Source organism: Arachis stenosperma, chromosome 4 (genome assembly GCF_014773155.1).
Source record: "Arachis stenosperma cultivar V10309 chromosome 4, arast.V10309.gnm1.PFL2, whole genome shotgun sequence".
Lineage (NCBI taxonomy): Eukaryota > Viridiplantae > Streptophyta > Magnoliopsida > Fabales > Fabaceae > Arachis > Arachis stenosperma.
Window position 1 is genome coordinate 142670696 of NC_080380.1, and position 72089 is coordinate 142742784.

The 72089-nt window shown below is 30.4% G+C and overlaps 6 protein-coding genes across 9 annotated transcripts in view; 5 read left to right on the plus strand and 1 right to left on the minus strand.

Moving 5' to 3' along the window:
- Window positions 1–2630: 2630 nt before the first annotated feature.
- Window positions 2631–7357, plus strand: LOC130976201 (beta-glucosidase 12-like). 4 transcript variants are annotated; one of them, XM_057900987.1, is made up of 15 exons: window positions 2631–2826; window positions 2938–3010; window positions 3121–3209; window positions 3314–3383; window positions 3458–3516; window positions 3864–3939; window positions 4029–4106; window positions 4186–4273; window positions 4414–4669; window positions 5283–5398; window positions 5512–5726; window positions 5855–5886; window positions 6224–6326; window positions 6821–6917; window positions 6997–7357. In XM_057900987.1, the coding sequence occupies exons 1-15, from the start codon at window positions 2680–2682 to the stop codon at window positions 7181–7183; spliced, it is 1686 nt and encodes a 561-aa protein (XP_057756970.1). In that variant the 5' UTR covers window positions 2631–2679; the 3' UTR covers window positions 7184–7357. The 4 variants fall into 4 exon arrangements, with proteins under 4 accessions (XP_057756970.1, XP_057756971.1, XP_057756972.1 ...); XM_057900988.1 differs by having other exon boundaries at window positions 3145–3209; XM_057900989.1 differs by having other exon boundaries at window positions 2665–2826; window positions 2913–3010.
- An 18068-nt stretch (window positions 7358–25425) lies between these two features.
- Window positions 25426–27687, minus strand: LOC130975761 (protein FAR1-RELATED SEQUENCE 5-like). The gene has a single exon (XM_057900500.1). It carries the CDS (start codon window positions 27685–27687, stop codon window positions 25426–25428), a length of 2262 nt encoding a protein of 753 aa, XP_057756483.1.
- A 6612-nt stretch (window positions 27688–34299) lies between these two features.
- On the plus strand, window positions 34300–37135 carry LOC130975762 (flavanone 3-dioxygenase 3-like). Its single transcript, XM_057900501.1, has 3 exons — window positions 34300–34551; window positions 35772–36019; window positions 36556–37135. Exons 1-3 carry the CDS (start codon window positions 34300–34302, stop codon window positions 37133–37135), a joined length of 1080 nt encoding a protein of 359 aa, XP_057756484.1.
- A 4924-nt stretch (window positions 37136–42059) lies between these two features.
- LOC130975763 (uric acid degradation bifunctional protein TTL-like) lies at window positions 42060–42710 on the plus strand. The gene is made up of 3 exons (XM_057900502.1): window positions 42060–42386; window positions 42482–42583; window positions 42657–42710. The coding sequence occupies exons 1-3, from the start codon at window positions 42060–42062 to the stop codon at window positions 42708–42710; spliced, it is 483 nt and encodes a 160-aa protein (XP_057756485.1).
- Window positions 42711–45061: 2351 nt separating this feature from the next.
- LOC130975764 (uncharacterized) lies at window positions 45062–46486 on the plus strand. The gene has a single exon (XM_057900503.1). The coding sequence runs from the start codon at window positions 45062–45064 to the stop codon at window positions 46484–46486; it is 1425 nt and encodes a 474-aa protein (XP_057756486.1).
- Window positions 46487–69428: 22942 nt separating this feature from the next.
- The window catches only part of LOC130975765 (flavanone 3-dioxygenase 3-like), a 2832-nt gene continuing 171 nt past the window's right edge, over window positions 69429–72089 (plus strand). Inside the window, exons 1-4 of the mRNA XM_057900504.1 lie at window positions 69429–69683; window positions 70542–70646; window positions 70896–71143; window positions 71681–72089. The exon at window positions 71681–72089 is cut by the window's right edge and continues 171 nt beyond it. Coding sequence (XP_057756487.1) covers window positions 69429–69683; window positions 70542–70646; window positions 70896–71143; window positions 71681–72089 — 1017 coding nt within the window. The remainder of the gene's footprint in view (window positions 69684–70541; window positions 70647–70895; window positions 71144–71680) is intronic.

Sequence of the window (72089 nt, forward strand, 5' to 3'; positions counted from 1 at the left end):
TCATATTGCTTCGAATTATACACAAAACTCACACACACACTAATTCGAATCAACTTGATTCGAATTACACACATACAATAATTCGAATCAAGTTGATTCGAATTACACCCTGATTTATTAAAAAAATTAATAATTTATTAAAAAATTTATTAAAAAATAATAATTTAAAATTAAAAAAATATATATTTTATTTCATGTATTAAAAAAAATCTAACAAAATATTTAATTACGAGACTTTTTTTTAAATATTAATGAGCTATCAATTCAAATTCCATACAATACTCTTTTGTCCATTTTTAATAGCTCATGAATATTTTTTAATAAATTTTTTTAAATTATATGGTGAGATATTACATGATTCGAATTACGCATGGAAAGATCAATCACTCTGATTCGAATTATATGGTGAGCAATTCGAATTCTATACAATACTTTTCTGTCCATTCTTGATAGCTCATGAATACTTTTTAATAAATTTATTTTAATTATATAAACCACAAAAAATATTTTATTCTATGCAAAATAATTTAAAAATGGCTTAAAAGATGTTAGGACATTAATAATTTAGAAATTAAAGAAAATATATTTTTATCATGTATTTACCTAAATCACTAGAATATTACAAACTTTTATAGTACTCGTAACATTTTTAAGCCATTTTTTTAAATTATTTTGTATAGAATAAAATATATTTTTTAATTATTTTGGATGGAATAAAATATTTTCTTTAATTTTTAAATTATTATTGACTATCTAGAGTATTTTATTTAAAATTTGAGTACATGCATGTATTTACCTAAATCATTAGAACATTACAAATTTTTATAGTATTCCTAATATTTTTTAAGTCATTTTTTAAATTATTTTGCATTATTTTTTTGTGGTTTATATAATTAAAATAAATTTATTAAAAAGTATTCATGAGCTATCAAGAATGGACAGAAAAGTATTGTATAGAATTCGAATTGCTCACCATATAATTCGAATCAGAGTGATTGATCTTTCCATGCGTAATTCGAATCATGTAATATCTCACCATATAATTTAAAAAAATTTATTAAAAAATATTCATGAGCTATTAAAAATGGACAAAAGAGTATTGTATGGAATTTGAATTGATAGCTCATTAATATTTAAAAAAAAGTCTCGTAATTAAATATTTTGTTAGATTTTTTTTAATACATGAAATAAAATATATATTTTTTTAATTTTAAATTATTATTTTTTAATAAATTTTTTAATAAATTATTAATTTTTTTAATAAATCAGGGTGTAATTCGAATCAACTTGATTCGAATTATTGTATGTGTGTAATTCGAATCAAGTTGATTCGAATTAGTGTGTGTGTGAGTTTTGTGTATAATTCGAAGCAATATGATTCGAATTATGTGTAGATTGAGTTCGAATCTAATTGATTCGAACTACATATAAACATGCTTTGGTTGATTCATGAAAAAAATTTTGGTTTGGCGGATTTACGTAAAACTTTCTTCCCCTTGGCTTATTTTAGTGTTTTGCCCTTATATATATATATATATATATATATAACATGACTAGGACATAAATCACTGCAAATGTGGCAGTGAGGAAACTACCCCCACATACGCTGTGCTATTCTACACCATCGACATGGCTTCGAGATAACCATACATGATACAACATAGCTTGAAAGATAGAGAGAGAGAGAGCGAGTGAGTGAAAGAGATAGCCTCAGAAACAAAGGCAAATGACGGACTTAAAATATTTTAGAAGTTGGGACAAAATATATCTCTTAAGATAAATTTTTTTGAATATTACTAATTATACTAAAAATATAATAGAAATATAAAAATTAAAAAAAATTAATAAATATTTTTATTTTTAAAATATTTTATTTTAATTTTAATATACTATTAGATTAAAAATTTTATATATCTATTTAATTATATATTATAATTAAAAAAATTATATTTTATATTTCATCATATAAATAATTATTTAAAATAATATACATATTTTAACATATCAAAATTAATTTTTATGCTTTTAATAATTGTTTTACTACTTATTATAATTTTCAAATATTAATTACATCTCATTCAATTAAAAAAATTATTTGTTGTAATATTTATGATATAAAATATTTTTAATTTAAAATAGTTATTACAAATAAATTTATTTAAGAGATAAAATTAAAAAGTATTATATAATATTAAAATAAAGAATATTAATTAATAGATAGATATTTTTTATTTATTATAACTAATTTTTAAAGACAAAATAAGATACTAATAATTTTATTTATATTTAGAGAACTGAGATTTAGTTTGATTAACTAGTTGATTATGTTTTAAAATTATATTATTATTGTTCATTAATTTTTATTGAGTTAATTTATTTACTTATTTTTAATTTTAATATTAAATAAAATTTAACAAAATAAATATTGTTACATGTTAAATTTAATAAAAAACAAATTTTAACATGAATCTCAAAATAAAATTTTATAATTTTTTATAAAAACAAAAATATAATTATATTAAAATAAATATATTGATTTATATAATATTATTCCTTTTTTTTTTAACTTAGTGGGGGCAAATGCCCCCTCCACCTTGAACCTGGGTCCGTGTCGCATTATTAAACAGAAAGCAGAAGCGTATTAAATATTTTGTTAAAATTGAAAAGCAAATAGTGGAAATGAATTCACTTATGTTCATCAATTCCAAGCACTGCCTTGTACATACTATGTATATGTATATACTAATTCTACTACTTCACTATTCATCATATGCTTTCATTCACATCAATCCAAGTAACTCTGACTCATCTTCTAACAACTTTCAGGTTTACATTTAATAAGTTTACCTTTCACCTTTATTTATATGTGTTATTTGAATATGGATTTCAAATTTTCAATTAAGGCCTTTCAGATTTTGTGATTCTTATAATTCACAGTGTGACCAAGCTTCAGCAAATGATGGAGGATATCCAAGTGTTTGGAACACCCTTGTTGGTGAGGAATATCCAAGTAAGGGGGCAGGTCTTTTTAGACTTTTAACAATATTGAAAGCAATTTTGGTCAATGATTAGCATTATTGGCATTTTTTTATTATTATTATTGTAACTTATATATGCCAGGTTTTCCTATGTACTATGGCACAGCCTCTGTTAAAAGAAGTAGCTTCCCCACTGATTTCATGTTTGGTACAGCATCCTCTTCATATCAGGTTTAATTTTTCCTATGATTATGTTATCCACCTTCTTAATTAGCATGTCCATTATTTAATTAAAATTAATCTAATATGCAACCTTGGTGTATGGTTATGTAAAGTATGAGGGTGCAGTGAATGAAGGTGGCCGAAGTCCAAGTATATGGGACACTTACACTGAGAAATACCCAGGTACATTAACACTTCTCTTTCCATTGAGGATAGCAAAAAACCAAATTTTTTTTAAATTTTTATTCGGGTGGCAGAAAGAATAAAAGATCATAGTAATGGTGCGGTTGCCGTTGATTCATACCATCTTTTCAAGGTACATATTGTTGCCTTTAGTTTGACCTTAAGCAATGTTGTAAATTGAATTTGCACACGAGAACTATTAGATGAATCGACATGTATAACTAAACTGCTTAATATCACACTTGTTTGCATATTGTGATTCTCGGTATTGTGATGTGAAAACTTTGTTTGCAACTTGAAAATTAGTATGTTGTGTTGTGTTGTAGCCTATTGTGATTAATTTACTTAATTAAGGGTAATACTATGATTGTGGAATTGGTGATGTGAAAACCTTAATTTAAAACCATGACTTAACAGGACATTGTGTTCTACATCTATCTTTCACTTTAGTTAGTTACTAAGCATATGTTTTCTTAATAGGAAGATGTGAATATAATGAAGGACATAGGATTCAATGCATATAGGTTCTCAATCTCATGGAGCAGGATACTTCCGGGTAAGAATATTATATGCTTGAACTCTTGTAGTCCTAGTCTTATGATTAGCAAGAAATTTAGTGCTTGCTAATTGTACTGTGATCATTAGGTGGAAACTTAGCTGGAGGAATAAATAAAGAAGGCATCCAATATTACAACAACCTCATTAATGAGCTTCTTTCAAATGGTTTGAAATTCATAATCCCCTCTGTTTTCCATTGAAATCATCAATTTTTATGTTAAGACTTTAGTGGCTTTTGTGACAGGAATACATCCCTTTGTAACTATTTTCCATTGGGATTTGCCTCAGAGCCTTGAAGATGCATATGGTGGCTTTTTGAGTCCACACATTGTGTAAGGATATGCTTACCTAACCCAGAAAAACCATTAAGCTAAATTACCCTGTTCATAAAGATTGATGTAGATATGTAGCAAAGTAAATTATAATAATGTTAAGTGATAAGTGATAATGGTTAATCATATCATAATGTTAGGGATGATTTTAAGGACTATGCAGAGGTGTGCTTTAAGGAATTTGGGGACAGAGTGAAACACTGGATTACATTGAATGGACCATCCATTTTGTCTCTATTAGGCTATGCTCATATTTTGAAAGCCCCAGGAAGATGCTCAAGCTGGTTGCCCTTCAATTGCTCCGGTGGAGATTCCGCCACTGAACCTTACCTTGTGGCTCACCACCAGCTTCTTGCCCATGCTGCTGCTGTCAAACTTTATAGGGAAAAATACCAAGTAAATTCTTTACTTCAACAATTTCTCATAAAGCTATTAGCCAAGATCATGTATCATCATTGCAACTATCAGCAATTATTATGCTACTGTATAACTTTTTATTCATTAGCATAATTAAGTTCTTACAAAATTCGTTATTGATTTTTTAAGTTCATACTTTATATGTAGTCTCAAACTAACTATCTCTTAAATCTTATAGTAAACTATATCAACTTTTCTTGAAGTTAGATTTATTAAGGTATCAAGTGTTATAGAAATTAAACCAGGGAAATTAGTATATGCTTTTTGCAAATGAAGGAGTGTAGTGTGTAATATTATTTAATTTCAAAAAAATTAGTATGATTTACCTAAAGTTGTAGATTAATCTATAACCGTTCTGCCATACTTTTTAGAAGCATGATTATACAGGCATGTTTAACATGAATATGAAATCTGAACCTTTTTAATATGATTTTATTCTTTACAAAAACATCAGAGCTTCTTTCATAAACTGGTTTTAGGAATGTTAAGTATATTAAGTTAGTTCTAAAGCCTCATACATGTAAGGCATCTAGTTTGTGTAATATCCTACTTTGTGAACTAATTTATACTTAAATGTGATCATTTCTATCAGAAATCTCAAAAGGGTCAAATTGGGATTGCTCACAGCATTGACTGGGCTATACCTATATCCCATTCTGCTGCTGACATTGATGCAACATCAAGAGCACTGGCTTTCAGGATAGGATGGTAATTTGCACTATTTTATTTTTTCACATAGTAAAATTGTTTACCTATGACTACCAATGTCAAATTAATTAAATTGACTAATATTGTTGTCGCAATTTCTATTGTTCTTTAAGGTTCATGGAACCAATAACTTATGGTTCATACCCTGTTGAAATGGTTAACTATTTGGGAGATAGATTGCCAAGATTTTCTCAAGAGCAATCTAAAATGGTCCAAAATTCATTTGATTTTATTGGTATCAATTATTATACCACATCTTATGTGACGGATGCTGAATGTCAAGTTGAAAATCAAACAGCCTTCACAGACTCTTGCACAGAGTTAACAAGTAAGCTAATTAGATAGATTTAATCAAGCTTATAAAATGTTTTTCTTTTCTTTTTTTCTATCTAATTTTTGAAACTTTTATCTTTCTGATTCTACTACCTCCAATGACATTTGAAAATGTTGCATCAGATGAGCGAAATGGGATTCCTATTGGTCCAAAGGTATGCACTAACAATTAAGATCATTTAATGTCACTGAATTCTTGATGTAAAATTATGCTAAGATCTATATTATTAAGATTGTTTAGAGTATGGAATATCACGTTTTACTTGGTGCATCATAGCATTGTCCTTCAAACACATACAACTTGGGATAGTTGGTTCATATTCATTTTATTTTAAGCTTTTATTATGTCCATGAAAATTGGTTTGATGGTTTTAACTTAATCAACTAATAAGCTTTTATTTTATTTGATGTTTCCCATTTCCTGAACATTATTGTCTACAAATAGTTAAATATTTAGAAGAGCATACTAACATGGATAATTTTATTTTGCAGGGTGCCTCAAATTGGATCTACCTATACCCACAAGGAATTGAGGAACTACTAATATACATGAACAACAAGTACAACAATCCAATTATATACATAACCGAGAATGGTATATAAATTATTATTATTAGGTTTAATTATTCTATCGGTTGTTACTGTTTCACTAAATTTTTAATTAGGTTTTTATACTTTTTTTTTCTTTTCAATTGAGTCCCTACACTGTTTCTAATTTTGTAATTAGATCCTTCCTAATATGAAAATTGTTAGAATTAACTGAGTATTTTTTCATAAATTGAAGATATCTATAATTAAGAACTTAATTAAATCTTTGATCACGTATTTTTTAAAAAAAATATTCTATTAATTTTAGTATTCTTGACATGAAAATTATCTAATTACAAAATTAAAAACAGTGCAAAAACATAATTGAAAAGAAAAAAAAAAGAGTACAAAGACCTAATTACAAATTTGATGAAATTATAAGGACAAATAGAGTAATTAAACCTTATTATTATTATTATTATTATTATTATTATTATTATTATTATTATTATTATTAAATAACATTTATGCTCTTATACTTCAACTTATTTTAATTTGAAGGATATCCTGAGGCTAACGATGGAAAAATGTCACTTGAAGACAGAGAAAGAATAGATTGCCATATTCAGCATCTTTACTACATTCGCAGTGCTATGAGGTATGGATCATTAAGATTTGCAAATTGCTAAGGTGAAGGGCTACTTTGCAAATTAACTGTTTTTTTTTTAATTTTGTAGGAATAATGATGTTAAGGTGAAGGGCTACTTTGCATGGTCATTGTTGGACAATTTTGAATGGGCAGATGGATACACTGTTCGATTTGGACTCGTTTATGTTGATTATAAGAATCATTTAAAAAGATATGCAAAATCTTCAGCCAAATGGTTTAAGAATTTTCTCCATAAACAAGTAGAATCCCTCTGAAGTCTGAACAGCAACCAACAGACACATGCCTGTCCTCACTAATTTACTATTTCTTTTTTTTAAGTTGAGATGGTTAGACTAATTAAAAAGAAATATCTCTTCTTTTGCATATAAATGAATTACATATAATTTTACACATATAATTTTTTAGCACTTTATTTTGGGTGTAAGTTTATTTTATTTTAATTATTTGAATTTAATTCTTGTATACCAACCGTTGAAAAAAACTTTATACAAATAATCAATCGTATTTAAAAGGAGTTAAATCAAGACTACCTAATAATTTTACGCATTATTCACCTTTATTGTAATAAATGATTTATACAATAGATTTTCTATCTTTTATCTCGTAAAGTAAAACTAGCTGGGATAAAAAATAGAATATTAACACAATTATATATTCTTATTATTCAATCTCCAATAAGGTGTGAATTTTCATCACAAATCATGATAAGATTTTTATTATAATCAAACTAATTACAGCTACCAATTCAAAAGAATTCAAACCAAGTTAAACAATAATAACTACCTAAGTTTAAGTCAATTTTACTAAAACTAGTGGATGCAAATCAAATATACTAAACCAATGAATTTCAAACCAAGTATGCCTAATTATTTAACACAAATCAATCATAACAAATTTCTAAACGTTGACCCAATTTAGGAAAGGAAGACTATATGAATTCAAACTAAGTTTATATCTCCAAAAATTGAATTACACTGAATAATGGCTTAATTTAATAATTTTTTCATCTTAACTCTCTTATCTTTTCAATTCATGGCTTTTTTATTCTTTCTTGATCATTTTAATAACATTTTTCTATTACAAAAGGAGATAGACTAAAAAACAAAATAATTCTATGAAAAGCTAAAAAATCCTAAAGATTCGTTTCTAATTAAAGAAAATAAAAGATATTTCTTTGTAAGCATGAGGTGGGAAAAGAAAAAAGCGTCCGAGAAAAGGCACGTTAATAATGATGAATATATATACTCTCTTTTATTACCTTTTAATTTGGAAAATGCAAACTATATATAGATGAATACCAATCTTCAAAATTAAAATTCTTTGTTGTAGATTATGGTTTAATTTGCTCATTATGATGGCTACCCTCTATGGCTTTATCCACGTTGATTGTCCTTATTCCATATGATGATTGTGTCAAGTAAGTGTCTTGTTGTGACCTTGTCTTTTGTTTTTTTATCATTACTAGTGTATGAATCCGTACTCATCACGAAAAAATTTATAAATAAAAAAATTTATATATTTAGATATTTAAAAAAATATAAAATAATTATTATATTAAAAAATTTATAAAATTATTATTAAAATTAAAATTTAATTTAAAAATAGTGAGTAATAATTATTTTACATTTTTTTAAATAAAATAATTATATAATATACATTAATACAGAATTTAAAATAAAATTAAAATATTTATATTAGAATCTTATTATTTCAAAGATTTTTCTATAAACAACAATGATAGTTAAATTTGCAGACATTCCTATGTGATTCATAAGTAAAACTTTTAAATCTCTCTTACTCTTAACTCTTGAAAGTGCCACATATAGTTGGCTATGTGTAAAAACTGGTTTGGACAAGTACAATCCAACATGAGATAAAATTTGTCCCTGAGACTTATTAATTGACATGGCAAACGATAATATTATGAGAAAATATCTTTGTTGGAATCTAACTGGGACGGTTTCTTTTGTTGGTACTATATTCATTCTTGGAATCAAAGTAATATGACCAATATTGTTACCCGTTAAAACTTCACATTCTATGACATGATTTCCAAGTTTCCTAATTTGTAGCCTTGTACCATTACAAAGACCACTGGATTGGTCAATTCCTCAGTAACATCACCGGAACACCAATCTTGAGTATTAATTTATGTGGAGTCAAATCACAGCAATTTATGCTATTCATTAATTCAAGACTATAGAGATCTAGTTGACTCTCCATATTCCCTTCATCCATACAAATCGAATCTGAACTAAGATATAATTTTTTTTTTCTCCAGGAATGATAGCCATCATATGGTTGTTGACCTCTTCAACGATGTCCAGCGTAGGAGCCAGTATAGTTCTTGCTTTGAAAAAATCCTTTCAGGACATATTATCCAAAATATTTGGATAAGAGAAATGAAACAACTTATCAAATGCCTGGTTCGAAGAAGGAATAACAATATCTCCTGGAAGACATATCTCAAATTCACCATCCATATTGTCACATATTAGACCATCATAAACTTTCAATAAGCACTCACTAAATTGCTTTGTCTCATCTTGATCTAAAATAGTCGTTCCTACAGAGAGTCTCATGTTTTTTGTTAGTTTGAGCACCTGACAAAACTTCCAAATGTAAGACTAATTTGTCCCGATCCTCGTGAAATGATAGAAAGAATTTGTTTAAGTCTCCACCTAGTACAATCACTTTTCCTCCAAAGAAAAAATCTTTGTTATATGTTGGAAAAAATCTCATGATATCACCTAAGCATTTATCAAGTGCTTTATAGCAGTACCTACTAACCATTGGAGCCTCATCCCAAATTATAAGTTTGGCTTTCAACAGCAGCATTACTTGAGGGGAACCAGGTTTGATGTTACATACAAAATCCTTAGTTATATTCAGTGGTATTTTGAACTTTGAGTGTGCCGTTCTTCCATTGGGAAGAAGTAAAGATGCAATACCACTTGAAGTAATATTTAACACAATATCACCCCTTGAGCAAATCTCAGCAGACATAAGGTTCTAGAGAAATATTTTTTCAGTACCCCTATGACCATACACAAAGAAAAAACTCCTTCATCATAATACACAGCTGTAACAATTTCATCATAATATTTATGCTTAGGTGTTGTGATGGCTAACATGTTTGAGGCATTTTTCTTTAAATCATCCCTGTTAAAGTTTAGCTCTTCCCTGATAACCCTTTTGATTAACAAAGAACTATCAACTTCAGTTGCTAAAGGCATAGGAGGATAGTCTTTAAAGGTTTTACCATAGGAATGTAAGATCTTTTCTATATCCATTAAGCACAACTAATTAATCTCATCATCTGACATGGTTAACTCTGCATATTATACGATACTGTGAAAATTCAACCAAACTGAAAATGATCAATAATAAAGAACTTTTATAATTGAAATTATAAAAACTTACCCCTCATGTTCATCACGGTTTTCTATCGATAGGAAATATCATTTGAGAGTTCATGCCAACATCTATCTCAGACATGTTCTGGTCTTGAGATATTGTTGGATGTTAATAGAATGACAAATAACCTTCTAACATATGATCCTGAGACCCACGAGCATGCTTTCTTAATTTCATCCATGAATTCTCTGTCATCTTGCAAGAGTCCAAGGACGAAGCATGCATCTCTATACGTAGCATAAATTGTTCCTCCTACTATTCTTATATCTCAAAAATTCATACATCCTCTTTAAGTATTCAAGAGAAGTCGTTGGTAATATTCTTCGGTATTTGCTACAAAAAACTTGGTTAAAATCCCATTTTTAAATTGCTAAATGAATTAGGCTATGCGATTTCAATTATTATGTAGCTACACATCCGTATAAGATTAATTTTTCTAAAAAATATAGGACAATTCTAAAATTGTATAATCTACAAATTATAACTGCAAAAAGTTATTTGAATATTTATTGTCTAGTATAGATAAATCGAATAAAATGGACGTGGGGTATATGCTGTTAAGATTTTAAATTTAAATCATCAAATAAATAAGATCAAAATTGAATATAAACACGTCATTACCTAAAGATACATGAGTCAACCTTCCAATTGTGAAGCCTTGCTTTCAAGAAAACCACTTTAAAGCGTCGTCCTTCCAAACAAACTTGGTTAGAAACTCAGCATAAGTCAGACTTCGAGTATAGGGATATGACATGTTTGTCGCCATCCATCCCAAAAACATAGACTTGAGATATTGCTCTTTCGACGATATCATTCACATGAGAAGTTTCACTATAAACCACATGTTGCTCATCCTCCAAATGGAATAGAAGTCTAATCACAAATGGTTCTTTCTTTTGGATTTCATATCCAAATAAACCAGACTGCCTCACATGCCGAAATGTACCTATACAATCGTAGTAATTCTTAATTTCGTCAACAACTTGTGTGGCTTCTAACGAATCACCAGTGTTGTATAGGGTAGTTGTTACATGGTCATTGTCCTTGTGTACATACTTAAACAAATACTTAATAGAACTTGTTTGACATGTGTATTCCACATTTATGTGGCACCTAAACTTGAGCAACAATTCTGGATTATAAGGAACAATGAACTTATTGTCTAGTACACATTCCATTTTCTTCACTGTTCGACCGTTATCAGTATGCCTATATTTAGAAAATCTGACTTAATCAATGAGTGTTTGCTGTCTAAACTCTTTGAGATAAAACTTTGAACATGATCCATTCTTTATGCAAGGTGAATTCTTATTGTACAGACCACATGGACCATGTACCATGTAATTTTGAACAGTTCCATGTAGATTTGGCATTTCATTTTAATCAGAAATCTCAGTTGTTATATGTTTGTCTATGTCATCTGGTGTTTGTAGCTTGAACTCGTTACTCATGAATAAAAGGATATGTGCATGCGGAAGTCCTCTCTTTTGAAACTCTATAGTGCAAACATATAAAAATTGAAAAGACAAATGAGCAAAATATTACAACATAAGATTTTAATAAGGTGTTGCATAAACACAGACTTACATCCTAAAATTTTGCCAAAGATTTTTTCCTCTTTTACGTCATCAATCAAACCATCAAGTTTGATCTTGAAAACTCGACACAACATATCAGGGCGATCTTCTGCCTTTAATTCAATGGGAGTCACTTCTCTTTTTATCTCATCCTATTCAGGGTTACAGGTCATAGTGATAAAAGAGTTAGGATATCCTGTATATTTGCAAATTACAAATACATCTTTACAGTTATTCATCATGTACTTAGGTCCACCGGTAAAAGTAAAGGAAAGAATGATTTTTTTGCCAAGCCTTGCAGCATCTACATTCCCATTTATAAGACTTTCATGTAGACATTTGTATTTGTCAACCCTCAAGTGTTTGTTTACACCTAAAAGATTTTAACCTCTCTGATTTCACCATTGTATAGGCATCTACCAGAAACTGTTGGAATAATTTCTTTGATATTAGAATTAATGGAAATTCACCCATCATTTTCTGTACGTAGTTGAAAAGCAAATAATTGTCGCAAAGTGATTGTTTTATTTTTCTTTGTGGGCCTAGCGGAGATAGAATCTGATGTTGCAATACCTAAACAAAATTCATCCTCTCCATACAAAAACAACAATGGATATTGCAAGGCTAAATAAGATGGGTGAAAAACATCAATCTGTTGAAGCTTTCTAGTTTGACTCTTTATAATAATATCTCTATCTTTGCTTAGTTGTTCGACATCGCCAACAATCAATGCAGCCACTTTAGATGCAAATGGCAAGTTGTATGTCCTGCCATATGTAGTCCTTTTACTAATCAACTTAAACTTTATGTTTGTGCAATTTTTCTGTTGGTACCTATCTCTCGCATAGCGAAAACTCTTTGCCAAACTATTATATTTGTCTAGCATGTTTCTTAATATTGCCACAATTTTCTTATCCCGCTCATTTATAGCTTCATTGGAACTGCAAAAAAATAATAAATTTTATGTTATTTTCTCTCACATATAAAAAATAACTAAAATATTTGATTGGTTGCATGAAAATTACCGAAGTGTGCCTATCCGATTATCAATCTTATTTTCTGTGTTATAGATATATAGCTAGGCAATAGTTGGTCGCAGACTATCCGAAGGAAGTAAGCTACCAATGCTATGGTAGTTTTGAACCGAGGCTTAAAAATTGGAAGAGCAATCCCATTGTTTACCCCACGGTCAATTTTTTCGGTCATTGGTGTAAAACAAAACATTGAATTAAATGCCCTTATATTTTTTAGGAAATGAATACTTCTTTGATCTCCTCTAGTATGAAGCTGAATGAGCTCATCAGGAGGCACAGAAAGTAGAGAAAACTCGATCTTTCCTTCCATACAACATAATAAAAACTTTGATTGGGGCGACTATTTGAATTTAGCAAGCCTTTCTTTAGACCACATCCATGCTTTACAGTGTTGACATTGATAAATAGGATTTTTTATATCCCACACATTTTCTGAATGAACTCCCTTTAGATACTCAATTGTCATACCGATGTAATTTAGTCCATGATGTACACAAAGATGCAAATAAACATACAGATAAAATTTTTACAACCGTCTAAAGTTTCTGAGGATGGTATAAAATTATCTTATATATTCACATCCGACATTGAATCATCATAACCATTCAAATGGTTAACAACAGAAATCACATACATTTAACTCTTTCACCATCTCAGTACAGGTTCGTCCGAATAGAGTTGCGGTCTCCTTATCAAACACAACAAAAGTTGTTGTAGCAGTACCATCTAAAATAAACAAATTCAACTTATACCACCTTTTTTTATTCAAAAACATCAACTAACACTGGGTCTGTCACCCTTTAGTTACAATAAAATCATAAAAATCATATTCAACACAATTTAAATGCTCAAACATAATTTTTTTAGACTTATCAGTTTTCTAGATTTTAGTCTAGTAGAGGAGACTTTGGTATAAAATTGTTGTAGGTATATGAATTTTTTCTATGCACTCCATCTCATTTTGACAATTTTTCTTTGTGGATAGACAATATTTCCATCAATTAAAGGAGTTTTTATTTTTAATAAATTGTTCTCTTATTGTCTACTAATTGTTGGTATTAAGCTAGATATTGCTAAATAAATTAAAAAGAGACATAATTAATTACATAACTATATTACTTTTTTATGAAAAGATTGCACAAATAAGTCCAATTAGAGTCGTACCTATTAAAAACATTATTCACGTCCTTATTATAGCCATCGCAGAAGTATGTATCCGCATTAGCTTCTGCCTTCACGCTACAAACACAAGATTTATACCACCAACTTAGAACATGTTCAACATCAAGAACAGTGGTCAGAATAACATAGAATCCAACCTACATAGGAACAGTTTGAAAGTAAAAAAAAAATAAACAATGAACCAAACATAAAAAAGTAGTTTTCTATAAGGCACTCACATCCGCAGCCGCACGTAACTCCTTTATTGTCTTCCTCTCAGTGGAATATAAAACTTCATCTTTATTAACATACGCCGGTTTGCCAGAAAGCACAGACAGGTACTGCGAGATCTCTCTATATACACGCTACTTATCAATCACAACACCATAAAAATACAGTCAATATGCACAACCATAAATAATTCACAATATTTGTACAATACCTTTTTCGAAGCATCACAGCCTCAGGAACATCTGGATTTATCAAGAGCCTGATACCGTACATAATGTTCTGTAAAATATTGGTATCTATGTACAATAATCATTGCTTAAATGAGTTGTATAATTATACATGACAGAAAAATTATCGAATGGAAAGTAACAAAAAAAGTCATTAGATTTAAAAAAATAACTATAATCTACTGTGAACCTAATTAATTAATAAAATTTTTTATTTTAGCAATGAGCTATACAAAAAATATTTATTGCAAATATAAAATAATAAAAAGTATTATATAATAACAAAAATATAGCTTGAAATTATATATTAATTAATTAATTGTTGAATAACATAGAATTTACAATAAAAAAAACTGGTGATATAATTTATTCACGTGTATATAATAATATTTTTTTATTACTTCAAATTTTAATTTCTAGAATGCCAGCCATTTGTCAGAATTATTGTTACTATTTTCTATAATTTCACTTGTAATTCCACATGATCAAAAGTATTAAAACATAAAATACAGTACTTATAATTTTGCTTCCACAACATGTAGTATCACACTCTAAAATTTAAAAACAAAAATTTAAAAGCATATACGCCGTTTTCTATTGCTGGCGTATATGCTTGCTTGCTAGGAGAGAGAAGATCCAAAAAGATTAAAAGAGAACTTTGGGTGCGGGTTGAAATTAATTGTATGAGATTCGAATAGGTTTTCTATCTGTCCAACTTGGAATCGGGATTAGTCTCCGTAGGCCCATATTTTGTTAAGATGCAATGGAGGCAAACAAATCAACATGGTGTGAGCCCTACTTTTTTATTCTCTTTTTATCATAATTCACGTTTTATGCTTTGTTTGATTATTGTATAAATCATGGATCTACATTGGGCCATCTAAAAAATTAATTTATTTTACTTACGTTTTAGAATGAGTTTAATTAATAATTTGTTATATAAAATTATTTTATATTTTTAATAAATCAAATATAATGATATTAGTTAATAATATATAGAATAATTACATTTAAAATAAAGAAAGTATTGCCTTATATTACTTTTGCTTACGGAAATATAAAACTTAAAATTTAACAATCCACAAAATATAAAAGGCTAAGGAAATAAGGTCATTTATAAATTATCTTTAATTTATATATAATATAATTAAATTTAATAAATTCAATTAGAATAAACAACAAATTATTTATTTTATTTCAGACTTTATAAATGAATAAACTAATTAACTAATATAAAGAATTACAATTAATGTAGTAAAATTAATCAAGTATTATATACTATAATAAATTATATTAATATTTAAATATCTAATCAAATCAATTAGTTGGTATAATTAATCATATTAAAACACTTAAAAATACATCGTTCTTAATTAAATAATATCTATATTATATAAATCACATTTAAATTCATTTTTCCATGCGTATATAATTTAAAGTAATTTACAATTTATTTGATTGAATATTATAATATAAAATAATTTATAAATTAACATTAATTCATATATAATATATAATTAAATTTAATGAATTTAATTAGAATAAATAATAAATTATTTATTTTATTTTAGACTTCATAAAGGAAAAAATCAATTCACTAATATAACGATTATAATTAATGTAGTGTAATTAATTAAATAATATAAATTATAATAAATTATATTGATATTTAAATATTTAATCAAATCAATTAGGTGAAATAATTAAGTCATTGCAATAAATTGTATTAAATGAATTAAAATAATTAATTTGAAAAACACTTTTCGAAGTATGTCACGTCAGTTCCATCATTAAATGCAGACATCCAATTTTTATATAATAGAATAGATTCGATTATTAATATAAAGAATGTTATCATTCTTTTCCTTTCTTGGCTCTGAATTAGCATAAGCCTAGCACTCTCATTCAACGTTACTTAATTAGGTTTTCATCATGAGCTTTTATATTCTGAATTTTTTACATACGTCATTAACATACAGATCAAAGTATCAAACTATACTAATCATTTGGGTTATTTATTCAAAGCCGAACTGATATTTGTCATCATAATATATTGTTAATTTATCTAAATACATAAATTTAATTAAATGATCATGTAAAATTATTTATATTATTAATTTATTAAAATTAAATTCTAATTATTTTACATAAAAGTATGTTAAATATTTTTTTTTGTTTTCCACAATATCCTCCAATCCGATAGATCAAAGACTAATTCGTCGCAGATCTGAGTTCCATTTGTTGTATGTACAAAGTTGGATTTGAACCCCCAACACTTATTTAAGCGGACGAATGAACTGACTACTCGACCAACCCAAGTTAATTAAGTATGTTAAATATTAAACATACATCAAACATGCATGTTGTGCATAATTTATTTGTACATGCATGCATGACACAATATATAATACTAGCTGTATAAAAATTAAAATTAAAAAAAAGGGGGGGAGGGGATAGATAAACGTATTTGGCAAACACACTCCAAGCGAAAATTAAAATTCGGTGGTCCAGGAACCTTTGGACTACTTAGTGGTCCAAGTAGAAAACATGTTTTTAGAGTTTTTTTATCAATTGCTATGTAGTCCTTGAACTATTTTTAATTGCAAATTAACCCCTTATATTTTATTTAATTATAGAAACTATTTTTTATTTTATAAATTATTTATTTATCATAAATCTATCATGTTCATTAACAATCATTTGCAAAAACAACAACAATTATATCCTCCATGGATCCCAATTGATTAAAATATTACATTCGATCCGAGACGTTCCTGAGGAGTCATGAAATCGTGTTTCGCTGAAATCCAATCGATTGGACTATCGAACCAATCGATTGAAATTTAACCCAATCGATTGGATTTCAGTTTATCACTAAACAATCGATTGTATATTCCTGGTAAGCATGGTTTTGCATAAATCAATCAATTGGTCAAAGTAACCAATCGATTGAACAATGAATTAAATGTGAAATTTATGTAATTCAATCGATTGTTTATGATTTTCAATCGATTGAATTCTTCCAAACAATCGATTGGTTTCAATATTCAATCGATTGGTTCCGGCTAAAAATCGATTGAACTTTGCACGTAACTTCTAATTCAATCGATTGGTTTGAAACTTCAATCGATTGGGAAGTGTCCTAAATGTGTTTTTTTCAGAATTCAATCGATTGGTATTGTAATCCAATCGATTGCAATTTCAAAATCGCTATATATTAAACCCAAACCATGCGTATTGAATTAGAAGTAACGTTTTAAAAGATTCGAACCCCCATTTCTGCACCTCTCTCTTCTCTCATCGAACCAGAAAGCTTCATCTTCTTCTCTCTTCTTCTCCAATCTCACCAACATCCACTCCGTCCTACATACGTATTATTAAACCTCAACCAATTCCTTACAAAACCCACAAAACCAGTATCTCCAAAATGGCAAGAACTAAGAACACCAAAAGAGCCAGGGTTGAGGGAGAAAGCTCTGCTTCCGCCAGACTGGTTGCTTCATCACATTACATGGCAAGGTGGCTGCCGTCTCAAAGGGCACTGAAAAACTATGTGAAGAAGTTCGAGTCAAGGCCAATTGTTCCTCCCAGGTACATAACAGCCGAGTTCCCTCAGGATAGACATTTTAATTTGGTGTTGAATGCATTGCAAACACAGCACTTAGTTGATTTTGTACAAACTAGGGATGAGTATTACCCGCACTTGGTTAGGGCTGTTTATAGTACTTTGAATTATGTTGTTCCTGAACCTGATGAAGAGGGTGAGGTAATGCCGCTGATTGAGTTTGATTTAGGGAAACAGCATTATAGAGTTACTTTGCAAGAACTAGCTGAACAATGGAGTCTAGTTTATCATGGGGCAAAATTTACTGGTGGTATTGCCGCAGATGAGGAATGGGGTGAATACAACAGATTAGTTGGTTTGCAGAGTTTACAATATGAGAATCCACAAATGGATGCTAGAGGTAATATAAGTTGTAGTGGGTTGGGAATTGAGCAGCGTATATTGATGTATTTGTTTTCATACATGTTGATTCCAAGAAAACATAATCATGGAATCTTGTTTAACGAAGATATTTTAGTGCTTTGGGCTATGGTGACTGGAAAGGAGATAAACTGGCCTTATTTTATGGTTCATCATATGCTTGAAATGAAGAAAGGAAAATCAAGTGTTGGTTTAGGATATGCTTGCCATTGGACCAAGATTTTCAAATGGCTTGGAATTGACTTGACTGAAGAGAAAAGTGTTGTCTTGACTAATGTAGCCAAGATTGATGACAGCACTCTAAGACAGATGGGAAGAGATCCGGATGCCCAACAACCTCAGGCTCAAGGGCAACCACAAGACCAGGTGCAAGCACAAACAGAGCCACCCCCACCACCACCCCCTCCTTCGCCAACAATGCAAGATTTGATGGATGAATTGCGAAGCATGAGAGTATATATGGAGGAGCAATTTGCTTATATGAGGCAGCGTCAAGACAGGCAAACGGAAGCTATCAATCGTTAGGGAGAAGCAATTGATAGTCTATGCACTAATCTGGGCATCACAAACCCAAGGGGCATCATCCCAAGGCCTGGACCATGAAGAAATTATTATCTAGAATTCCACATCATCCTATGATCTCCATTGATGCTTGGATGGGAGTTAATACATTGAGTTACAAAAAATGTAGGACAAAATCTAGGTGTTATCTTCACTGTATCATGAAATGTGTCATTTCACTTTTGAGAGTCATACTATTGTTCATTGTGTAATTTCACTTTTGAGAGTCTAGGTATGTTTGATGCTGCTACTATTGCAACAGAAGCATAAGTTATTGATCAGCTTGTTTTGTTTTTAAAGTATTAGCTATGCATGTAGATCTGCAATCAGTTCTTGTATTAAATTGATTGAAGAATGCTTGCAATCAGATGTGTATGGAAACCAATCGATTGAAAAGGTAGTAAAATCGATTGTTGTAAACTCATTTTCTAATGCAATCGATTTATTTCTATTGCAATCGATTGAATTTTCAGTGAAATCGATTGGAGTACTCTTATATATACTATTTCAATCGATTGGATTTTAATGCAATCGATTGAATAATACACACACCTCTCATTCAATCGATTGTGTTGTTATAGTAATCGATTGGAGTCGATTTAGTTACTGCTTCAATCGATTGTTTTCTAAGTGCAATCGATTAAAGTATCATCTTTTATTATTTCAATCGATTGGTGGCCTATCTACCAGTTTTGAATCTTGTTTTATTTAGTTATTAATCTAATGCGTCTATTATTATTATTATTATTTATCTACTTAAAAATAATTATAGATAAGATATAATTATATGAATTCTTCAAATTTAATTTCTTAAATTGGAAATAGAAATTAATTTAAAATTTGAAATGTATTTGTTTTTAATTAAAAGATAAGATATCTTAAAGAGTTTTAAGATTATTCTGTTGATTTAAAAAATTTTAAAAAGATAGAATTAAAATTTTGTTATCTTTTTTGGGTATATATATGTGTTCAAGCCGACTAAATTTTTATACGTTGACAAATTATTTTAAATATTTGCCTTTCAACTAAGTCTACTCGTAATATATTCTTCCGTTGATAATAATTATGGATACTCTTTCTAAAGAAGATATAGTAGGGGTCTCCAATGATGCATGTAACACACAGAATATGTCACTGGACTGTGATGTTATCAAAGTTGATTTTGGTGACCAACTTGGAACTACAATTCCTAGTGCTAAGGTAAGACTTAATGGGTTTTTAATTTCTAGTATAATGTATTACGAGTAATTTAAAATTTTATGTTTTTTATTTTCTACAGGATGACCAAGTTATTTTTGACGATGTTATTCAAAGCGAGAATCTAAATAAAGTTCAAGAATTGTCTAGTAAAGTGGACAATGTCCTCTCTAGCATGGAGCTAATTTGATGTGACAAACAGTAATTAATATATATGATGTTAAATAAGTTATATATTATAACTTCTTTACCATTCTTTTTTGCAGTCAATGAGAGTTGTAACATTGCTCGGGACGTAATAATTGATAAAATCCTTGAATCTGTAAGCCGCATTGAGACAATGATATCACAACTCAGTCTGAACAATGATTCCGAGACTCCGACCAAGCTCTCTGTACAAAACACACATCCAATCTCAAGATTGAAGGCTAAGAGTTCAGCTATTGATATTCATACGGCTATATCAAACGATGAGGATGATCTTACTGTACTGGATCATATGTCTTTCACCCACGATGATCCGTTCCACATCAAGATCAATATGGACAAACCAGTATCTCCAACTATAAGATCCGCACCAAAAAAGAAAAATATGTCAAAGGTATATGCATGTATAGTAAAATTTCATAACTCTTATTATTTGATATTCTTAACATGATAATAAGAATATACTGAAACTGTTTTTTTTCTTAGGGTAAGAGCATTATGGGGACGCAGAAAAAATTACCGTTCACTCACCCAGGCGGAATTAGAAAGCCAAAGATTGAGCCCAAATCAGTCAATAAATCGAAGGCGTCTTATGCACTGAGCCAACCCACAAAAGACTATAGAAGAGCTGTTTATTTCTTTTCCATTACCAGCGTAATTACCACTTAAATATAGTTTCTTATGGGCACTGCTAATTATTACATTTAGTGATGAATTGCTAATACTTTGTATTAAAATTTGTAGTCAATGCAGTGTCAATTTATGCCAACTCCAACCATGCGTCTTTTGGAAGATCAGATAAAGGCCTGTGCATATATATTTTCAGCATCGCTAGATCCATCGTAAGTTAATTTGATATTATCTTTGTTGTCGATGAATGAGGGCCAATCTAATGTGTTTCGGTTTTTAATGGATACAGTGAAGAACTTGTCGTAACAAATACAATCAGAGCAACTAGATCAGACTTTGCACATTTCATACCTGACAGACCCATTACTGATAAGGTACAGAAGTAATCTATTAGTTAATCTACGTTCGGTTCTGGGCATGATCTCTTAATATATATTTGGATTGTGATCCAGATTCTTGAATTAGCGGCATTGAAATGCACTGATGATCAATCTGATGTAAGTTTCAAGACAACATGGCAACTTCCACCGAGATTTGTGGTATGTTCTATAACCCTGAAAAGATAAGTTCATTTATCTTTAGTTACAAATGTAATGCTGATATAGAACTATACTTCTTTATCATGTACTAAAGACTATATTGGTTTGCATTAATGAACTAGGTTGATGTCTTCAACAAGAAAGATTTAAAGAAGATGGAAGACTACATTTATAAATTTATGCAACCTACTGCTGATTTAAAATTTGTAAGAATTTTTTCTTAAGATTCATTGTTGGATACAGTTTTCCATTATCAGCATACATAACCGAGGGGCAAATTTTTATGGTTTAGATATACGTTCCTATTCAAGAGGATGACCACTGGTATCTAATGGTAATATCGGTTTGCGAGCATACAATTTATCACATGGACACCCATTTTAATGATGACAGAATTCGCTATCGTGAACGTGTTATGAAGACACTAGTAAGTCCGTGAAAAAATTTACATAAGCTTATTAGATCTTATTCTGTTTTTATTATTTAACCAGTGAAATGAAATCAGGCACACGTACTGGAGCAAGTCATCACGTCGAATTTTTACAAGGATGATGGCATTCAAGAGTATAATAAAAAATTTCATGACTACAAAATTGAAAGACCAGAAGATATACCTCAATGTTCCTCAAGCTTGAACTCTGCAACTTGGGTGATGAAGTGGATGGATATGACTTATGAATTTAAGCCATATGGTAACAATAAGGTGAGCATTTATAAAACAAATTTCTAATATTTAATCCCTATTTTTTGGTACTAATTCATAATGTATAATTTCTAGCTTGATGATCACGATATTTGCATGATAACCGCGGTGCATATACTCCGGAGTCGGATCAACTATAAGAAGCCACAGATTATAGCATCGGTCGAGGAGTTTTGGAATATGCACAGTTCTTATAATTAATCTAGATAGAGTGTAATACTTTGGTTAGTGCGTATTTATTTGTTAGAGTTAGTGGATGTACTTCTTGCGAATTTCTTTAAATGACTTCTTAAATAGAAATGTATTGCTTCGTTACTTTTCTCAATTTTACTCTATTTCTATGCACCGTATGGAGTTTTAGTTTAATTTATTTTAAAAACACATATTTTTAATGTCATTCCCATTGATTATTTCAATAACCATCTCATACAAACATTATTTTAACAACCATCCCATACAAATATTATTTCAAACTATAAGTGATAAATTTGTAAATAAATAAAGCAAAATAAAACCATGACGATGTTCTCTTACTTATTAAGAAAATAATATTATTTTGTTACTTCTTGTTTCTAAAATTATGAAAAAAACTTAAAGTAGAAAAAATGAAAACACATTTTTGTTCTACTCCAACCTTAAATTTATCCATTTTAATCGTGTTTATGAAAATAAATTCTTGTAATCGTTATTTATATTTGTGACTGATTAGTTTTAAAACCCGAATCTTAGTTCGTTACAACCGAATTATAACCGAATTATTTTCATACTTAGCTACTTCAATTTAATGAACGTTAGTGGATTATAATTGAAATGGAAAAACTAAAGAAGCTAGCTACATACTAATAGCTAGAATGTCATTAATTGTAAGCAACCAATTGCTAATCCCACCAAGAAAGCAAATTGATCTTGTCATATAAGTAGAATGATTAATTCAAGTATATTATTATTGTGAAATATTGTGAAATATGTATGTATAGTATTAAAATTTCTCATCAGCCGTTTTTCTACCCTTCCTTATATGAGACAGATTGTTTGATCTGTTTGTGTATGTGGTTGTTGCAATCTATATTAAAGATCAATATTAAAGTATAATTATAGCTTTTGATAAAGATCTTTCTATCAATCCAGTTCCTTTGGTATAACTTTGTGGTATAATTATACCAATTCAAAATTAGCCTGCATATACTACATTAAAGGAGAAATCTTAAGCTTGTACAAGTTAACAGCACATAATCCACCTGACATAAAGCTAAGCAAGGACTCAAGAACTGTTTATTCTGGACAAAAGGGGATCATAAACAAGTGATTTTTGTGGAAGTTCAATGAATAAACAAACAAACAAACTACGCTAATATTTTAATGCAATGCCATAAACAAACCATTGATGACGGGTTCCTATCTTCAAGCTTGTGGGGGACTCGAATCAATCAACAGAGTAGCTGTTGGGATAATCTTCCTTCTTAATTCTTATATACGTCAAATAGTTTCCTACAAAATGAAAACTGAGCACAGAATAGGGCCTTAAAACAAAAACAAAACAACACTCACAGAGCCAGAAATAAGAACATTCACACAGCCAGAAATCACTTACAATCAGCACAATATACTAAAAAGAGCCAGAAATCACGAACAATCAGCAACAAAAATTAAAATACAGCAACAAATAATCACCCTAAATACTAAAATCGATAAATCTATCAACAAAAATTCAAAAACAGTTGAGTCAAGTTAAAAAACACTAAAACAGCAGCAGCAAGTACCAAACAGCAACAACTAATCCCTAATCACACTAAACCTGAAATTTCAAACAGCAACAAGTAATCCCTAATCACACTAAACTTGAAATTTCAACAAACATTACAAACAGAGAACAAGTAATCCCTAATCCCTAATCCCTAATCACTGTTAGTAGCAGCAAGAAAATGTTATCCAAAATTTCAGAAGTCAAAGAAAGAGCAGCAGCACAAAATCAGCAAAAATTATCAATTTCACAATTTCACATTAAAAATCAACAAACAGAGGCTCTGGGGAGAGAAGACGGAGACACGAACAAAAAAGCCCTAGACACTAACCTTCGATGGAGGCACGGACGGCGACCAGGGAGACGACGGCTACCCGGGAGACGACGGCGAGCGGCGATACGGCAGCAAGTTGCTCCAAGCCAACAAAACAGAGATAGCCACGGAGGTCGGACGGATGACGGGAAAGCAGGACGCCGAGCTACAAGAGAGGGCCAGGCCACGGACGGCGCCGACAGCACGGACGGCGGCAACACTGCGGCAGAACCGTTGCAAAATGCAGAGAGAACCTAGGGTTTTGGTTTGGTGAGTTAAGATGAAGAGCCGTCGAGGACCTGTCGATTTACTGGGTTCCGGACACTGGGAAGAGGAAGAAGCGGCGGTGCTGAGGAACTGGAGACGGCGGCGGCGCTGAGGAACTGGAAACGGCGGCGGCGACGATGGAGGGCTAGGGTTCCTTTGCTTCAGAGTTCTCCAGGGAGTGAATAGTGAAATGAAATAAATGAATGATTGGGAAAGGGGGGTTTGGGTGGAGACATGGAGTGGATCCAGTTTTTTTGTTTTTTTTTTTAATTAAGAGACGGCGTCGTTTTTTCTGAACCGGCCGGTTACCGGTCCGGTCCACCCGACCGGTTCTCAGCCGATTCAGAGGTTTTTCAGCGGTTTTGTTTCGAACGGTTATAAATGAAGGACCAGATCGCTTACATTGCTGGTTTTCAATTGAACCGGAATCGACTGGACGGTCCGGTCCGGTTTTCAGAACTTTGATTATGAGTTATCAAATAATTAATATATATAAGTAGCCAGCACGGCAGCACTAAACAACAGTTGAATACTAATTACGATAATTCTAAATAGACAAAAAATATTAATAAAATCTCATTACACCTAGAAAGCATAAGCACGACTATTGGAAGAATGTATAAAGTCTCATCAATATAGTAAAAAAGAAAAAATACAGTTACGAAACTGATTTTCTACCCAAAAACATTAAAGTTTATGGAGGTTGCTAACTATCACTATCTAACTCAGCCGTCGCTTCGGTACACATGTCTCCATCGTCCGAACCGATTGCTTCATTTTCTATAACGTTGTTGTCAATGTCCTTTTGCCAAGGACATGTTGTCTTCTTATGTCCTTCCATTTGACAAACACTACAACGTTGCCGCTTCTTCTTCTTAGATGGCTGTTCTGAGCCTCCAGTGGTTGGATGCACATACGGATTGCTACTTCTAGCTACACCTGAGTGAGGTTGATTATCTCCTTCGTCTGCAGCCTTGTAAGATGAGTACAATCCCATAATTAAATCATGTGTCTCTTCATATCTCTCTGGTACTTTAGCAGCAACAGCAGCCAGTTGTTTAGAAAATTCCACCAAAGCACTTTGACGACTAATAACAACAGCATCCCTGGTGAACCCACTTGGATCATTGAGTGCTGATTTAACCTTTTTTGTCCATCTATCCAATACCAATGACCGGGGAATCTCACGGATGTCTCTGTCAACCAGAACTTTCACAATATGTTCGCAGGGAATACCAAATGACTCCATTCGTAAACAGGTACACATGAAGATCATTTCTTCTTGACGAAAATCAACGGTCCACATAAAATCGGGCCTCCCATGCTTACACACAATGTACTTTATGCAATCATCGGTATTATCTATGTTCAGAACCCGCATTGATCCAGCTCTGGAGAGAAATGGCCGAAAGAAAAGAAATATCTCATGAGTGTATAACTCAGCAGCATATCTCTCTAGCAGCTCTATACAAGTTTGCATGACGGGCACCCCACGTGTAGATTCATAATCAGCATTAAATTCGTTAAAGCGCATGTGTGCTACACACCTTTGAAAATGCTCTACAAAACTTGTCAAATCATACCGCGACCCCACATACCTTCCCACAACTGAGTGTAAACCTTCACATCTTGATGTAGTTCTAAAGCCAGCAAAGAATTTTCCTCTTAGATATGCAGTAGCCCACATATGCTTCTCTTCGTACATGTTGATCACCCAGGGCTTATCCTCAATGCCAAATTCTTCAATAAGCTGAACCCACTTACGCTTAAACACGGGAATCTCGTAGTCTCCTGTCATAATTTTTCTAAATTTAGATGTAAACGATGGATTCCCAACATTGCTAGTTGCATTTCGAATAAGGTGCCAAGCGCATAATCTATGTCTGACTTCGGGAAATACATCTCTCACTGCATTCCTAATCGCCATGGCCCCATCAGTTATGATTGAGGTCGGGGTCTTGCCCCTCATTGCAAACATGAGCTGACGCAGGAGCCAAACATATGTATCAGTAGTTTCGTCCGTAATTAACGCAGCAGCAAAAACAATTGTTTGGTTGTGGTGGTTAACCCCGCTGAATATTACTAATGGACAACTATACTTGTTCTTCTTGTACGTAGCATCAAAAGCTATAACATCCCCGAAGAGTCGGTAGTCTAGTTGGCTAATCCCATCAGACCAGAACAAATTACGTAACAAACCTCTTGAATCGTGACATGCCTTGAAATATAATTGGAGATCCTTCAACCGCATATCCTCTAACTTCTTCAACACTCGTGCTGCATCTCCAGGAATTTGACGCCTTTGCCGAGCAATCTCATTGTACATATCTCTGGGACCATAGCCAACAAATTCATACACGCCTGCTTGACTAGCTAGAAGACCAAATATCTGTGAGGTGCTGATCCCTGACTTTAGCATGTTCATCATTTGCATAATATCTGCCTCTGACATTTTTCTGTGGGCAGGCAACATAGCACTGAATTGTGTATCCAATAGATCATGGTTGTGTTGGTTAGAGAAATAAAAGATATGCCACCTTCCACTTTCTAGTACAAATTTAACATCCATTCGGGCTTCACATCCAGTTCTTGTTTCCAATCTAGGCTCCTTCTTCCTTTTTTCCATCGTGTAATATTTCTCCATCCTGAATCCTTGCCTATGGCATACAAACATTTGTCTGTAAATCTCGCAACTACTATTTTTGAAGGTCTTGCTCTTCCTTGCACTAAAGCCCTTCGACTTTGAGTACTTCATATAAAAATCAAATGCAAGCTGCAAAGTAGAAAAGTGGTATTTGCCAATTTTCTCCGCAAAATTCTCACTAAATTTCAAAGATGTAATGTCTTGCACGGAGTCAACCGCATAAGCGGCTTCAACAATATAATCTGACATATCAGATTCAGAAAAAAACGCTCCCTCGGTAAATTCATCTCTGAAATCTTGTTCGAATTCATTCTGTTCATCCATATATCTTGGTCACTTACTAGCTCTTCTTGTGGTTAAAGTCATCGTCCTCCTGGTATTGCTCATTCATCTTAGTGTCCGTAAATACCTGACATCTTAAAATGTCCAATGAAAAAAAAATCAGTACACTCCATCTTATAACATTACATACAATAGATAGATTCGTATATTGCTAGCAGGGACGGATCCAGAGATTTTAATATTGAGGTGCCAATTTTTATATAATTTTTTAATCTATAAAAAATAATTAACATATAGTTATTGGAGTTAGTTTTTTAATAGATTTATTAAGATACATATAATTATAATTTTTTCCAACAATTTTAGTTTTAATATGATAATTACATAAATAAGATATAACTTTAACAATTGTACATTACAAATTTATAAAATACCATATAATTATAACGGGATTTGCTAACTTATTAATTAAAATTCATTCTTTCAAAAGTTTTAAAAAATTTGAAAATAATATCTACAGTACATAATGTGATTACCAAAACATAACTACTTAAGTTATTATTAATATAAAAATATGAATGTTAAATATATAATATAAAAAAACAATAATTTTAAAAAAATAAATATAGAAATTATTATATAAAAACTAATTGGAAAGGTACAAAGACTTGAGGGTATGATATTAAATTAGTTAGGTAAAAATATTAGTGAATTAATAATTAAGACATAAATCTATTACATAGTGAAAATAATACAATAAAACTTTAAATTACCTAATATTTGTTTTTATTTTTAAACACAAATTTTATATAAGTATAATTTCTTAAAATTTGGGGGGTTCAGGCCACTACTCGCCCCTCTAGGTCCGTCCCTGATTGCTAGCTAATTAGTAATAAAAAATAAAAACATCTATTCACTTTTTAGTAATTCTCAATATCTTGTTAGTTAATAAAAGATAAAAAAAATTTTCATTACACAATCAATTTTTACGAATAAAGTATCGAAACGAATAATTGGAAAATTAGAGATTCTATCCACTTACCTCGATTTTGTAATCAAAACGATGGATTGTTTTCTGAACACTACAATGAAAAAAATTGATTGGACCTTTGCTGATTGCTGCAACGGTGATTGTCAATTAACGATGAACAAAAAGTGAATATTAAATAGACGGATAAAAAATAAAAAAAATGGATATTCAGTAGATGGATGGATGTTCGAAAGAAAAACAATGAAATTTTTTATAAAGAGAATGATACACGATTTTAATGGTGGGATTGAATAATTGGTGATAGATTATTCACCAATTTATAATGTTAATATTAAGGAAAAGATAAGATTAGAGTATCTAAATCAAAATAAAACAGATAGATGAATAAGATGATAATGTTTAAAAACGAAAACAAGACTGACATAGGCGTAATACATCGCATTCCAATCGATTGAATGATCATTTCAATCGATTGAATTTGAATTCACACACACTACAATCGATTGAAATTGGCAAATTCATATTGTTTGGGTAAATTCAATCGATTGAGTCACAAAAGCAATCGATTGAATTTGGTGAGACCTAGGTTGTTTTGAAGCATTCAATCGATTGGAAATTCTAAACAATCGATTGAATTACAAAAATCCAATTTTTTTTCATCATTCAATCGATTGGATCGTATGACCAATCGACTGAGTTATGCGAAAATCATGCTTTTGGCAAATAATAATAATAATAATCTTAGACGGATCACATTTAAAGAAAAAGTTTCAAAATTGGTAGATTGACTATGCGAAATCAAGCCCCCACCAATCGATTGAAGTATACTTAAACACAATGTTCTAATCGATTGTTTTGTTATTTTAATCGATTGGAATACACTTAATTACAGTATCAATCGATTGGTTTTATATGCAATCGATTGAAATTAAAATTGATGATAATTCAATCGATTGCACTTAGAAAACAATCGATTGATACAGTAATTAAGTGCACTCCAATCGATTAAAATAACAAAACAATCGATTGGAACAGTGTTTAAGTGTACTTCAATCGATTGCACTATCAAAACAATCGATTGAATCCATACAAACACATTGTTTTCAAGACCTGATTGCATCTTAAGAATATAGATAAACTTAAAAAACCGTTAGCTAAATTGGTTCCATCATCCAAGAAGGTCTTACAATTCAAACAAACCTAGTACCTTTAAGAACTCTATATATGAATTGTAAAAATCAAAGCAAGGCATGCTTGTACAAGAATATTGCTATAAAACAATTTCTTCATGGTCCAGGCCTTGGGATGATGCCCCTTGGGTTTGTGATGCCCAGATTAGTGCATAGACTATCAATTGCTTCTCCCTGACGATTGATAGCTTCCGTTTGCCTGTCTTGACGCTGCCTCATATCAGCAAATTGCTCCTCCATATATACTCTCATGCTTCACAATTCATCCATCAAATCTTGCATTGTTGGCGAAGGAGGGGGTGGTGGTGGGGGTGGCTCTGTTTGTGCTTGCACCTGGTCTTGTGGTTGCCCTTGAGCCTGAGGTTGTTGGGCATCCGGATCTCTTCCCATCTGTCTTAGAGTGCTGTCATCAATCTTGGCTACATTAGTCAAGACAACACTTTTCTCTTCAGTTAAGTCAATTCCAAGCCATTTGAAAATCTTGGTCCAATGGCAAGCATATCCTAAACCAACACTTGATTTTCCTTTCTTCATTTCAAGCATATGATGAACCATAAAATAAGGCCAGTTTATCTCCTTTCCAGTCACCATAGCCCAAAGCACTAAAATATCTTCGTTAAACAAGATTCCATGATTATGTTTTCTTGGAATCAACATGTATGAAAACAAATACATCAATATACGCTGCTCAATCCCCAACCCACTACAACTTATATTACCTCTAGCATCCATTTGTGGATTCTCATACTGTAAACTCTGCAAACCAACTAATCTGTTGTATTCACCCCATTCCTCATCTGCGGCAATACCACCAGTAAATTTTGCCCCATGATAAACTAGACTCCATTGTTCAGCTAGTTCTTGCAAAGTAACTCTATAATGCTGTTTCCCTAAATCAAACTCAATCAGCGGCATTACCTCACCCTCTTCATCAGGTTTAGGAACAACATAATTCAAAGTACTATAAACAGCCCTAACCAAGTGCGGGTAATACTCATCCCTAGTTTGTACAAAATCAACTAAGTGCTGTGTTTGCAATGCATTTAACACCAAATTAAAACGTCTATCCTGAAGGAACTCGGCTGTTATGTACCTGGGAGGAACAATTGGCCTTGACTCGAACTTCTCCACATAGTTTTTCAGTGCCCTTTGAGACGGCAGCCACCTTGCCATGTAGTGGGATGAAGCAATGAGTCTGGCAGGGGCAGAACTTTCTCCCTCAACCCTGGCTCTTTTGGCGTTCTTAGTTCTGGCCATTATGGGGATACTGGTTTTGTGGGTTTTGTAGGGATTTTGATGAGGGTTGGAATTATGTATCTAGTTTGGAGTGGGTGTGGGTGAGAATGGAGAAGAAGAAGAGAGAAGCTTTCTGGTTTTAGAGAGCTTTCTGGTTTTAGAGAGAGGAGAGAGTGGCGTTCGAATGAAAAGGTGGAGAGAGTGGGTGTGAATACGCGGGTTATCAGCTTTAATACACAGCACATTTCAAAATTCAATCGATTGGATTACGCCACCAATCGATTGAATTTGGCAAAAAGTTCAATGTCGTCACTTTTCAATCGATTGGATTGCATTATCAATCGATTGAATTTGGCCAAAGAAATCAAAGTCATCACATTTCAATCGATTGGGTAACATTACCAATCGATTGAACTCGGCAAAAAATTCAACTTCATCACCTTCCAATCGATTGGATTAAATTACCAATCGATTGAATTTGGCTAAAACTTCAATGTCATCACTTTCCAATCGATTGTATTTGGCAAATCCATGTTGTTTTCGTGAATTCAATCGATTGAGTAACAAAAACAATCGATTGTTTTGAGGCATTCAATCGATTGTTTTGTGATACACTGTAATCCAATCGATGAGTATCATTCAATCGATTGTTTTGATAAACCAATCGATGAATTTCAAGGAAACACGATTTGAAAGTCATGGAGGAACTTCACGAGATCAAACATAATTTTACTCGACTGGAATATAATTAGTTGTTGTTTTGTATTTTTTTGTTAATAAATATAATTCTTAATTGATAAATAAATAATTTATAAAATAAAAAATAGTTTCTATAATTAAATAAAATATAAGGGGTTAATTTGCAATTAAAAATAGTTCAAGGACTACATAGCAATTGATAAAAAAACTCTAAAAACATGTTTTCTACTTGGACCACTAAGTAGTCCAAAGGTTCCTGGACCACCGAATCCTTTGCCTACAAAGTTGGATTTGAACCCCCAACACTTATTTAAGCGGACGAATGAACTGACTACTCGACCAACCCAAGTTAATTAAGTATGTTAAATATTAAACATACATCAAACATGCATGTTGTGCATAATTTATTTGTACATGCATGCATGACACAATATATAATACTAGTTGTATAAAAATTAAAATTAAAAAAAAAGGGGGGAGGGGATAGATAAACGTATTTGGCAAACACACTCCAAGCAAAAAAAGTCCAACAAACAAATAAAATAAATAAAAGAGAGAAAAAGCACACTGAAGAGTAAGTGATGTGGCAAAATCATGAAGTCAAAAACCAATACAATAACAATAACCGGATTAACAAGTGAAGAGTCGGCTCAATTTTTTAGTTATGAACCCATTAGTGTGCTTTTCCCGGATATGAAAATAGGGAGAGATAGACGAAAAGGTAGGACAGCTTTATGTCATTTTTAGGTGAAAGAACTCGGAAGATCCGAGTTCTTTGTTAAGCAAAAAATAAACAAATAAGTCGGAGGGTACTTGTTGATGGCTGGAATTTGAATTTTAACGATGCAAAACGGACCGTGCGTTTTGTATATATATTTTTTATCAAGCTAAAAATGAAATCGTAGGGTCTGAGTTCCCTTTTTTAAATATTAATTTGAATCTGCTAATGGCAAACGGTAGGTCCGATTTAGGTTTATTGAAAATATCAGATTTCGTGTTCTTCTTCAAACTTGCTCGTCTTCTTTTTCTGGTTCTCTGCATTTATATTTTTTTTCTTCATGGTATGTAACTCAAAAATTTGTTAGTATAGTTTCTGTTATTATTTAGTAGAGTAAGAAAAATAAATGATATAATACTTTTGAAAATGTATTATTTTGAATGATAGAGTACAAAAATAAATAATACACATTTCTATTCATCTTCTAACAATAACAACAACAATAATAAACTTCCTAACAATAATAATTTTTAATTATAAAATATTAAAAAAATTCAAAAAAAAACCTATATCTGGTAAAAATGATAATAATTCCTAAATTCAATTTCTAACCACAATAATAATAATTAGCCACTTAACAATAATAATTATAATTACGAAATATAAAAAAAATTAAAAAAATTTAAACGGAGAAAGAAAGAAGAAGAAGGTGGGAGTGAAGTTGAAAGTGAAATCTGAAAGTGATTGTAATTGGATAATGAGAGTGAGTTGCATGGGTCTTTGTTTGGTTTCAAGGCACTGTTCGGGGAGAAGCTATTATACGATGCGTATCCAGACTGCATCAAATCGGACCGTGCGTTTAGTGAAATGCAACTCGGACAGTCCGTGTGGTGAATAGAAATTCGCATAGTCCGAGTTGTGGTTTTACTGACACCACAAAATTGTGAAGCATCTCTCTCCCATATGAGAATCCAATACTACTCATGTATCCATATGCAAATTAAAAAGCGGTGAAGAGTCCAAACACCGAAAACAACGTATTCATGCATGTACCAGAAAAAGAGGCAAAGAACATTAAAGCAGCCGCCAAATAAAAGCACAAGATAGATATGTTATATGAACATGATACTATATTTCATTAGGTACGTTCTTGCCCCTGATCTTTATTGAGAAATTGTGAATTAAGAACAAGTTGGTGCATGATTGTTTGAAACAAAAATAAGTACTACATTCATTTCCAAATAAATTTCCTTTTTTTTAATAGTCTAAAATACAAGGGTCTATATATACTTCAAAACCAGCCCACAAGTTCCACCCTCAAATAAAATAAAATAATACACACCCCACATGTGCAAATTGTATGCTGTGCCAAAAGAAGCCTACAATTCATGTAGTACGATCATGTACTATACAGTATACTCTTCTAATATACATACATGTAAGAGTGTATAAAGCCGTCAAAATTAAGCTTGTGTATGTATATAAATAACACTATTCTTTTGGATCCAGCTATGTGACGCTCTATTCAAATTGTTCTTTCGTCAAATACCTCCTTTTTTTGGAACCATCTCCTAATATATATATAAAACTACTAAGCATAATAATCCGTACTCAATTTTCAACGGAAAGTAAATCTGTCTTGTTTTGCTTTGCATATACAATGTAAGTGAACAACATTAGGAACTATGGATAGAGAGGATAAATGTATTGATAATCAATGATACAATAGATGCTTATAAATAGTACATGTATAGGGTCAGCTAGTCATCATAGTTCAATATCTCAATCGAATTATTCATTTTACAAAAAAAGAAAGATACATGGATAATCAAGCAAATAGTAGTGGTGCTTCCTCTTTTACTAGTGCTATGAATCTTGACCAACAAGGAGTGTCTTTTATTCCTCAACGCTATGTTCTACCCCCTTCACAACGCCCAAACATCATTCATCATCATGATGAACATGTTCTTCCTCTTCCTATAATAGACTTGTCTGATTTTCATGATCAAGCTCGTAGATATCAAATTATCAACGAAATCAGAAATGCTTGCAAGGAGTTTGGTTTCTTTCAGGTATTTATATATATACAGCACAATGCTCAATTACTCAATTTTGTATATCATTTAATTTTGCTAGGGAAATACATGTATGCAAGTACAAATATAGATTGTACATGATTGTGGATAATTGGGTATCGTTACAAATTAAAAAATATGGTTTATTATACATTAAAATTTAGTATAAAGTGGATTTCATTTTTACACTCTTTTAAGTTTTAAGTGTAAAATTTTTTTTACACACTCTTTTAAGTGTAAAATTTTTTACACTCTCCTGGTGTAAAAAAAATTACATTGTTAATTAGCTGTTACAGCATTAATGAAATAGTAACGTTGAGTAACCAACTTTGTTTTGGTTAATATCAATTGACTTTTTATTTAATTTTAACAATTTTATAACTGAAAATATTTAATTTAATGACAATATAAAACACATTATTAGTGTATAATAATATAGCAATAATAATATATAATTATCACTCTCTAAATACTTAATATATTTGGATAACTATATATGATGATGTACACATTTTTTTTATTTTTAATTGCAATTAGGCACATTATTAGTTAGAAACTATCAATTAGTTGAAACTTATTAATTATTACCAATAATATTTTATTTAAAGTGAAAATATTATTATGCAAGTTGTATGTATTTCTGATGGTTGCATGTATGTATATATAGCCCTTAAAGACTTTGAATAGGTATGTACACAAATGATGACATTGACATGCCCCTTTTCAAAGCGACAACATAGACACCAAAATAATAATAATAATATAAAATTAAACAATTGTCTTAGGTAATAACAACATGAATTTATATGTCAAGTGGATGAACACACTCATAATTAATAATAGCAACTTTGATCTTGACTTCCAGAGATATATACTTTACTTCCATTTCCCATACCGCAATTTAAGATACACTGTCTTTGGCTGCTTCCTTATAAATGAATCATTCATAGCTTATTACAAAATATCAAATGTATTTTCCTTCCTTATGTATAACAGCAACTAGCTAGAAAAAAAAACAAGCAATTTTTTCCCCCTTAGAATGGAATTGTACTCGTATCATTATTATTCTTAATACTTCCTATACATATGTATATGGCTTTTCTTCATGCATGAACCAATTACAATACATTATACATTATTAATATTGTTATTATTAAATTCAATTATGAATAATATGTAGTTGTCTTCGCAAGACTTATGATTATTATTTTGTGTAGGTTATTAACCATGGAATTGATGAATCAGCAATAAATGAAGCCCTAAAAGCTGCAGAGGAGTTCTTCAACCTCCCTCATGATGAAAAGATGTGTTTGTTTTCTGATGATGTTCATAAGCCTGTAAGATATGGAACAAGCCTTAATCATGCTAGGGATGAAGTTTTTTGTTGGAGAGATTTCATCAAACATTATTCTCATCCCCTATCGGATTGGATTCATTTGTGGCCTTCAAATCCACCAAGTTATAGGTATATTATACCAAAATCAATAATAATCTTATACCAAAGTTTTTTGCATGCTTCATCTCTTTTCACTTTGATAAATATAAATATCCTAGAATAGGATTATATTATACATGATCTGTATTTAAAAAAACTAATTTTTTTTCTGCTAATATAAAAAAATTTGAATATTTTTATTTCTTATAAACCTTTTCTATCTTCTCCTTTTTCATTATACTCTATTTTTTCTGGTGAATTTAGTGTTCTATATATGAACCAATAATAAAAAGGTTCATTCATAAAATATTTCTATTGTATATTAATTATGGATTATGCTACGTGTACACTAAAATCAGCCACTAAAGTCAGTCATCCGTATAAAATACATGTTAAAATACAAATACACATTGAAAATAAATTAAACCACACATATATTTATACACAAATATATTGGTGACTAATTTTAGTAGCTGATTTTGGTGTACAAATAGCATTTTTTATTAATTATTTTTTATCAAATTTTTAAGAAAAAAAATAATTCAATCAACTATAATTGGTAATAGGAAGAACATGGGAAACTATGCTGAGGCAGTGCAAGGTCTTCAAAACAAACTAATGGAGATGATTTTTGAGAGCCTAGGGTTAAACCCTAGCTACCTTGAAGAAGAAGTTAATGGTGGATCTCAACTCCTAGCTGTGAATTGCTACCCAGCTTGCCCTGAACCCGAACTAACCCTAGGGATCCACCCTCATTCCGATTATGGATCAATAACTGTTCTACTCCAAACTCGATCCGGGCTCGAATTCAAGAACAAAAACAATAATTGGGAGGCAGTTCCCTTAGTCGAAGGTGGCCTAGTGGTGCAATTGGGTGATCAAATGGAAGTTTTGAGCAATGGAGTTTACAAGAGTGTGATTCACCGAGCAACAGTGAATATGGATAAGAAGAGGTTTTCAATTGTGAGTCTTCATAGTTTTGCAATGGACAAGAAGATAGGGCCAGCAAAAGAGCTTGTTGATGATGATGATCATCAATTACCAAAGTGTTACAATGAATTCAGCTTCAGGGAGTTTCTTCAATTCATTTCCAACAATGATATTACAAAAGAAAGGTTCCTAGACACTTTGAAGATCATGAAATAATTAAACCATATATAGATTTTGTTATGTATGTTCTTTTTTTAGAGTTTGTTTGTGATTTCAGATTTTGGAGATAATGAAAGGATTTGAAGAGTAATTAATAAGTTTTTCTATCCTTTCATTATTTCTCCTTCTAAATATATCTGAACTTGCAAATATACTTTTAAGATAGATGCAAGGTTTTTTCAAAGAGCTAATCCAGAAGCTGTTTGATTATATAAATAGGAACATCCATGCACCTTACCTAATTGTTTGTTTAAGGATTTCAGTACTAAACATAAGTGAAATAATTATAAAGCAATAAAAGATAAGGTTCTTTTTGTCAATCGAAGACTTCAAGGTGACACTCATCAAGTCTTTTAAAGAAAACTTGAATCGGTGCAAATTGATTAGGCATGTACTATTTTCCTTCTTCTTGTCACCATGCATAGCTTTTTTTTTTTTTTTTGTCTTATTTCGCTTTCCTAATTTACATGAGATATTCTTATATATTCTAATAGCATTATTTGTGCAAGTCCCAGCCACCGCGTGACGCATTGATATAACTACGTTATTTTTATTATTTTCTATTGAATCTCTCAATTCGGTTAATCAAGTACTAAACCGTCACATATCAAAAGTTTATTTAAGAATTTATTATTAACTAAAAAGTTGCTGGAAAAAGAAAAAAAATCTCAAAATAAAGCACTAAACAATTATTGAATTTGATATCATATTTTAGTTTTGATCCTTGATATTAACAAGAAAAATGAAAATAAAAATATAATAAAGTTAAAAATATAATGTTAGTCATAATTATCATAATCGAACTAGGCTAGATAATCTGATAATATAATTAGTGTTGGGCCAATTGTGGAGATTTCGGAGAAGAATTAAAACATCACATTAAATTAAAAACTTTAAGGTAGTAAATTAACGAGTCTTTCATCTTATAAACTTTTCATTCTTTCTTGTTTTTTTTAATGTGGGACTAATTTCATACATCTCACACTTACAACATAAACAATTAGGCTAATTTTTATTTGGATCAGGTATCAGAGAATTTAATATTGCAAAAATCTATCCAACTCAATTGCTGTATATAGTAAATTAAAAAATATAATTTATAGTATTCATCTTTAATATTAATTTATAGTTTTAATATGTTACAATATTAATTTGTTATAGTGTTTATTTATAATGATAATTGTAGTTTTAATTTTTTTTAAATATTTATAGCATTTCTTGGTATTTTATATATCTATAATTTTTTATTTCAATTAGATATTCGATTACTCAAACTAAATCAATTCGGTTTTTAAATTGGATTAAATCGGTTAGACTTTACGTTAAAAAAATGCTCATAAATTCAATCTAAACCAATTCAATTACATTTTAATTAGTTTCAGTATATTTTTTTATTAACCCTGAATCAATCTGATTTGATTTATTAGAGATATAATTATTCATGTTGCTTAAATTTTTAAGATGAGTGATTGGCTCTTAAATTCCATGTGATTTGGACTTTTCGCCTAAATTCCATGTGATTAAGACCTATTAGACCTCCTAGAAGTTTGATTGGCTTTCTAACATTCTCACAAAGACAATAATAATAAGTTCAATTTGAAATTTTTGCGGCTCTGGGAGTAACAATCAAGCTTTTAGAACTCTAATAAATCTTTATCGATCACATGGAATTTGGGTGAAAAATCCAAATCACAAGTTAATGTACTAAATCAACACGTCGTTAACAAAGATTAACTCAAGGGTTAATGTGAGTTACGATTATAAATTTTGAGGCCCAATTTGAATCCTTTGAAAATTTAAAGACCAAATTGATCCGGGCTTCAAATTTTAAGAGTCAAATTAAATATTAACTCATTTCTCCTTCTTATCTAAGTTAGTCATTGGATATCAGAATTTTATGTAAGCAAATAAAAAAAACTATATAATAATCAAGCAAACTTAAAATAGACTTTACTCAAAAAAAAAATATTAAAAATATAACCATTCAACAAATTATTTTTCGTAATTCAAACTGTCTCTTCCTATATCAGTTTATATTAAATATTTGGAGCTAGTGATTTTGTCACAAAAACCATAGCCTTTCTTAAATCCCACAATTCTCATTAGACCAACATTATTGGTGTTGTGATTTTGACTGTTAATATATAAATTATTTAAAATTCTTAATTAAAATATAATTTATATAATTGTATACGTAATTAAATTCAAAACAAGTAGTTTAATCAATAGTATTCATTACTATTAGTTAAATCGCTAATTCAAAAACCCATGCTTTAACTTAGTCAATTATTAATTTGATTTCTGATAATTATGATAATGATACTAAGACTCGCATCATGTATAGAGAACTAAATTAATTATACTATAGTATAAATTTAAAAGTATTATATTATTTAAGAATTAATTAGATAGTATATGTAAATTAATGTTAAACTTAAAAATTTATTTGTAAAAAATATTTATAATTTGTATATAATTTAATATAATTATTCAAAAAAAAATATACAATAATAACAACAAAAATATTGTGAGATTGATCTCTTTCTTAAATATCGATTTATAAGTGTTTTTCTATTACTTTTTATATAATAGAAAGCTTTCTTATATACTTGATCATTGATAGGAGAGAGGACACTACCACAAAAACGGAGTCTAGCCACTAAATTTTAACCACGAAGACTGAAACGTGATAAAAATAAATGAACGTGTCTTATATTTAGCACGAAATATTGTCACAGTGGCTAAAATTTAACATTTTGCCACAAACAATATTTATCGTAGCCTTTCAATTTAAAGTTTATATTCCTCATTATTTTAGTAAAAGTATTTTTCTCTTCTCCTAAAAATAAAAATCAAATTATAACCTCTTCCCTTACTTCTTTCTGCTTGTTTTCCATGATCAATTTATAATATTTTTTTAAATATCCTAACATCAACACATATTTATGAAATTAAATTTAAAAAATAAAAAAAATTTAGATAAAACAAATAATTATAAAAATAAAAGTTATATTCTAATAATTAAGTTAATTATAAAGACAAAATTTATCTAACTAAGATAAAAATTTGGATAGATAATAAAAAATTAGTAATTTTTAAGTAAAAAAATTTTCAGTAAATTTTTTACAAAAAATAAATTATTTATTATTCGTTAAATTTAAATAATTGAAGATAAGTAAAAAAATTAGTTTTTATTTATATAATTTAGTACTCACTACATATTTTGTGAGTACTGTACTCTTATTATATGTATAATTATTTTTAAAAAATTATTTTATGAAATTATAAATTAAGTTTTTTATTTTACTATTATTTAATTAGAATATACTATTAATTATTTCTTTTATAATTATTGTAGATAAATATTAATTTACTGTATATTTTACTATGTTAGTATGTAAAGATAAATTAAATTTGTCAAATACAATAGCAAGTAATTATATTTAGTACTAATTTTTTATTATTTATTTTTATTTTAATGAATCACTTTTTTATTCATAATATCCTTCGTTTTATTAGGTCACATTTTGTTTCACATAATTTTTTATTTCATTAGTTAATAATAAATAAATTAATTATTTTTATTTTATTTTAAATTTTTATTTATAATATTAATTACATTTTACTTTATATTATTGTAACAAAAATAAAAAATAAAAAATATACAAGCTCAAACTAACAAATCAAATTCTTAATTGGATTTAATCATTAAATAAAAATAAATGAATATCATTTTAAAATAAAATATTTTAAAATATATTATAGATAAAAGTTAAAATGTAAAAGGAGTAAAAAACTCTAATAAATCCCTAAATCGAAGGTATTGGGAATCCTTCTCCTTCTGCTTAGCTTCAATCCCCTTTTTTTTGAATCCATCTTCTCATATCTGTCAGATTTCGATGATTCTTTGAGTTTGGTTATCTTCAGGACATGCATTGCTTCAGGGAAAATGTGTGTGATTTTCTTAGTGGCTGGGCTTCTAAAAGGTACGGTCTTTAGCCACGCAATAATATTACTGATACAAAATTATTGCACAAATTGGACGGAGATTTGTAACAAACTCATATTTTCGTGGCAAGAATTGTATAAGGCTTTCACATCTTCGGAATTTTGATTTCCTACCAACAACACCCACCGTAGCAAAGTTGGGCGCGATGAATATTTTTGGTATCGTTCCCACCATTTTCTCCCATTTTTTACTTAAATATCTTCCCTCTATTTTGGTTAAAAATTTTTAACTGTTCCCTCTAATTAATTTGGTGCAGCACAAAATCACACTGCTAGAGAATTGGAAAAATCTTTTATCAGGTAACACTTAACTATTATCCTTTCTTATTCTCTTTTAATTTCTGTGAGTATCATGTTTATTTATATTTTTGGGAATATCATGTTTATTTATATTGTGTAAATACAATTTCTGCAAGAATTATACTAAATTTTTTTCTTATACTTCTCGTTATTTTTGTAATTGTTGTTTCTGAGTTATTTGTTGTTATTAGGTTATTGGGTGTTTGCTCTTGTTAGGTTTTTGTTATTTAGTTCTTTTACATTAATGAAAAGAAAGATATGATATGTTACTACGATATCTTTTCCTTCATGTTTTTTGTGAAAATATATAGTATTAATTTATCTATTACTTATGTTTTTTTCCTACCGTTATGATGGTCATTTTATATTTGTTGAAGATTATAGTGCATGCTTGCTGGTTGAGGCTAATTTTATTTGAAAATAACGTCAAATTTTAATTAAAGTGATAAAAACTACATATAGTATTTAAAACTTGAATAATTACATATAAAAAAAATAAACGACAACCTTTAATTTGCATATTCAATTTTTAATGTTCAAACACATTGAAAATGCTATATCTACTTTTGTTTTTTTATTCATAGTGTATTTCGTAATATTCAGGTGATCAAAGATGGCAATTCTATCTGAGCATGTTCATACATCATTGCCCCAAATCCCACAATCTTGCAGCAAATCTTCAAATTGGATTGCTATGGAAGAAAGTGAGTTTCTTGAATGGTGTGGAAGCATCAAATTCGCTAAGGAAATGGCTTCTGCCTCTCCTTTCTCCTCGTTGCAACACGCACTCGATGTTGCCTCTCAGGTTTGGTTTAATAAGATCAATATCCATTCCTGGTTGGTGGCTCTCAATGCTCACACGAATATCTCTGAAAAAACACCCTTCTATCGAGAATCCTACGATAGTGCTTCATCCACTAGTATGGATTCTACTCTTAAGGTTTGCCACGTTTGCCATTCTTTTTGCGTTTTGTTATTTAATTAAAAATAATCCTTTAAATGTTTCCTGGATTATGATTCATTTGAAATTTGTAGGAGATATATGCATTGAGCATGCAGTATCTGGTAAGGTTCGGTTTTCCATACTTTAAGAAAGATTCTGATTGGGATACTGATGTTATACTAATGGATTTGAAGGTAATTTTAAAAAATAATTTATTTGGCAAACAATATAAATAGCTGAATTTGAATCATTACATTTTCTTTGCAGATGAGTGTTAAAAACAACCCGGCATGTGAGTTCCATTGGGCATGTCGAAAGTAATTCAATATCATAGAACGACATATTGCAAAGTTTTTTCAAAAGAGAGGATATGTTCGCTCTACAACTGAATCGCCAATAATCCAAACTGCTGTAAAAGACTTTGATCTGAACAAAAAGCCGTATCCTATAGATGATTTGGATCCTATTGCGCGTGACAAAGCTAGGCAATTTTGTGAAATATGGTATCCAGGAGAATACTATGTTTGATGTATTTTTGTTTGTTTTACTTTTGTTGAACATAACTATTCTGTTAAATTCCAGTTCTATCTAGGCTTAGTATCTTTGTTTAATGTTATTTTTCGGTTTCAATTGAACATATCTGTCTACTTAATTGATTATTATGACTCATCTGAAAAGTAAATTTTCCATTGTAAGAGTTAATATTCTTTCAAAAATAGCACTTTCGTCCTCTAAAATTTTTATACACTAATGTGTCCAGTTAGCATGATTATTGCTATTTAAACAAGCTAATTGAAATAAAATTACTACAATAATATTAGATAAACAGACACACAATACAGAAGGAATGAACATTAAATCAAATTAACATTTATTTCAAAAAAAAGTAAAATTCAGAGGCTTAAAAATAAAATAAGTTTTATTCCAATTAATAATATGTATTTAATTAAATCAAGTATCAATATTTAAGAATATTTAAATTGAATCTTTTAAGATTTTGAATTTAAAATTTGTTATAAAAAAGGATAAAAGTAACAGAAAAGGATAAAAACAACGACCAATTGATAAGATAGTTCAAATATGCTTAACTAATTCCTAACCCTTTGTTTAACTAATTCCTATAAATATGCTTCATATCAAACATTATACAAGAACTAATACTCATTCTCATTCATTTGTATGTTCTTATCGAGACTAGAGATAAAGGTAAATTATTTCACAACATTATACCTTACTTCATATGATTTAAGTATACTTTATATATTTTTGGATTCATAGATAGCCTGTTCTCTCTTGTAGGACACTGAAGGTCAAATTAAAGAAGACAAATAAAGTGTGGAGCCAATCTTAATCAACTTTTTGAGATTCCAATTACCTTGAAGGTTATATTTCCTTATAGTTGATTTTTTATTCCTTGTGCACCACTACTCTCTTTATTATATTTGATTTTCGGAAATATGACCGTACTCACAGTAACCCGAGATTGACTGAAAAAGTTTGAGGAGACCAAAAATTTTAAGATAAAAATCATGATAAAAGTTTTATATAAAAATAAAATTTATAAATAAAAATTATTTTTTATTACTAATATCATAAAAAATAAATATTTACAAATAAAAATTATAAAATATTATGTAATGGTACTTAGTGTTGAGAATTTTAATAAAATTTTTAGTTTCCATAACTACTAATAAATAATTTTATAAAAAATTTTGGGGCCATACCCCTCCATGGTCAAACTAAAGTGTATCTTTGCATACTCATTATAAATATTTGTTAGAATTTTTTACAACCTCAAATACCCTTTTTTTTTTTTACCAAAGATAGGAGACTTGAACCCGCAACCTCAAATGCCCTTACACAATACCATTGTGCATTAAACATAATTTGATATACTTTTAAATAAATCATGCTATCACTTCAGATAAATTTTATGGTGTTTATATTGCCTAACTTTTTCTTTCATATATAACATGTATAACATATTTAAAAAAAAAACTATATAACATATTATATATAACAACTTTTAAAATGTTTAAAATATATTAAAAAATATCTATTTACAATTTTTTTAGAGTAAGTTATGCACCGTGTTAACAAGACCATATCCTTATCCATTACTTATTCCTTTTATATAGAAATTTTTTTGTATATTTTTACTCAAATATTATATAAACTTATTTGTTTTATGATTTTCTACCGTAATAATTTTTAAACTTATTATGCATAATTGATTATTGAGGACAAGGTTCATTTTTTTGTTGCGATGCAAATTGTGAGATTCTATAATATAATTTTACTTACTCTATAGCTAATTAGTGAGTAATATTAATATTAGTTTGACGATCTGTTTAGGTTAGTTCAGTAACACCTCCTTTTACACTTTATGTCAATACATTTCTGTAATTTGTTGTGTATATTAATTAGGAACTAATACATGATATGCTGATTTTTTTGTATAATTCATTGTTATGCCTTTCATATACTTATATTTTGGTACATTATTATTTAAACAGAGTCATTCAATTATGATTGATAAGAGTTGGATTCATAAATCAATTACATCAATAGAGTATAGATGCGGGGTTGAAGAATTTTTAGAGTTTGCCTTTGCTAGAGCTGCTATAAATGGAAAAATTATATGTCCATGCATCAAATGTGGGTTCAACAATATGGGGACGAGAATTGAAGTATTAACTCATTTACTTCAAAAAGGATTTCCAGAAAAGTATACTTCTTGGTATATGCATGGAGAAACTATAGTCCAGCCGGAAGAAGAACTATTTGGTCATAATCATACAGAGCCTGTTGAAAAACCACCACTGCATGATATATTGACTGATGTTTTCGGTATAGATGATATCAACTATGAAGGTGATGATGATGAGCCCTTTGCTTCGAGAACTGATTCCGTTCCAATGCCGTCGGAAAATGACACTAACGAGGATTCAAGAAGAATTACAGAGTTGCTAAAAGATGGAAATCGTAAATTATATCCTGGGTGCGCAAAATATACCAAGTTATCATTTATTGTTGAGTTGTATCATATCAAGGTGTTGTGCGGTGCTACTGACAAGACATTCTCCATGATAGTCGATCTTCTCAACAATGCTTTTTCCCATGCTAACTTGCCCACTTCATTTTATGAAGCCAAAAAAATGATTAAATTGTTAGGTTTGGGATACGAGAAAATTCATGCATGTCCAAATAACTGTATGCTCTTTTGGGGAAAAGACAATGAGAAAAAAAATAAATGTGTGGTCTGTAACGCATCTCGATATAAAGTTGAAGAGAACACCAGCAGCAATACGGAAGTTGTGGAAACAAGTCAAGATCAAAAGAAAAAGATACCAGCAAAGATGTTGAGGTACTTTCCTCTTACTCCTAGGTTAAGAAGGTTATACATGTCCTCTAAGACAGCAAGACTAATGCGCTGGCATTCGGAGTTTCCTAATTCAGATGGAAAGTTAAAGCATCCTAGAGATAGCAAGGCATGGAAAGATTTTGATTTATTACATCCAGAATTTGCTAAAGATCCTCGTAACATAAGGCTCGCTTTAGCAACCGATGGCTTCAATCCATTCGGGACTCTCAGTTCAAACATTAGCATTTGGCCAATGATGCTATATATATACAACTATCCTCCATGGTATTGTATGAAGCAAACTTCCCTTATAATGTCTATGATAATTCCTGGTCCAAAGATGCCTGGAAATAATATTGATATTTTTTTGCAACCACTTATTTGTGAGTTGAACAAATTATGGAAAGGTGTTGATGTCTACGATTCTGTTGATGGTAACAATTTTCGTATGCATGCTGCATTATTTTGGACTATTAGTGATTTTTCAGGTCTTGATAATCTGTCTGGGTGGAATACACATACGAGCCTCGCTTGTCCATCATGTAACTTCGATACAGTCTCCAGAAGGTTGAAGTTTGGCATGAAGTATTGCTTTATGGGACATCGTCGATGGTTACCTGATGATCACGAGTATAGGCACAATAAACACTCTTTTGATGGCCATACAGAACTAAGAGGCCCACCTCCGACGTTATTAGGCAGAAGGATTTTGTCCCAAATTGAGAGTAGTTGAAAAAGACCTCAAGATGCACTCAACGATGGCAACATCCCACTACAATGGAAAAAGAGGAGTATTTTCTGGGATTTACCATATTGGAAGGATAATCTTGTTCGTCATTGTCTTGACATGATGCACATAGAGAAAAATGTGTGTGATAATGTGATTTTTACTATACTTGATGACAAACAAAGGACTAAAGACAACTTGCAAGCTCGTAAGGACTTGCAGTTGATGGGAATCAGAGAACAACTCCATCCATATCCTAATTCTTCCAAGTACCCTGCCTCGTGCTTTAGAATGAAAAATGTTGACAAGGATATTTTTCTAGGTGTTCTAAAGAGTGTCTCTTTTCCAGATGGTTACTCTTCAAATATTTCTAGATGTGTCGATATTAAAAACGAAAGGTAAGCGGTCTAAAGAGCCATGATTCACACATTCTTCTAGAACATATCTTGCCAATTGCACTTAGAAGATCCTTGCCGAAGGAGGTTATATCTGTGCTTATCGAGCTGTGCAACTATTTTAGAGAAGTCTCAGGCAAATCATTATCACTAGAGAATTTAGAAAGACTACAACAACGAATTGTTTTGACGCTTTGTCACATGGGAATGATATTTCCTCCAGCATTTTTCACTATTATGGTTCATCTAGTTATTCATCTGGTAGAGGAAGCAATGATTGCAGGTCCAGTGCAGTATAGATGGATGTATCCTGTTGAAAGGTAAATTTTGGCACTCTAACAAATTTTAATTGAATCTATTTGTTACGATATATTTTTATGGATAACTAATTTTCTCCTTTTGTTATTAGGGCCCTGGGACATTTAAAATCTTATGTCCGTAACAAGGCTGCACCGGAAGGGTGCATAGCTGAAGGTTACATAATAGAGGAATGTCTAACTTTCTGCTCTAGATATTTGGAGGATGGCAATATTGAGACAAGGTTCAACCGACCAAGGCGCAACTATGACCAAAATGAAAACACTTCTAGTAGTTGCTCTACTGTCTTATCTAAGATTTTTCCAGCCTTAAGAATATCTCGTGGAGCTCATAAGATTTGTTCGTTAACACCAACAGAGAAATTGCAGGCCCATCGTTATGTGTTGACAAATTGTTCACTGGTGGACAAGTTTCGCGAGTGAGTTATGTTGTTATTTCTAACTTAGATTTCAATTATTTTCTATAACTATTACATAACTGTAATCTACTTTACCAGAAAATGTAGATGTGAGATTGCCAGAATATACCGTGGTAGAAAAAATGCAACCAAGCTCGTTGAAGAATACATCCATGCCAAATTCCATGAGTGGTTTAGGGATTATGTGAGTTAGTTACATTTTGTAAAACTTGTTTGTTCCAAAATAGAATTTAGGATCACATATTTCTAATCTATTAACACATGTAGGTTGCAAAAAACAATGATCCAGATATCACTCCCGAAATCAAGTGGCTTGCAGAAGGGCCTAATGATATTGTGAAGAGGTTTGAGGAGTTTAATGTTCATGGGTTCAAGTTTCGTACAATGAAGAAAGATCAAGGCCTTAAAACACAAAATTGTGGCGTGGTTATGTCTGCTATTACTAATAGTGTTTTAAATGGCAGGAACCCTATTATAGTAGCAAGCGACAATACATACTATGGTAAAGTGGTAGATATGATAGAGTTAGACTACTTTGGCAAGCTGAGGGTTGTGTTATTCAAATGTATTTGGGTTGATACCACACTTAACAAGGGAATCAAGATAGATCAATTTGGGATCACAAGTGTAAATTTTTCTAACTTGATACACACCGGTGATAATGAAACAGATGAGCCATTTATTCTTGCAACAGATGCAAGAATGGTTTACTATGTTGATGATCCAGTTGATGAAGGTTGGTGTTCTGTTTGTCATATGAAACCCAGAGATTTATATGATATGGGAAATTTGAATGAGGAGGAATTAGATGAATCTTTGGTGGAAGACATACCATTTTGTGAGCAACAAGTAGAGAATCTTAAAGAGTTTCAATTGACGAGGGACGAGATTGATGAAGCAGATCAGGATGAAATGCATGTTGACGAAAATGATGATAATGACTGCGATGATGATGATGAAATAGATAATTTAGATAATATTTGATGCATTCTAGATAATTTGTTACTCTAGAGTTTCTCGAGGTCTCGAGAATTGGCTTTGATCTGGATGTTTTTATAACAATAATATGAGATAATTTAATTTTATTATTTAACAACTATTAGCTTTGATGGTTTTATACGTTTAAGGTTGATTTATAGTGATAGTGAGTAATATAGTATGCACTAATATTAAAATGTCTAATGCTAGAAGATAATATTAAATATTGAATAATTACTTTTGACTAAAGTTATGAGAAATATAATAAAAGACAATACAAAAACTAAAGATAAGAGGATAATTAGCTATTTTTTTTATTAAACTTATAAAAAATCTGTTAGTAACAACTTAAATTATAGAAGACATCTTTTTTATTAATTCTTTGAAAATTTTATCATTGACGACTTAGATTAAAAAATAAATTAAAAAATAAACACTAAAAATTACCCTTAATATGGGATTTTTTAAAGGTTTAATAAACTTTCCATTCCAAGTATTGTCTAATTTTTTTTTAACTAAAATATTAATTTTTCTTAGTTTTTTTTAATCACTCTTTTCACTCTGAACTCAAAACAAAAACAAGAAAAGAAGCACAAAATATATCAAGGGATCAAGCAAAAATTGATTCATCACCTTTCTAATAAATTGATTCACAAAATACAAAATAATGAACTAGTTTAATTTAAAATTCAAGATCGACATGAATTCATATCTGAATTAAGTTGTCAATCTTACTTGTAAGAAAATTAATACTAATAAATTAATGATTATGTACTCACTTCTATAAAAGTTCTTAATTTTATTAAGTAGTAACATAAACGAATGTGTAAAATTTATTAAATAAATTTTAATTTTTCTTATAAAATTAAATTTTAAATATGGACTTAGTAATTAAAATTTAACAAACATTAAATTTTTTAGGTAAAAATATTTACAAAACCGAGTTAATGTATAACTCTTACTATTGTTTCGTGCAAAATAGGAAAATAATTAAATTATAGTGCATCGTTTGAATCATCATTCACATGTAGTGAGAAATTGTGAGGGTCATATATTTATTAAAATGATTTTTACGTTATTTAATATTATTACAAAAATTAAAGATAAAAATATATAGATTAAAAATTAAAAATTAAATTTCTAATCGTATTTGACCGTTAAAAAATAAATAAATAAATAACTATTGTATTAGAAATAAATTAATATAAGATTTATTTAATAGATAATAAAAAATAGAATTAAAAAAAGATTTTCAAAATAAAAAAAAAATAAAAAGACGGCAACAACAACCATGACTATTCTGAATATTCAAGATTTAAAATTTCAAAGTGCGCTTAATTTTTAATATACCCTTTGGCGGAAACTTAAGATAACCACCCATCACTCTGTTCACGTCTTATTTTGAATCTGTTACTCTATAGCACGTGAAGGTACTTCCTTTAACACGTTATATGAGTCGTCTCATATGATAACATTCTCCAAATAAAAAATACCGAACAATTTTTTTTTTCATTTTAGTGTTATTTGTTAGTTTGTTTTGGCAGATTTTCTCATGAAGTAAAAACGTAATAGTTCAGGAGAGACCCTTCTAGCAGAATTTCGACAACCACAAAATATCAACAGCAATGAAGAATTTGCAGAGGGTTTTGATGAAATAAATCTCGACCAAGGGGATGCTGGATCTTTGGGTATAGACATGACGAATGAGCGTGATACAGTGACTGCACTCACTAAAAAAGATCATAACGACCCTTTAGTTGTGAATGTCAAAGGTAGATGTAATTTCAAATTTTTACGTGATTTTTTTATGTTCTAATCTTTGATTTATTTTTTTTATTCAATGTTGCATTCGTTTATAGACACTTCTACCGGAGAAATTACAGCTCGCAAAATGAGTGCCATTCAAGTTTGGTATTTGAAAAAGGAAGAAAAAGTCATGATGGAACTTGATGGCCATGGACAAGGTCGAGATAATGGCGCAAATTTATTGGTACGGTTTCTGGGTTTAATGGCCCGTAGAGCAACGCTGTGTCCAATTTCAATTCAAAGATGGGATCAGATGCCTGAAGACAACACAAAAAAGCAGTGAAACTATATTGAAGTAAGTATGTATACTTTAGAAAAAACCAAAATTTTTTCTGCCTTTTAAAATTTACCTTTATCTTTTTAATTTATGCGCCTTTTCATTTTTAATGTTTAGTTTTGTTCAATTCTTATATTTTTCCATTTAATTTCCTGTATATTATTTTGATTTCTCTTCTGTGATTTTGGAATATGATAATATTATATTAGCTTGAAAATTTTGATATGTCTTGTACTCATAAACTATTTAGATATCATGTTCTCAAAAGATGTGAGTTATGCAAACATTAAAAAAAACAGCTTAAGAATAGTTAATAAAGAGAGAATTTTCGAGAGAGTACTACTTGAAATAGACAAGATAAGAGGATTGGATCTGGTATTAAATAAGAGTGATGATACCTTATTTAAATTTGGTTGTATTGTTGGAAATACAAACAATGTTGATAAACTATGAGTGTTTTGAAAAATGCATGCTGGCTAGCTTGATTAATAGTATTTGTACGTTTTAAAAAAGAGATAAAATGAGAGGAGGATATTAATGTTATTGGGAAAGCGCATGTATCTGGCTATATTTTTATTAGGTCTACTTTAAAAAATTCATTGTGTAGAATTGGTTTGTTTTTTCACTCATTAGGTCTGTTTTTTATTTTTTATTTTTAACTTAAAATGTTAAAATAAGTAAAGGGATGAACAATATAAATTTTAACATTATGTATAAATATTTTGAAGGAAAACTTTGAGTTTGATTATGCTGCTGGCATTAAATGGGCACTAAAGACATTGGGTGATCGATGGAAAGCCTACAAATATTCGTTACGGAATATTTATTTTTATCCTAATAAAACAAAAGAAGAAATTCTAGCAACTAAGATTGATTCAGATATACCTCCTATTGAATAGGCGGCTTTTGTGCATCACTACACAAATCCTAAGACAAAGGTAATAGAATAATGTTTCTTTTAGTAGTACTGTTATATTATTATTATTTTTTTATTACAGCTATCTTTTTTCTTGTTATTTTTATAACAATATTACCTTTATTTTTTGTGATTATAAATTTTAGAAACAGTGCTTGCAAAATAGAAAAAATCGAGAAAAGCTTCAGGTATCACATGCTGGTGGTAGTAAAAGCAATGCTAGAAGAGCAAATGAAATGGTATTTTAATGTTTATTCCTATTGTATTTGTAGTTGTTCTAAAAAAAGCGTTGATAATGTAACTGTCTTATGATAGAAAAAAAAGTTAGGAAGACCTGTATGTCAGAGTGAAGTTATTCTGTCGACTCTGGTGAAGAAGAATGGAAATTATGTAAATGGTGGGCACAATTTAGCGGTAAGTTATTATGTTATTTGTTTTAGTTTAATGTATAATTTAATTTTATAAATTAAAACTTGGTATACACTAATCTAATTTTTTTTCTTGTGTAGGAGCAAATATTAGAGCATTTGCCTGAAGATCAAGAACGTGCTGCTGCTGAAGGAGTACCTTCGAAAGTGTTAGCTCATCCTAATGATGCAATTGGAAAGGTCTTTGGTGCTGAAAATGTAGGGCGTGTGCGAGGTTTTAGTAGTGCTGTATGTCCAGTAGGTTTTGGCAAGTCTAAGCGTATTTTTGGATTTACAACCGGAGGAGTCTCCAGCAACGTATCTCAGCAGCATGTGTTAAATTTAGAGAAGCAGGTTGAAACATTAGAAAAAAAAGTTAGACGGATATGAAGAAACCAAAATTCAATTGACAGCTCTGCACAAATTTTTATCATCAAAATATGGCGATGAAGTACCTAGTATGTCTGGTGATATGTCAGACATTTAGTTAGTATAGTTAATAAATAATAGTTAAAATTTTAAATATATTTACTCTAGAACATGTTAGAATTTTAATTATTTATGTTAGAATTTTTCTTATTTTTTATTGTATACAAATTTAGACTTGTATTATTATTATTATTATTATTATTATTATTATTATTATTATTATTATTATTATTATTATTATTATGAATCTTTATTATATTTTTTATTAAAAAATATTAAATATTATATATTTATAAAGTTTGACTTACGTTATTAATGATATATACGTAAATATAATTTTAATTTAATAAAATTGTTCAATTAGCCACGGTCAAATTAAAACGAAAGCTACATATTATGACACAATAAAAAAGAAGTTAATTACAGAAAAAACGTAGCAAATTAGTATAAATTAGCCACGAATGGAATATAAAAACCAGTGCACGTTAGCTACAAAAATAGCGTGTTTAAATAACCCGGCGTTAGCCACGCAAAATATTATAGCTGAAAAATCCGGCCTGCACAAATTAGCTACAGATGAAGTGTGGTAGAATTATACTTTTTAATTTGATAATTTTTATTTTGCCACGACATTAAGTGTGGGTAATGATATACGAATCGTGGCTCTTTGAAGGTCTCCACGGTGTTTAAAACTGTGGCTAGTAACTCCAAAATTGTGGCAAATTGAAAATGCAACCCCCTGATTAGGCACAAATATTTTTTCGTGGCCAATGTATAGTTGCTACCGTTATCTTGAAGTTTAGCCATGATTTTTTCTGTGGCTAAACCCCTTGTTTCTTGTAGTGGGAGTTGAACTCCAATAACAAAAAGGGTTAAGAGTGGTTAGACAATTAGTTTGGTTGTATTTGTTCCTAGTTTGTGAGAGGAATTTTCTCTCTACATAACACAGTGAATAATACATTCAGTGAATTGATGCACAGTACGTATACTCTTTCAAAGCCTTTCATCATCTTCTTTAGGTAGAATCAAGATTTCTTTGATGGTATCAGAGCTTAACAAGATCCATGGCACAAATCATCACTACTCCCACCACACCTCATATCCGGATAACCATAGTTATCAACCTAAACTAAAATCAACATGGTTATAATTATCTCATCTCTCTTGACAATAATAAATGCTTTCTCGTCTGCCACGTTTCTAATAAACAGACTTCCTTCTTCTATTCTTTCAAATAAATCACCTTATGAGACCTTATAACACTACCAAACTAGATTATAGATCCCAACTTTCTGTGTTTATAGATTATGCTTCCAATCACAAGAATTCTCACTTTCCTGCATCTTCTACACAATTTTCAGCAAGCAATACTAATCACTCTTCTTCTTTTACTACTCCTAATACCAATGCTACTTCTAGTGTATCTAATCCTCCCTCTTCTAATAATTCAGCATCTTTACCTACTCACAACAATTTAATTCCATCTAATCTCATACTGATTCTCCTTCAATTCCCATCTTTCCCCCCAAACTTCTTCTAATCAACATCCCATGCTTATTCGGTCAAAATCTGGTGCTTCAAAGCCTAGAATTTTGCACACTAAGTTATCTACATTAAATTCAGATCTTAACTTTCTTCAAACTGTACCCTCTTCTGCTAAGCAAGCCATTGAACTTCCTCACTGGAAAGCTGCAATGCAAGCTGAAATTGATGTCTTAGATAAGAATCACACATGGCAATTGGTTCCTACACCATCTAACTCTCTTGTAATTGGCTCAAAATGGGTGTTTGCTTTTAAGCCAAGTCTAAATGGTTCTGTCCTCCAATATAAGGCCAGGTTAATAGCTTTAGGAAACCATCAAATTGAGGGAATAGATTTTACCGAGGTCTTTAGTCCTGTAATTAAACCACGTATAATTCGTCTTATTCTAACCATAGTCTTATCATCTAAATGGCCAATTTTACAATATGACTTTAACAATGCATTTTTCAATGGCAAGCTCAATGAAACTGTTTACATGAAACAGCCTTTGGGATTTACACATGGTGACTCTAATATGGTTTGTCACTTGAATAAAGCTATTTATGGCTAAAAACAAGCTCCTCAAGTTTGGTACATCATATTATCTGCTACTTTAACTACTTTTGGCTTCAAAAGCACTAAATCTGATCCATCCTTGCTTTTTAGAAAAATATTTAACTCTATTATTTATGTTCTTGTTTATGTAGATGATTTTTTAGTAACAGGGAACAGCCCTATGAATTTTTTTTTTTTATTCATCAGCTACATAACATTTTTCCTTTAAAAAGCTTAGGCACTTTTAGTTATTTTTTAGGAATCGAAGTTAAACAGCTTGATTCAAGTGCATACCATCTATGCCAAACCAAATACATCTGTCATTTACTTGACAAAACTGGCATGCTTTAATGCCAAGCCAGTCCCCACTCCCATGATTACATCAGAAAAATTAACAAAAGGTGGTGTTGCTTTCTTTTCTGATCCTACACCCTCACTAGACCTGAGATTTTCTATTCAGAAAATTTTTGATATACTTAGTTGGAACTATTCACCAAGGCCTTTTGTTTCATCCCTGCACTAACTTGAGAATTCTTGCTTGTTAATATGCAGATTGGGCTTCGGATATGGATGATAGATGCTCCACTTCTGGTTATTGTGTTTACATAGGAGATAATTTGATTGCATGGTCCAGCAAGGAACAACACTGTTAATAAATCAAGTGCTGAAGCAGAGTTTAGAGCCTTATCAAACACTACTTCAGAAATTGTTTGGCTCCAACCACTGCAGTTATATATTTTGACAATGCAAGTGCAGTTCAATTGTCTCACAATCCAATTCTTCATCATGGAAGCAAACATTTCGAACTCAAACTGCATTTTGTTGGGGAGAGAGTGAACCAGCAAAAATTACACATAATTCATATCAGATCAAGTTGCTTATATCTACACTAAACCCCTCTCCTTATCAGCCTTTACACGCTTCAAAAATAAATTTAAGGTCACTTCAAGAGTACCCTTAAGTTTGTAGGGGGATGATAGGACAGAGGAGTTGAACTCCAATAACAGAAATGGTTAGGAGTGGTTAGACAATTAGTTTGATTGTATTTGTTTCTAGTTTGTGAGATATATAATGCAGAGGAGTTTTCTCTCTGCATAACACAATGAATAATACATTCAGTGAATTGATGCATAATAGAATTCAACACACATATATTCTTTCAAAGTCTTTCACCATCTTCTTTAGGTAGAATCAAGATTTTTTTTAATCATAAAATATAACGATTTCTTCCTAATATAAAATAAAATTAATTAATTCCAGAAACAAGATTTTTGAACTTTATTTTTCGAAATACGATTTTTTTTTAAATTAAGGCAAGTTCACCACACCTCCGGCGAACTCTAAAATAAGTTTCCAAAATAAAAGCATTCCTGTTGGAGAGTGGATCGGAGAACCACAATTTTATTTTCCACTTTCATTCTCATTGTTGACATTTTTTCTCTATAATGTCAAGGAATCCATTGTTATCCATTCATTACGATGGTGAAATAATGTATGATGAAAAAAGTTCTATCGTTTTTAGATCGGGGCAACTAACAATTACCTATATGACACCGGAAGTCAACAGTCTAATAGCGTTGAAGAATCTGATATTGCATTCCGTCGGACAACAAGAGGCAAAAAGGGTGAAGAAAATTTACTACAGATATCCGACCGAAGTAGATGGCAGTTTGTTTTATAAAAGGTATATTACAGTTGTCTTGTCTCTGCTGCTAGTATATTTATTAGACCACGGTTGTGAGAAATATTTCTATTATTTTGAATTAGGTGTCGTTCACGTGACGATGAGAACGTACAACTTATAAGGTCATGGCACAACTGATGGATAAATGTTCATCTGTTGGAATTATTCGTGTTTCTCGTTGAGTTGGGTGGCCGAGAATCATCTACAGATACTGTCAATGATAGTTTGTGGAGTAGAGCTGTTAAATGAACTATCAGAAGGATGATGGTGGATCTAAATATGCCACCTGAAAAGGTAGTCAAGAAGGGTCTAATGTTAAAGTTCGTAATGTTGACTTGATGGATGACGATGTTGAAAGTCATGAGGGTTTTGCTATCAGGGATCCAAGGATGGATCAGTATAAAGTTAACCCCGATGACGGAGATGATGCTGATGAAGAACCACTCAAAATTTCCGATGATAGTGATGAGGAAGAAAAGATGAACTACTACGGTGACACACAAATCGCACTGACACAGCATGCCATTTCTCGACCATATGACCGACCGGATCATATCACGAGGTTGAATCTCGATGCAATGACTTCGAATTGGTCGTTTACCCAGGGAGGCTCCAAAGAGGATCCAATCAATGAGTTCGAGGTTGGACAACAATTTAAGAACAAGAAAGAAGTCATGTTGGTAGTTAAGCGATACAGCATCAGGAGGGTTGCAGAGTACAAAATAGTAAACAGTGACCAGTTGAGGTATAATGCACAGTGTATCCAGTTCGGGTCCGGTTGTAATTGGAGCATATTCATATCATATCGTCGAAAGCAAAAAAAGTGGGAGATTAGGAGATACACTGGTTCTCATACTTGCATGCATACATCGATGGGGCAAGACCATCGTAGGTTGGATTCGAAGGTGATTGCTCAACACATTTTCACGATGGTCAAAGCCGATCCAACAATCAGCATCAGGATTTTGCAAGGAGGTATGGAGAATCACTTTGGTTACAAGACGTCCTATAGAAAGGTTTGGCTTGCAAAACAAAGAGTCATTGCTAGAATATATGGCGATTGGGAGGAGTCATACAACGAGCTTCCCCGTTGGTTATTCACTATGCAGATGTACTTTCCTGGAAAGATTTATTTCACTATGGTTATTCACTATTAAACAATTCAACCATGTACAATAAGCTAACTGAAAATGTGTCACTAAGTACTTGGGTGCAGCTAGTGACACAATCTTGGTCTGGTTCTGCCGACACATTCATGTTTCATCGAATTTTTTGGATGTTTTCACCGTGTGTTGAGGCTTTCAAACATTGCAAGCCACTTATTTCCATTTATGGAACCCACTTTGTTGAGTTAAGAAATTAACTAAATTAATTAATGATGACAAACATTATTTTTGGGCAATTATCTAACTAATGGTAATTATTTGTGGTTAAGTGTTGCAGGCCAAAATTGATATACAAAGGCAACCCAATTGGATGAAATTAAAACAAGGCTGGTGGGCTACAAAAATAGAAGCCCAAAAGAAAATCAAAGCAAGGAGCCAAATGGGTTGAAAATCAAGATCCGATCCAAGCCCGTATCCATCACTCCAAGCTGATCCATCCAATTTGCTCTCACACCAAAAGCAACGTTCACTTTTTCTCTTGGTCAGAAATCACAGAAGTGAAAGAGAGCTTCTTTCCTAAGCTATTCACCAAAAAAGCAAGAAAAAGAAGATTAAGCAAAAGGTTGAAGTCTAATCATCCACATCAATCTGTATCAAGAAGAGGTCAGAAGTTAAAGGTGATTTTATTTCCTTCTACATGCATCTCATTTTCTTTTCTTCATCTTCAACTCTCTGCCACTCCATATTGGGATACATGAGAAAGTCAATTTTACTAAAACTAGTGGATGCAAATCAAATATACTAAACCAATGAATTTCAAACCAAGTATGCCTAATTATTTAACACAAATCAATCATAACAAATTTCTAAACGTTGACCCAATCTAGGAAAGGAAGACTATATGAATTCAAACTAAGTTTATATCTCCAAAAATTGAATTACACTGAATAATGGCTTAATTTAATAATTTTTTCATCTTAACTCTCTTATCTTTTCAATTCATGGCTTTTTTATTCTTTCTTGATCATTTTAATAACATTTTTCTATTACAAAAGGAGATAGACTAAAAAACAAAATAATTCTATGAAAAGCTAAAAAATCCTAAAGATTCGTTTCTAATTAAAGAAAATAAAAGATATTTCTTTGTAAGCATGAGGTGGGAAAAGAAAAAAGCGTCCGAGAAAAGGCACGTTAATAATGATGAATATATATACTCTCTTTTATTACCTTTTAATTTTGGAAAATGCAAACTATATATAGATGAATACCAATCTTCAAAATTAAAATTCTTTGTTGTAGATTATGTTTTAATTTGCTCATTATGATGGCTACCCTCTATGGCTTTATCCACGTTGATTGTCCTTATTCCATATGATGATTGTGTCAAGTAAGTGTCTTGTTGTGATGTTGTCTTTTGTTTTTTTATCATTACTAGTGTATGAACTCGTGTTCAGTACGAAAAAATTTATAAATAAAAAAATTTATATATTTAAATATTTAAAAAAAATATAAAATAATTATTATATTAAGAAATTTATAAAATTATTTTCAAAATCAAAGTTTAATTTAAAAATAGTGAGTAATAATTATTTTACACTTTTTTAAATAAAATAATTATATAATATACATTAATACAGAATTTAAAATAAAATTAAAATATTTATATTAGAATCTTATTATTTCAAAGATTTTTCTATAAACAACATTGATAGTTAAATTTGCAGACATTCCTACGTGATTTATAAGTAAAACTTTTAAACCTCTCTTACTCTTAACTCTTGAAAGTGCCACATATAGTTGGCCATGTGTAAAAACTGGTTTGGACAAGTACAATCCAACATGAGATAAAATTGGTCCCTGAGACTTATTAATTGACATGGCAAACGATACTATTATGAGAAAATATATTTGTTGGAATCTAACTGGGACGGTTTCATTTGTTGGTACCATATTCATTCTTGGAATCAAAGTAATATGACCAATATTGTTACCCGTTAAAACTTCACATTCTATGACATGATTTCCAAGTTTCCTAACTTGTAGCCTTGTACCATTACAAAGACCACTGGATTGGTCAATTCCTCAGTAACATCACCGGAACACCAATCTTGAGTATTAATTTATGTGGAGTCAAATCACAGCAATTTATGCTATTCATTAATTCAAGACTATAGAGATCTAGTTTACTCTCCATATTCCCTTCATCCATACAAATCGAATCCAAACTAAGATATAATTTTTTTTCTCCAGGAATGATAGCCATCATATGGTTGTTGACCTCTTCAACGATGTCCAGCGTGGGAGCCAGTATAGTTCTTGCTTTGAAAAAATCCTTTCAGGACATGTTATCCAAAATATTTGGATAAGAGAAATGAAACAACTTATCAAATGCCTGGTTCGAAGAAGGAATAACAATATCTCCTAGAAGACATATCTCAGATTCACCATCCATATTGTCACATATTAGACCATCATAAACTTTCAATAAGCACTCACCAAATTGCTCTATCTCATCTTGATCTGAAATAGTCGTTCCTACAGAGAGTCTCATATTTTTTGTTAGTTTGAGCACCTGACAAAACTTCCAAATGTAAGACTAATTTGTCCCGATCCTCGTGAAATGATAGAAAGAATTTGTTTAAGTCTCCACCTAGTACAATCACTTTTCCTCCAAAGAAAAAATCTTTGTTATATGTTGGAAAAAACCTCATGATATCACCTAAGCATTTATCAAGTGCTTTATAGCAGTACCTACGAACCATTGGAGCCTCATCCCAAATTATAAGTTTGGCTTTCAACAGTAGCATTACTTGAGAGGAACCAGGTTTGATGTTACATACAAAATCCTTAGTTATATTCAGTGGTATTTTGAACTTTGAGTGTGCCGTTCTTCCATTGGGAAGAAGTAAAGATGCAATACCACTTGAAGCAATATTTAACACAATATCACCCCTTGAGCAAATCTCAGCAGACATAAGGTTCTAGAGAAATATTTTTCCAGTACCCCTATGACTATACACAAAGAAAAAACTCCTTCATCATAATACACAGCTGTAACAATTTCATCATAATATTTATGCTTAGGTGTTGTGATGGCTAACATGTCTGAGGCATTTTTCTTTAAATCATCCCTGTTAAAGTTTAGCTCTTCCCTGATAACCCTTTCGATTAACAAAGAACTATCAACTTCAGTTGCTAAAGGTATAGGAGGATAGTCTTTCAAGGTTTTACCATAGGAATGTAAGATCTTTTCTATATCCATTAAGCACAACTAATTAATCTCATCATCTGACATGGTTAACTCTGCATATTATACGATACTGTGAAAATTCAACCAAACTAAAAATGATCAATAATAAAGAACTTTTATAATTGAAATTATAAAAACTTACCCCTCATGTTCATCACGGTTTTCTATCGATAGGAAATATCATTTGAGAGTTCATGCCAACATCTATCCCAGACATGTTCTGGTCTTGAGATATTGTTGGATGTTAATAGAATGACAAATAACCTTCTAACATATGATCCTGAAACCCACGAGCATGCTTTCTTAATTGCATCCATGAATTCTCTGTCATCTTGCAAGAGTCCAAGGACGAAGCATGCATCTCTATACGTAGCATAAATTGTTCCTCCTACTATTCTTATATCTCAAAAATTCATACATCCTCTTTAAGTATTCAAGAGAAGTCGTTGGTAATATTCTTCGGTATTTGCTACAAAAAACTTGGTTAAAATCTCACTTTTAAATTGCTAAATGAATTAGGCTATGAGATTTCAATTATTATGTAGCTACACATCCGTATAAGATTAATTTTTCTAAAAAATATAGGACAATTCTAAAATTGTATAATCTACAAATTATAACTGCAAAAAGTTATTTGAATATTTATTTTCTAGTATAGATAAATCGAATAAAATGGACGTGGGGTATATGCTGTTAAGATTTTAAATTTAAATCATCAAATAAATAAGATCAAAATTGAATATAAACACGTCATTACCTACAGATACATGAGTCAACCTTCCAATTGTGAAGCCTTGCTTTCAAGGAAACCACTTTAAAGCATCGTCCTTCCAAAAAAACTTGGTTAGAAACTCAGCATAAGTCAGACTTCGAGCATAGGGATATGACATGTTTGCTGCCATCCATCCCAAAAACATAGACTTGAGATATTGCTCTTTTGACGATATCATTCACATGAGAAGTTTCACTATAAACCACATGTTGCTCATCCTCCAAATGGAATAGAAGTCTAATCACAAATGGTTCTTTCTTTTGGATTTCATATCCAAATAAACCAGACTGCCTCACATGCCGAAATGTACCTATACAATCGTAGTAATTCTTAATTTCGTCAACAACTTGTGTGGCTTCTAACGAATCACCAGTGTTGTATAGGGTAGTTGTTACATGGTTATTGTCCTTGTGTACATACTTAAACAAATACTTAATATAACTTGTTTGGCATGTGTATTCCACATTTATGTGGCACCCAAACTTGAGCAACAATTCTGGATTATAAGGAACAATGAACTTATTGTCTAGTACACATTCCATTTTCTTCACTGTTCGACCGTTATCAGTATGCCTATATTTAGAAAATCTGACTTAATCAATGAGTGTTTGCTGTCTAAACTCTTTGAGATAAAACTTTGAACATGATCCATTCTTTATGCAAGGTGAATTCTTATTGTACATACCACATGGACCATGTACCATGTAATTTTGAACAGTTCCATGTAGATTTGGCATTTCATTTTAATCTGAAATCTCAGTTGTTATATGTTTGTCTATGTCATCTGGTGTTTGTAGCTTGAACTCGTTACTCATGAATAAAAGGATATGTGCATGCGGAAGTCCTCTCTTTTGAAACTCTATAGTGCAAACATATAAAAATTGAAAAGACAAATGAGCAAAATATTACAACATAAGATTTTAATAAGGTGTTGCATAAACACAGATTTACATCCTAAAATTTTGCCAAAGATTTTTTCCTCTTTTACGTCATCAATCAAACCATCAAGTTTGATCTTGAAAACTCGACACAACATATCAGGGCGATCTTCTGCCTTTAATTCAATGGGAGTCACTTCTCTTTTTATCTCATCCTATTCAGGGTTACAGGTCATAGTGATAAAACAGTTAGGATATCCTGCATATCTGTAAATTACAAATACATCTTTACAGTTATTCATCATGTACTTAGGTCCACCAGTAAAAGTACAGAAAAAAATGATTCTTTTGCCAAGCCTTGCAGCATCTACATTCCCATTTATAAGACTTTCATGTAGACATTTGTATTTGTCAACCCTCAAGTGTTTGTTTACACCTAAAAGATTTTAACCTCTCTGATTTCACCATTGTGTAGGTATCTACCAGAAACTGTTGGAATAATTTCTTTGATCTTAGAATTAACGGAGATTCACCCATCATTTTCTGTACGTAGTTGAAAAGCAAATAATTGTCGCAAAATGATTGTTTTGTTTTTCTTTGTGGGCCTAGCGGAGATAGAATCTGATGTTGCAATACCTAAACAAAATTTATCCTCTCCATACAAAAACAACAATGGATATTGCAAGGCTAAATAAGATGGGTGAAAAACATCAATCTGTTGAAGCTTTCTAGTTTGACTCTTTATAATAATATCTCTATCTTTGCTTAGTTGTTCGACATCACCAACAATCAATGCAGCCACTTTAGATGCAAATGGCAAGTTGTATGTCCTGCCATCTGTAGTCCTTTTACTAATCAACTTAAACTTTATGTTTGTGCTATTTTTCTGTTGGTACCTATCTCTCGCATAGCGAAAACTCTTTGCCAAACTATTATACTTGTCTAGCATGTTTCTTAATATTGCCACAATTTTCTTATCCCGCTCATTTATAGCTTCATTGGAACTGCAAAAAAATAATAAATTTTATGTTATTTTCTCTCACATATAAAAAATAACTAAAATATTTGATTGGTTGCATAAAAATTACCGAAGTGTGCCTATCCGATTATCAATCTTATTTTCTGTGTTATAGATATATAGCTAGGCAATAGTCCGTCGCAGACTATCCGGAGGAAGTAAGCTACCAATGCTATGGTAGTTTTGAACCGAGGCTTAAAAATTGGAGGAGCAATCCCATTGTTTACCCCACGGTCAATTTTTCCGGTCATTGGTGTAAAACAAAACATTGAATTAAATGCCCTTATATTTTTTTAGGAAATGAATACTTCTTTGATCTCCTCTAGTATGAAGCTGAATGAGCTCATCAGGAGGCACAGAAAGTAGAGAAAACTCGATCTTTCCTTCCATACAACATAATAAAACTTTGATTGGGGCGACTATTTGAATTTAGCAAGCCTTTCTTTAGACCACATCCATGCTTTACAGTGTTGACATTGATAAATAGGATTTTCTATATCCCACACATTTTCTGAATGAACTCCCTTTAGATACTCAATTGTCATACCGATGCAATTTAGTCCATGATGTACACAAAGATGCAAATAAACATACAGATAAAATTTTTACATACCGTCTAAAGTTTCTGAGGATGGTATAAAATTATCTTATATATTCACATCCGACATTGAATCATCATAACCATTCAAATGGTTAACAACAGAAATCACATACATTTAACTCTTTCACCATCTCAGTACAGATTCGTCCGAATAGAGTTGCGGTTTCCTTATCAAACACAACAAAAGTTGTTGTAGCAGTACCATCTAAAATAAACAAATTCAACTTATACCACCTTTTTTTATTCAAAAACATCAACTAACACTGGGTCTGTCACCCTTTAGTTACAATAAAATCATAAAAATTATATTCAATACAATTTAAATGCTCAAACATAATTTTTTTAGACTTATCAGTTTTCTAGATTTTAGTCTAGTAGAGGAGACTTTGGTATAAAATTGTTGTAGATATATGAATTTTTTCTATGCACTCTATCTCATTTTGACAATTTTTCTTTGTGGATAGACAATATTTCCATCAATTAAAGGAGTTTTATTTTTAATAAATTGTTCTCTTATTGTCTACTAATTGTTGGTATTAAGCTAGATATTGCTAAATAAATTAAAAAGAGACATAATCAATTACATAACTATATTACTTTTCTATGAAAAGATTGCACAAATAAGTCCAATTAGAGTTGTACCTATTAAAAACATTATTCACGTCCTTATTATAGCCATCGCAGAAGTATGTATCCGCATTAGCGCATTAGCTTCTGCCTTCACGCTACAAACACAAGATTTATACCACCAACTTAGAACATGTTCAACATCAAGAACAGTGGCCAGAATAACATAGAATCCAACCTACATAGGAACAGTTTGAAAGTAAAAAAAAAAAATAAACAATGAACCAAACATAAAAAAGTAGTTTTCTATAAGGCACTCACATCCGCAGCCGCACGTAACTCCTTTATTGTCTTCCTCTCAGTGGAATATAAAACTTTATCTTTATTAACATACGCCGGTTTGCCAGAAAGCACAGACAGGTACTGCGAGATCTCTCTATATACACGCTACTTATCAATCACAACACCATAAAAATACAGTCAATATGCACAACCATAAATAATTCACAATATTTGTACAATACCTTTTTCGAAGCATCACAACCTTAGGAACATCTGGATTTATCAAGAGCCTGATACCATACATAATGTTCTGTAAAATATTGGTATTTATGTACAATAATCATTGCTTAAATGAGTTGTATAATTATACATGACAAAAAAATTATCGAATGGAAAGTAATAAAAAATGTCATTAGATTTAAAAAAAAAATTATAATCTACTGTGAACCTAATTAATTAATAAAATTTTTTATTTTAGCAATGAGCTATACAAAAAATATTTATTGCAAATATAAAATAATAAAAAGTATTATATAATAACAAAAATATAGCTTGAAATTATATATTGATTAATTAATTGTTGAATAACATAGAATTTACAATAAAAAAACTGGTGATATAATTTATTCATGTGTATATAATAATATTTTTTTATTACTTCAAATTTTAATTCCTACAATGCCAGCCATTTGTCAGAATTATTGTTACTATTTTTTATAATTTCACTTGTAATTCCACATGATCAAAAGTATTAAAACATAAAATACAGTACTTATAATTTTGCTTCCACGACATGTAGTATCACACTCTAAAATTTAAAAACAAAAATTTAAAAGCATATACGCCGTTCTCCATTGCTGGCGTATATGCTTGCTTGCTGGGAGAGAGAAGATCCAAAAAGATTAAAAGAGGACTTTGGGTGCGGGTTGAAATTAATTGTATGAGATTCGAATAGGTTTTCTATCTGTCCAACTTGGAATCGAGATTAGTCTCCGTAGGCCCATATTTTGTTAAGATGCAATGGAGGCAAGCAAATCAACATGGTGTGAGCCCTACTTTTTTATTCTCTTTTTATCATAATTCACAAGTTTTATACTTTGTTTGATTATTGTATAAATCATGGATCTACATTGGGCCATCTAAAAAATTAATTTATTTTACTTACGTTTTAGAATGAGTTTAATTAATAATTTGTTATATAAAATTATTTTATATTTTTAATAAATTAAATATAATGATATTAGTTAATAATACATAGAATAATTACGTTTAAAATAAAGAAAGTTTTGCCTTATATTACTTTTGCTTACGGAAATATAAAACTTAAAATTTAACAATCCACAAAATATAAAAGGCTAAGGAAATAAGGTCATTTATAAATTATCTTTAATTTATATATAATATAATTAAATTTAATAAATTCAATTAGAATAAACAACAAATTATTTATTTTATTTCAGACTTTATAAATGAATAAACTAATTAACTAATATAAAGAATTACAATTAATGTAGTAAAATTAATCAAGTATTATATACTATAATAAATTACATTAATATTTAAATATCTAATCAAATCAATTAGTTGGTACAATTAAATCATATTAAAACACTTAAAAATACATCGTTCTTAATTAAATAATATCTATATTATATAAATCACATTTAAATTCATTTTTTCATGCGTATATAATTTAAAGTAATTTACAATTTATTTGATTGAATATTATAATATAAAATAATTTATAAATTAACATTAATTCATATATAATATATAATTAAATTTAATGAATTTAATTAGAATAAACAATAAATTATTTATTTTATTTTAGACTTCATAAAGAAAAAAATCAATTCACTAATATAACGATTATAATTAATGTAGTGTAATTAATTAAGTAATATAAATTATAATAAATTATATTGATATTTAAATATTTAATCAAATCAATTAGGTGAAATAATTAAGTCATTGCAATAAATTGTATTAAATGAATTAAAATAATTAATTTGAGAAACACTTTTCGGAGTATATCACGTCAGTTCCATCATTAAATGCAGATATCCGATTTTTATATAATAGAATAGATTCGATTATTAATATAAAGAATGTTATCATTCTTTTCCTTTCTTGGCTCTGAATTAGCATAAGCCTAGCACTCTCATTCAACGTTACTTAACTAGGTTTTCATCATGAGCTTTTATGTTCTGAATTTTTTACATACGTCATTAACATACAGATCAAAGTATCAAACTATACTAATCATTTGGGTTATTTATTCAAAGCCGAACTGATATTTGTCATCATAATATATTGTTAATTTATCTAAATACATAAATTTAATTAAATGATCATGTAAAATTATTTATATTATTAATCTATTAAAATTAAATTCTAATTATTTTACATAAAAGTATGTTAAATATTTTTTTTTTATTTTCCACAATATCCTCCAATCCGACAGATCAAAGACTAATTCGTCGCGGATCTGAGTTCTATTTGTTATATGTACAAAGTTGAATTTGAACCCCCAACACTTATTTAACCGGACGAATGAACTGACTACTCGACCAACCCAAGTTAATTAAGTATGTTAAATATTAAACATACATCAAACATGCATGTTGTGCATAATTTATTTGTACATGCATGCATGACACAATATATAATACTAGCTGTATAAAAATTAAAATTTAAAAAAAAAGGGGGGAGGGGATAGATAAACGTATTTGGCAAACACACTCCAAGCAAAAAAAGTCCAACAAACAAATAAAATAAATAAAAGAGAGAAAAAGCACACTGAAGAGTAAGTGATCTGGCAAAATCATGAAGTCAAAAACCAATACAATAACAATAACCCGATTAACAAGTGAAGAGTCGGCTCAATTTTTTAGTTATGGAATCCATTAGTGTGCTTTTTTCGGATATGAAAATAGGGAGAGATAGACGAAAAGGTGGACAACTTTATGTCATTTTTAGGTGAAAGAACTCGGAGGGTCCGAGTTTTTTGTTAAGCAAAAATAAACAAATAAGTCAGAGGGTACGACTTGTTGATGGCTGGAATTTGAATTTTAACAATGCAAGACGGACCGTGCGTTTTCTATATATATTTTTTATCAAGCTAAAAATGAAATCGTAGGGTCCGAGTTCCCTTTTTTAAATATTAATTTGAATCTGCCAATGGTAAACGGTAGGTCTGATTTAGGTTTATTGAAAATATCAGATTCCGTGTTCTTTTTCAAACTTGTTCGTCTTCTTTCTCTAGTTCTCTGCATTTATATTTTTTTCCTTCATGGTATGTAACTCAAAAATTTGTTAGTATGCTTTCTGTTATTATTTAGTAGAGTAAGAAAAATAAATGATATAATACTTTTGAAAATGTATTATTTTGAATGATAGAGTACAAAAATAATACACATTTCTATTCATCTTCTAACAATAACAACAACAATAATAAACTTCCTAACAATAATAATTTTAATTATAAAATATTAAAAAAATAAAAAAAAAACCTATATCGGGTAAAAATGATAATAATTCCTAAATTCAATTTCTAACCACAATAATAATAATTAGCCACTTAACAATAATAATTATAATTACGAAATATAAAAAAAATTTAAACGGAGAAAGGAAGAAAAAGAATGTGGGAGTGAAGTTGAAAGTGAAATCTGAAATTGAAAGTGATTGTAATTGGATAATGAGAGTGAGTTGCATGGGTCTTTGTTTGGTTTCAAGGCACTGTTCGGGGAGAAGTTATTGTACGATGCGTATCCAGACTGCATCAAATCGGACCGTGCGTTTTAGTGAAATGCAACTCGGACAGTCCGTGTGGTGAATAGAAACTCGCATGGTCCGAGTTGTGGTTTTACTAACACCACAAAATTGTGAAGCACCTCTCTCCCCCATATGAGAGTTCAACACTGCTCATGTATCCATATACAAATTAAAAAGCGGTGAAGAGTCCAAACACTGAAAACAACATATTCATGCATGTACCAGAAAAAGAGGCAAAGAACATTAAAGCAGCCGCCAAATAAAAGCACAAGATAGATATGTTATATGAACATGATACTATATTTCATTAGGTACGTTCTTGCCCCTGATCTTTATTGAGAAATTGTGAATTAAGAACAAGTTGGTACATGATTGTTTGAAACAAAAATAAGTACTACATTCATTTCCAAATAAATTTCCTTTTTTTAATAGTCTAAAATACAAGGGTCTATATATACTTCAAAACCAGCCCACAAGTTCCACCCTCAAATAAAATAAAATAATACACACCCCACATGTGCAAATTGTATGCTATGCCAAAAGAAGCCTACAATTCATGTAGTACGATCATGTACTATATAGTATACTCTTCTAATATACATACATGTAAGAGTGTATAAAGCCGTCAAAATTAAGCTTGTGTATGTATATAAATAACACTATTCTTTTGGATCCAGCTATGTGACGTTCTATTCAAATTGTTCTTCGTCAAATACCTCCTTTTTTTGGAACCATCTCCTAATATATATATAAAACTACTAAGCATAATAATCCGCACTCAATTTTCAACGGAAAGTAAATCTGTCTTGTTTTGCTTTGCATATACAATGTAAGTGAACAACATTAGGAACTATGGATAGAGAGGATAAATGTATGGATAATCAATGATACAATAATAGATGTTTATAAATAGTACATGTATAGGGTCAGCTAGTCATCATAGTTCAATTAATATCTCAATCGAATTCATTTTACAAAAAAAAGAAGGATACATGGATAATCAAGCAAAGAGTAGTAGTGGTGCTTCCTCTTTTACTAGTGCTATGAATCTTGACCAACAAGGAGTGTCTTTTATTCCTCAATGCTATGTTCTACCCCCTTCACAACGCCCAAACATCATTCATCATCATGATGAACATGTTCTTCCTCTCCCTATAATAGACTTGTCTGATTTTCATGATCAATCTCGTAGATATCAAATTATCAACAAAATCAGAAATGCTTGCAAGGAGTTTGGTTTCTTTCAGGTATTTATATATATATATATAGCACAATGCTCAATTACTCAATTTTGTATATCATTTAATTTTGCTAGGGAAATACATGTATGCAAGTACAAATATGGATTGTACATGATTGTGGATAATTGGGTATCGTTACAAATTAAAAAATATGGTTTATTATACATTAAAATTTAGTATAAGGTGGATTTCATTTTTACACTCTTTTAATTGTAAAATTTTTTTTACACACTCTTTAAGTGTAAAATTTTTTTACACTCTCCTGGTGTAAAAAATTACATTGTTAATCAGCTGTTACAGCATTAATGAAATAGTAATGTTGAGTAACCAACTTTTTTTTGGTTAATATCAATTGACTTTTTATTTAATTTTAACAATTTTATAACTGAAAATATTTAATTTAATGACAATATAAAACACATTATTAGTGTATAATAATATAGCAATAATAATATATAATTATCACTCTCTAAATACTTAATATATTTGGATAACTATATATGATGTACTCATTTTTTTATTTTTAATTGCAATTAGGCACATTATTAGTTAGAAATTATCAATTAGTTGAAACTTATTAATTATTACCAATAATATTTTATTTAAAGTGAAAATATTATTATGCAAGTTGTATGTATTTCTATAGTTGCATGTATGTATATATAGCCCTTAAAGACTTTGAATAGGTATGTACACAAATGATGACATTGACATGCCCCTTTTCAAAGCGATAACATAGACACCAAAATAAAAATAATAATACAAAATTAAACAATTGTCTTAGGTAATAACAACATGAATTTATATGTCAAGTGGATGAACACACTCATAATTAATAATAGCAACTTTGATCTTGACTTCCAGAGATATATACTTTACTTCCATTTCCCATACCGCAATTTAAGATACACTGTCTTTGGCTGCTTCCTTATAAATGAATCATTCATAGCTTATTACAAAATATCAAATGTATTTTCCTTCCTTATGTATAACAGCAACTAGCTAGAAAAAAAAAAACAAGCAATTTTTTCCCCCTTAGAATGGAATTGTACTCATATCATTATTATTCCTAATACTTCCTATACATATGTATATGGCTTTTCTTCATGCATGAACCAATTACAATACATTATACATTATTAATATTGTTATTATTAAATTCAATTATGAATAATATGTAGTTGTCTTCGCAAGACTTATGATTATTATTTTGTGTAGGTTATTAACCATGGAATTGATGAATCAGCAATAAATGAAGCCCTAAAAGCTGCAGAGGAGTTCTTCAACCTCCCTCATGATGAAAAGATGTGTTTGTTTTCTGATGATGTTCATAAGCCTGTAAGATATGGAACAAGCCTTAATCATGCTAGGGATGAAGTTTTTTGTTGGAGAGATTTCATCAAACATTATTCTCATCCCCTACCGGATTGGATTCATTTGTGGCCTTCAAATCCACCAAGTTATAGGTATATTATACCAAAATCAATAATAATCTTATACCAATTTTTTTTGCATGCTTCATCTCTTTTCACTTTGATAAATATAAATATCCTAGAATAGGATTATATTATACATGATCTGTATTTAAAAAAACTAATTTTTTTTTCTGCTAATATAAAAAAATTTTGAATATTTTTATTCCTTATAAACCTTTTCTATCTTCTCCTTTTTCATTATACTCTATTTTTTCTAGTGAATTTAGTGTTCTATATATGAACCAATAATAAAAAGGTTCACTCAAAATATTTCTATTGTATATTAATTATGGATTATGCTACGTGTACACTAAAATCAACCACTAAAGTCAGTCATCCGTATAAAATACATGTTAAAATACAAATACACATTGAAAATAAATTAAACCACACATATATTTATACACAAATATATTGGTGACTAATTTTAGTAGTTGATTTTGTTGTACAAATAGTATTTTCTATTAATTATTTTTTATCAAATTTTTAAGAAAAAAAAATAATTCAATCAACTATATTTGGTAATAGGAAGAACATGGGAAATTATGCTGAGGCAGTGCAAGATCTTCAAAACAAACTAATGGAGATGATTTTTGAGAGCCTAGGGTTAAACCCTAGCTACCTTGAAGAAGAAGTTAATGGTGGATCTCAACTCCTAGCTGTGAATTGCTACCCTGCATGCCCTGAACCCGAACTAACCCTAGGGATCCACCCTCATTCCGATTATGGATCAATAACTGTTCTACTCCAAACTCGATCCGGGCTCGAATTCAAGAACAAAAACAATAATTGGGAGGCAGTTCCCTTAGTTGAAGGTGGCCTAGTAGTGCAATTGGGTGATCAAATGGAAGTTTTGAGCAATGGAGTTTACAAGAGTGTGATTCACCGAGCAACAGTGAATGTGGATAAGAAGAGGTTTTCAATTGTGAGTCTTCAT

Coding starts and splice junctions, on each gene's coding strand:
- LOC130975762 (XM_057900501.1), top strand. CDS start 34,300: ATGGATAATCAAGCAAATAGTAGTGGTGCTTCCTCTTTTACTAGTGCT. Junction 34,552..35,771: donor AGGAGTTTGGTTTCTTTCAG/GTATTTATATAT, acceptor TATTTTGTGTAG/GTTATTAACCATGGAATTGA. Junction 36,020..36,555: donor TCAAATCCACCAAGTTATAG/GTATATTATACC, acceptor AATTGGTAATAG/GAAGAACATGGGAAACTATG.
- LOC130975764 (XM_057900503.1), top strand. CDS start 45,062: ATGGGGACGAGAATTGAAGTATTAACTCATTTACTTCAAAAAGGATTT.
- LOC130976201 (XM_057900987.1), top strand. CDS start 2,680: ATGAATTCACTTATGTTCATCAATTCCAAGCACTGCCTTGTACATACT. Junction 3,517..3,863: donor ATTCATACCATCTTTTCAAG/GTACATATTGTT, acceptor TTTTCTTAATAG/GAAGATGTGAATATAATGAA. Junction 4,670..5,282: donor TTTATAGGGAAAAATACCAA/GTAAATTCTTTA, acceptor CATTTCTATCAG/AAATCTCAAAAGGGTCAAAT.
- LOC130975763 (XM_057900502.1), top strand. CDS start 42,060: ATGGCAATTCTATCTGAGCATGTTCATACATCATTGCCCCAAATCCCA. Junction 42,387..42,481: donor GTATGGATTCTACTCTTAAG/GTTTGCCACGTT, acceptor TGAAATTTGTAG/GAGATATATGCATTGAGCAT. Junction 42,584..42,656: donor TTATACTAATGGATTTGAAG/GTAATTTTAAAA, acceptor TTTTCTTTGCAG/ATGAGTGTTAAAAACAACCC.
- LOC130975761 (XM_057900500.1), bottom strand. CDS start 27,687: ATGGATGAACAGAATGAATTCGAACAAGATTTCAGAGATGAATTTACC.